At 36.2% G+C, this 53,999-nt stretch overlaps 1 protein-coding gene across 1 annotated transcript; it reads right to left on the reverse strand.

Moving 5' to 3' along the window:
- Nucleotides 1–3,298: 3,298 nt before the first annotated feature.
- On the reverse strand, nt 3,299–23,135 carry ntsr1 (neurotensin receptor 1 (high affinity)). Its single transcript, XM_060894407.1, has 4 exons — nt 22,325–23,135; nt 13,834–14,035; nt 6,219–6,303; nt 3,299–3,581 (listed from the first exon to the last, which is right to left on the reverse strand). The coding sequence occupies exons 1-4, from the start codon at nt 22,991–22,993 to the stop codon at nt 3,332–3,334; spliced, it is 1,206 nt and encodes a 401-aa protein (XP_060750390.1). The 5' UTR covers nt 22,994–23,135; the 3' UTR covers nt 3,299–3,331.
- Between the last annotated feature and the right edge of the window lie 30,864 nt (nt 23,136–53,999).

Below are 53,999 nucleotides of genomic sequence, written 5' to 3' on the forward strand. Positions count from 1 at the left end.
TATGCACCACTACCTAAATATACAACAAGGAAAATTGTGAACTAATAAGTTTTGAATTTTAAAGTGTCTAATTTGAGCTTTATTTAAGAATATACATTATCCCCAAACGTGTATTAAAATAAACATTTACAGATTGGATCAACATTTTAAAGAAACTCTGAGGTTCTGCACTTTAACATCGTAGGTAGTTCCTTGAAAATGTATTTTTTTTCTTGAAACTGAGTAATTATTTTGCATAATGCAAATATCCAGACAGGGTAACTACATGTTCTATTTATTAACAAAGCAAGCATGCAGCATAAACAACACTGAAGCGGTTAATTGTTTTAGTCTAAAAATATGTTAATTACCAAGTCCAATTTAAAAAAACAACGATTTTTAATCGTTTAACATTTTCACTATTTAAAGGGTTTTCTCTATATTAAATTTAGCTGAAATGCATTACTCCACACAAAATGTATTGTTTCTCAACGACATGTTAAATACACAGTAAACAACAGTAGAGTTTAAATTCAGTTGCAATTCCTGGTAATAAAGCATCTATTCAGGTGACAAAATGAACAAGAAGAATCTAAACAACAAAATTAAACCAACTAACCTACCAACCAACAAACAAAATAAATTGAGTTGCCAGAACACATTCAATCTGCCTTGTAACATATATAAGATTTAATTTCCTGCTTAAAAATGTTATATTACAGTTGATAATTCTACTTATTTCCTTTGTCCCTCAACCCCCAATCTGCCAACTACATTATGGAGCCTGGCAGGGACTTCAACCAAATTGTGTTAATCTTTTACGGTAAATTTTTTTTAGATCCAAAATAGTTAACCAAATCTACACACTTTACTTTTACTTACGATCCATTGTGCTGAAGTACATAGACAGAACAGCAAAAATGGTTTCCACAGAGAAGATATATAACATAGTAATCCTAAAGGACATTAATCACTTCATATAAACCACAGAAATATGCAAAATACGAAAGGTGAAATATGCACACAGCACAGACAAAAGCTTTTTGGAGATATATATTACTTTGTTTGATATGTAGTAAGATTTGGGCTTTCTCCACTGCATTGAGTCGCTCAACAACCATGAACTGGTTAGTTGCATAAACAAGAATGCATTTTCCTTCTAGTACATAATTAATAGTATACTATTTAGATAATGTTAAATCATTGCCCACCTACAGATGGAAATCGCAATCAATTAATAAGATTAGCTCTATTTGCCTGATCTAATGAATCTAATGGATTGCCTGATCTCAAGAATGAAATTGAATTAGTGAAAATTAAGTGAAAGCACTAAGGATTTCACTCCACAAAGGCAGCCACTATGTGCAGTGTAGCAGAATAACAACATCATCTAAAACAGATTTATATTCAATTGGTATAGTACAATACAGTGGATATAATCTGGATCTAATTTATAAAATCTCATTTTAAAATGTTTTAATATTGCTATGATATACCAGTGGTACACTGAGCCATAGAGTCGATTGCCATGATCTGATGTAGTCCAGGAAATGAAAACACAAAATCTATATTCTGTTCTATTTGTTAGGAAACTGAAGTAGCCTTTCACATCAGTTGCCTGTAGGAACAATCCTTTATTAACAGTTACATATGTTTGGTCTGTTGTCATTAAGGACATATTGAATGTCACACAGCCTCTGAGTGTTATCCTTAAACATAGTTTAAGCAGATACATGGATCTGTTTGTTTATTTTGCTAATGAATTTCACATAAGAAACATCACAACATTGATTTCTAGTCATTTATAGCACATTGTTCACCAACATGTGATTACACTACAATTAGCTTAGTGTGAAAAAAAAAACACACACACCAAGCACAGATTGTTAAGGGAATACAATACTTACAGTACAAATGTGGCCTGTCAAAGATGTCATTTAAAGATGTCATAACTGAATCAGGTTTCATTGAAGGAACTCATTGTAATAAACATTATTTTGTTTTGTTCACATTTAGTACAGACAGACAAACACTCATACATTCAGTGACACACTTTCATAAGACACACACACACACACACACACACACACACACACATTTATGAACCACGCTCTCATATCCTGCTGATACTATTCCTTCTTTTACCCCTAATCTAGCAGTCTGTCAATACAAGCAAGAAACAACCTTTATTAGAACAATATTAGCTTTCTCACAGTGTCAGTCTCTTAGCTCTTGCTTTGTACCTTGTCCATATCATGCCTCTCAGCTTGACCCATTCATTCTACACTCTTCCTATAACATAAAACACGCCCGACACAGGCCATATGTCGATTTTAATGGCAGCTCCCTTCTTTACCACACACATCTTTTGTCCATTGCTGGAATAAATCCATAATATTTTTGGTTAATATATTTAATAATTATGTTTCAGCAGAGGCTTAATGATGTTTTACTTTGCTCTCTGCAGCATTCCCTGTGCACAGCACAGATTCCATAAAAAGGATCAAAATTTGATGTCCACATTAAACTACTTGTTACTTACCCCAGGGATTTTCAGTGATCCATAGCATTTGCTGAACTGCTGAAGAATAGCTTTATTGTCCTTTGTTTTTTTCACCGCCACAAAGCAGCAGTGGCTTGAGCCATGCGCAATTGAATGGAATTGAGTCAGCTGAAATATGGCTGCAGTAAAGTCACTAAAACTGGAGGATTTTCTTTTGATCTCAGTCTAAACAGTCCTGCTGCATTTTAACCCTGTTTTGTAAAAAGCTATTTAGTCTTCTTTAAGTGTGCTTTGCCAATGGGGGATTTCTAATGGGCCATATTTATTATTCTCACAGTGAAGTATGAGACTATAACTCTGCAGTGGGGTCAGTGCAAATTTCACTTCTGTTTTTAAACTTCTATATAGATCTTCCACAAATCTTCAAAAAGAAATTCTAGGGGAAAAATTAAGTATAAACATCATAAACATACAGCACCAAATGATCCTCCTACCTTTTTTTTTTCATTTGTAAAGTAAGCTTTTGTGTCTTAGAATTAAGATATTGAACTGGATTTGCATTTGAATTGTACAAATATTTTATAATACAAAGTACACTGTACAGTGCACAATATATACAGTATTTTCACAATGTTTTATTTTATTTATTTCTTTTTTATTTAATGGAACATTTAATAATTGTCATCTTATCACATTTGTATGTTTAGTTCTGTAACAACGCTGCTAACCAACAATCTCTTTCTTTTAGCCACTGAGGCTCTCATGTTGAGAACTGAACCTATAGGAAGTAAACAGTAACAGTAACATTACCTCCGCTAGGATTTAACTGTGATGGGCTGTGGCTGTTGATCAGTAGACAGTCTCTTTAATGACATTGCTAGAGAAAGTGTGGTTACTGCAGATGCTGATAGAGTGCCTGGTGAGCATGTGCGTTTGCTTCTTACGTCGGCACGGCAGGCAGAAATTGTGCAGTGTGGAGAAGAAGATCTGGCGGTAGTTGGTCGAGACCAGGTTGTACAGGACAGGGTTGATTGCAGAGCTCACGTAGAACAGCACGTTGGTGACCATGTAGAAGTAGTGATAGAAGTCATAGAGGGTGCTAAGACACAAAGAATGACAGAGACATACAGACAGATGGTCTTGTCAATATGCATTAATCAATCCATTCTATTACATCTATAACTACAGGTAAAACATTTGCCATGGTTGTCCAAGAACATCAATTCTAACATTTCAGAACACCATGTATAACAGTTAAACCCCAGATATCAAGAAGAGACTGCATAAAGCTACAAGACTGGGCAAACAAAGTGTGCTTCTGGAAATATTATTTTAGTCCTTGGGCGATGGTGAGATTTGCTTGAAGACAAGGATGCAGTGCATATGTTAGCCATTCACTCCCTTATTGTCTAGAATGGATTCATTATGGGTAATATGTGAATAATCTCATGTTCCACTATATGCTGTACTGAGATTGAATGGCTGATAAAATGACTGTGTAATCAACAAGTCCTGAAGTCTTCCTTTTCCTAGATTTCTGAAGTGCAATTGATGCTCCAAGTTCTCTTCTTTTGCAACTCTCGCCCAATCCAGAAATATCTTCAAAAGACTTCATGTCTGTTATGATCCATCTTCTCAATCCAAGGCTGTTTATATTAAGTGCGCGTTCTCTCTCTCTCTCTCTCTCTCTCTCTCTCTCTCAGATATTTCTAAGAAAAATTAACTATTAAAAGCAAGTCTTGATAATTAAATTATGAATTCATGCAATGAAATACAATATATTACTTAGAGTCTATGTTAAGATATTTTCAGTTCTTTTCAAATTCTGATAAAACATTTCAGATATTTGCTCAAATTTAAATAGTCAAATTCAGTTTAATAATAATAATAATAAAAAAGACGTCAAATTATTGTAATTACCCTGAATTCAACAGTGTTATAAATAATTCAGTGTTTTTTTTTATTAATTACATTATTTCAAATCAAACCTCTTGTTTGCTTCCACACCTACAACATTATGGTTTATCGCAGTATTTTACAAAATTTCAATATTTATATTTACTATTAAATTACTGATTTGTGTAGACAGGATAAAACAATGATCACAATCATTTGGCTTGCCTGGTTCTAAGTCTAAATTCTACCAAAATGTCCAAGACAATGGAAGATAATGGACAATGGATGGTGAGTCAGTTGGACTCTCATCATTTGCATTTATACAATAGGCAATTTTTTAAAAATATATTTTGCTTAACTATCCACTCAGTCTGCAGGCAGGCTTTAATTGAATTGGATTTTCAATTTTATTCCATTAGCTTGTTTTAAGTGCAAATACCTTGACTCATTTGGCATGTTACAAAGAAAAACAATTGCTTGTTTGCATTCTGATATAACTGCAGATTAATTGGAAGAGGAAAGATGCCTGTGAAAGTCAGCTGATGTTTATTTCAGTGGCCCACCCAGTACCTTGCCTCAACATTTGACAAGGAACAATCTTCAGAAAATGAACAAGAACCATTTATCAATAGCTGTGCATGCCTCCACAAACAGGCAAACATATATCGCTGTTTCTTTTTTCCAATTGGCTGATTTAGCATTCAGACACTAATCTGTCTCTTCTCTCTGTCTCTATCACAGCAGAGTTCTGCCAAATGATCTTCCAATATGTCTCTGCTGCTTTCAGTTTGATGAACGAAACAGTCAGGCTCCAATTTAAAACAAGCCCAATGAGATTAAAGAACAATGGTTCTCCAGAATATCTTATCTGACCTTCTATATTTAGCATTAAAACCTTGTACTTTATAGTATTTCTGCACCATATTAAATGTATTTACAGCATAAGATATTTATATCTCATCTTAAACAAAGCTCATTGCACTTTCTATATCTCTTAAAACATCCGTCGTCAGAAATAGCTCACTCAGCCTAATAAATCTAAGGATAATAAAAACCGCTCACTGCAAATGTCAAAATAAATCCACGTAGGTGCAGGCATTGATCAAAACCGGTAACCTTCCATAAATCCACTAAATGATCCACATTAGTATGCAGTTGGCGGTAGGTGATGTGATGTATAGAGTGCTCACATGCCCAATCTGTTGTCAGAGGAACACTCCAGTAACGGATGGGAAGAAACCCTAAAGAGAATTCAGGAGTTATAGTCCAGCTTCTAAATGCTGTTAGGAAAACTGCCAAACATCTGTTAGCTACCATTCAGTTCATTCCGTGCCCACATTTCCTGTTACAGAAATACCAGAAAGGAGATGATTCACAGTTCTGAGGCTGTCATCTTCTGGAGTGATAGATGAGCTTCCTGTATGTGTAGGGCCTGTAATAAACTCAGTGTTGAATATGGCTTAGTACATGTTTGATGTTGAGAGCAAAACACTGTATCTATGTGTGACGATGAAAGTAAATAACCTCCTTGCTTTAAAAAAGACTTTTTTTTTGGTCAGGCCTTGCTGATTCCATTTGCTTTGAAGATGCCTCAAGGCACATTCTGGCTTCACCCCGTCATAAAGGTTCCGTTCCTCGCTACTTAGACTGTTACAAAACAACACCCAGGCCGGGCTTTAAAAATAAACATGCTCATATCTGCTCTGTACAGTTGATTACATACAGTAGTTATGGTTTTTCCTGCTGATTCCCTCAGCGGGATATAACTCGGCAGTCCTTCAAGATGTTTGTGATGTAGAGTTTAAACCTAATGTTTAGTGCAGAGATTTAAAATACTCACTCAGTCCAATCAGTGACATAACAGTACATCAGTCGACGAGCATGATAGGGCAGCCAGCAGACCACAAAAGCAATAACTACAGCTCCTATAAAGAAAAACGAACAAATAAACAATGTTATTTATTATTTAGTATAGAACTCCTCTTGTACGAAACACTCGTTATGGATATTCTTATTGCCAGCCAAATAATTATCATCAGGGATGGTAAATTAATTTTATAGCACTGCACCCATCTAGCTAGCTCAATGGCACATTCGTCATGTTATTATTTTTTTTTTTACAGCCAATGATGTATGCTAAGCGATTACTTTTTGCTTCGGTGGGCTAATGCAGGCCATAGTAATGACGTCCAGTATGTTATTTTAAATACTCCAAAAACGAAGACTACCAGTGACCGTGCAACATCTGATAAATAATCGAAATGTAAATGCAAATCTCAACGCCAGTGTGTAATGTTTATCTTCATGCATACGACTCTTTTACTACTATAGGAATGGCAGTTATTTTGGACCGACTCACTTTTTTACTCGCTGTTTTTGTTGTGTATGTGACACAAAATGTGAATGCGGATTATAATTGGATGATAAGACAGGATGTTCCTCACGTACATTATGAAAACAATACTGAGTTGTGATGATTTGTGGAATCAGGGCATTAGCAACAAAATTCTGTAAATGATACTACTTTTGATGAGAAGTCAACACTGTAGAAAAATGCTATTAATCCTTGTGTGTTATTCGACCTTGAGAGCCGAAGCAAGTCTGATACCTTCTCCTGCCTTGATTGCTTAATTTAGATGCATAACATGTCACATCAATAGATCAGATCAATAGCTATGGCTACTGTGACAAGCACACATACTGTATTTACAATTTACAATTTATATCAGATATTTCAGAACGTAATCTTTTACACAGGAGGTTTTTTCCTACTATTTTTCATGCAGGACTTAAATATTGTTCATATTTATACTATACACATTCATCAGCTAATCTGTACATAGATAGATAGCCTTCAAAGTCGGCTATCTTAATATTATGAACAGCAGCTACGTTAATTCCTCTCCATGTGTTTCTTTTTCAACCCATTCTGACGCATCCAGAGACTGTACTAGCTCCAGTTGGATTCTGCTTCATGAGGATGGAGATGCCAACTACACATAGTCTCTGAGGACAACAACCTCCTAATCAGTACACAATAGTCGGAGTGTATATGATTGTAAAAAGGACATTATTCATAATAAAAGTTTATTAGCTGTTTATAAGAATTTTTAATCACACCCTCCAGTGTCATCCAAATGAGGATGAGGTTCCCCTTTTGTGTCTGGTTCCTCTCAAGGTTTCTTCATTTTCCATTTAAGGGAGTTTTTCCTTGCCACAGTTGCCTCAGTCACCTCAGGCTTGTTTATTGGGGATAAATACAATCATATTTAAATATTAATCTTAAACTTTTATATTATATTATTCTTTCTATAATATGAAACCCTTTTTGCTATATTCTGTAAAACTGATTTAAGACAATGACCTATGTTTATAAGTGTTATACAAATACATTTGAATGAAATTATATTGAATTAATTTTATTCTAAACAGAGATTAATTTTGAAAAAGCAATATGAGATTGAATTAAGGACGATTTTCACTGCAGCATATCTTATCTGACTTTTGACTATCTGACCTTGTACTTTAAAGAATATCTGAGCCATAAGAAATGCATTCATGTATCAGAGATTTATAGCACATACAACTACTGCTAAACTCTAAAGTTCATCTTACATCAAGCTTATTGCACTTTCTTTATCTCTTAAAACATCTCTACTTCATCCATCAGTACTAGCTCACTCAACCTAATAACTTAGAGAATAATAAATAAAAAAGGCACAGCACAAATGTCAAAATAAATCCAAGCCTATGCTGGAACTGATCATAATCTCATCTATCTACAGTATCATAATCTAAAGTGTACACACGGTCTCTAGACATTTTTATAAGACAAATAGCCCAGAATATAATACATACCAAAAAAAAAAACCCAACACAAACAAAACACATCAACCAGAAAGACCATGATATCTGTCCTAGTAAGAAGATCTGTCCTACTAATCACATTGAAGTAGCTTTACAAAATACACTTCATGCTCATCTGTGTTTTCTCATCCAGATCAGGTCAAACACTCACTGTAAAATTTAATTCTTTTTTTTTTGTGTATTTTTTAAACAGGTACTACATTACATAACTATAACACATACATGTAAAGAGTTGCACCAATGTTCACTCCATTCACTATTGTGTGCCTTTCTAAAGATGTAGTGTTTGGAGACAATACAGAGTCTGACTCATCTACTTTCTCTGCTTGCTAAGTGTCTAGTTAAACCAACAAATGTGTCTACATTTATCTCTTTTACCTATCATCATTTTGCAACTTCTTCAAAATGCCCACATACACTGCCATCTAGAATTATTAGAACTCGTCAGAAAAATGAGTAACGCACAATAATTGCACACAATTAATACCTTTCTTTACCAATCACTGCCTTATTTTGCATGTTTTTCTCTAGACCACGCTCTTGGTATTTTTTAAATGAGGAATTTAATAAGGCTCGACAGGAAGCTTGGGATATTTTTTCAGAAACTCATGATTGTGTGAAACAACAGATTTTAACACAGGATTGTTAACCACATCTGAAGCATGAGCAGTGTGTGAATGTGAATGTGAAACACAATAACCCAGGATTCCTTAGCAAGGTATTAGAATAACCAAGGGTTAACTATTTCAAGTGTGAAAAAATATGTGTATAATTTTATCCTAGATACTTTGCTGAATCTGCTCAGTTTCAAATGTAGTCATTATCTATCATGAAAGAAATCTAAATGGATCGACTGAACTGCTCCGTGTGTTATACTGCTGTATCTCGGTAGCTACGCAACACCGTTGACGCACTCGGTTAACCATCATTTGTGTTAACCACAAAGCTATATTTCTATCCAATCGTTGCTATTTTGTTATTTGGTCTTAGAAATAATATTCCATCTAATATAAAGACATGATTTGGACAGACCAAACTGAAAGGGTAAAGTAAGCAAATGAATGGAAATGCATCATAAGTCATCGAGATAAGAGTGGTGAAAGTTAATTAACTGAAATGGTTAATAAGTCATCGAGATAAGAGTGGCGAAAGTTAATTAACTCCTCCAGACTCTTTTCTGAAACACCCTATAAACCAACTATGTATTAACATATTAGTACATTATCAGAAAATTATGCAAAATAAAGATGTTCTTGTTATGCTTTAGTTCAGTATTCACTGTGTCTACAATATCACTAATATCAAACTGATGAGCTCAGTGTCTTTTATGTTGTGTGCTTAGTGTCAATATTAAAGGAATGATTACAGTTTTGTTGAGTGTTACAACCTTTAAAATTGGTCTTGTCCATTTGTGCTCTTCTGAATCACATAAAATCTGTAAGTTCAAAAATAACATGAATAATTCATAAAGCACTTAAATTAGCTCTCAGGGAAAATAGAACAAGGATATTCAAGCTAAATGGATTGGAATTGTGGTTCTTTGCATGTAAAAGGGACTTAAGACCGCCTGCTCTCTCTCTCTCTCTCTTTCTCTCTCTCTCTTTCTCTCTCTCTATCTATCTCTCTCTCTCTCTCTCCATCACTCTTTCAACTTTCTTTGTTGTTTAATCTGAATCATTGTTTGCATGAAAAATGAGTAATGTGAAAGCCATCATGTGGATTGGGAAGCGCACCACAAGGTTGTGTGAGTTTGGTTGCACTGAAACTCTGCCATGATTCCTGTTAATGTGAACTCAACTTGTACTCTGGTCTGCACTTGTTCTGTTCACTTGTGCACACTGAGTTGGGCTGTGTTCTCCAATAACTGCACTCGAATTTGAAACACTAAAGAAAACAGGCTAAGTGTAAAAAAAGTTGGGTTGATTAGTCCCTTATAGTACTAAATGAACTGAGTGCCCAGCACTTGTGGGATTTAAGACCTTTATACCTTTATACATGTGTATACCAAGCTTCACTATATCTATTGCCACAGATATAGAGATCTCTTTATAGTATGTACAGTAAGTGCCTGGAACCAGTTCAGCTCTGGGAGTAAACTTTGGCTTACCTGGCCTGTGGGGGCTTTTACAGGGCTTTTATGCAGGCTGAATTTAATTTAGGGAAACATTGAATAGATGGATAGAAACATCTCCAGAACCCTGCAAAAGGACAAGTCCTCTCCATGGATTGCCAGTAATTACCAGTCACTGGCTTTCAGATTTATATTGCTGGAGATCAGTGCATCTGCTAGATCGCAAATCTGTGTGTCTACAGTATGTGATCTATGGACTCAGAAGTGTTTTTGGCACCTCTACCCTGTTGCAAAAGGAGCAGAGGGTAGGGGTCCCTTTAACCACTGCCCTCATGCTTCTCACCTCAATCTGAATTTCCTGATACTGTATTTCCTGATTCCTGAAACTGTATTATATTATATATATATAAATTTTAACCAAATGTAAACTAATAACATTTAAAAATTACAATAACCTTTTCACTGCTTTTATTGATTTCAATCCAGTTTCATGGAAAGGCGCCCCACCTACATTCACATATATACAATCAATTATCACCTTTTTTTCCACCTCAATTATCACAATTATTTGGCTTATCACCGGAGACAAAGGTAACTTGTAGCCAACTGTAGGCATCTGGGTCAAATACAGGACTAAAGCTCTTGTTCTGAGTGTGTTGTGCTGCCCTGTGACTGTGATGTAGAATGAATAGCAGTTTATAAAGATGTGCCGGATGGCTACATGTGTCTCAGATGAAGTATGTGTTTCCTCCACCCTGCCCGGCTGAGCAGTATTAGTATGATCTATGAGAGTTAGATATTTGGTAGCATGGAAGAAAGGATTAGGGGACTTATGTATGGAAAATACACTTGGCTAGCAAGCCTTAAGACATCTTTAGGCAGACTGACATTTAGAGAATGTTAGAAAGCAGCCTAGAAAAATATGCACATCATTTTATTAAAATCTATTTATGCTCTCAGAGTAGAGCTGGCAAAGTACAATATTAGCAAAAAAAAAACCTCAAAATTAAGGGATAAATAATTTTGTCAAACTTAGCTACATGCCACGGGTCTTGAATTTCTTAATAGTAATTGAAGTTAACCCTATGCAGTTAAGTCTTCTAAATCTCCTAAAAGCTTGTGGAGGAACAGCACAGCCTGACAGTAGCACACTGTTCTTCTAATGAAGATTTCAGGCTGTTGACACAGCACAATGGATCATACATTAGAGAAGTGGATACCTACTGCATCTCTGTAAGTGAACTCACAAAACGTTGAACTGTTGATATGTAAAGCTTTGCAAGTTGAAGATGAAAACAGACAAGACTATTGTGGAATTTCCTTCTTTATTTCTTTTGTTTTTATGAAGTTATGTGATGGAAGATGTCATGATTTAATAATTTAATGTGTCAACTTAATGTGTTTTTTTGCTTACTTATAATTTGTCTATGTCTGTCCTTTGTTTACTCGTGATCCCCCTCCCCCCATTGCTTTTCTGTTTTTTACTCTTATTTTTACCTTTAAGGTGTAAATATTTTAGGTGAAAAAAGTGACCGTTTTAAACTTATGTTTAGATTTGATCTTTTGGTCTGTACTCTGGTTCTTAGTCTGCCGATTGGTCAGTCATCTTGCTTCTGTGCAGTGCAGTGTTTTGATTTATATAACATTTTATAATATAACACATCTTAAGTCATCACAGAAGAAAATATTTGAATGTTCAATATGGAAACTAAAAATAACCATGTGCAACATCTTTGTAACAATCCTTTAATTTCATCTGTGATTCTTCTCTCTCATTCTCTCTCTCTCTCTCTCTCTCTCTCTCTCTCTCTCGCTCTCCGAAAATGTTTTGTTGCATGCTTAAAATGTCATTCAATTTAGTTTATGCTCAACCAAATTATTTATTTAATATCCATTGTAGATGAAGCATGGTTTGAATGCTGATTGCCTGTCTGGGCTCTTTTTTTTTTGGATGAAATATTAGAAAAGCAATATTCCATACAGACGGTAAAAGGCAGGGTGCTCGGGTGGCTCAGGTTTGCCTTTAAACCCACTGTGATAGATGACGGCAATTTTGCCAACAACTGAACTGAACCCCACATTCCTGGTCTTTTATGATCTGAAATATCAGCTTCGATCTTGCAGGATCTTTATTGGTGCCTTAAGACTATTGCAAGTGGCAAAATATTTTCCTACAAAGCCTCCAGCTATGCAACAACCCTTCAATTAGAGTTCGAGTTTCAGACACATTTTAAGTGTCTACCCACCAATACCACCCATCATCTCCCAATGGTATCACACAGGTTTGTTGATGGTAGAGAAGCAGGATGATTTACGTCCCATTGTGCCCACTAATGCCTTCTGGATATTCCTTATAGTTACGCTTACAATGCATAACCCTTTTAAACCACAGTAGGTTAACATAATCTAATGATTCTGATAAATTCTCTCTCTTCCTTCTTTCCTCTAGCGTTACTTGTTCTCCAGTTGCCTAATGTAATGTATGCCTGATCATAATACACTTCTACTGCTGTGGCTCCTCTTACCTTCACACGCAGCTGAATTATTTTCACACCTCTGCATGAAGACTCCCCCTGTGCTGCTGTAGATGGCCTCACGTGAATAAATTAAAGATTGCACTTGCCCAAATGATTTTGTGCCATAAGTTTCACCCTTTCTTCAGTAGCTAACCTTTGTTTGATACTTTCTTGCACACTTGTACCTCAGAACTACTGCTGTAATTACAAAGACTCTGATACCCAGACTGAACATCCTTTCAACACACATACATAGTGATATCTATCTTGATAGTGTGTAAATGTGGAATAATAATGATTCTAAACTCTATATAGTGACACCCGAAAGAAAAAAAAAAAACTTTTTGAATCTGGCTCACCTCAAGATTTCTGAATCTGGATCTGAATATAAATCTATATGTAAATATTTGTACAGCTCCTTTTCTGAAAATGTCTATTGATAAAGGCACTATACAAACAAAACTGAATAAGATTTGCCTGACTGAAAAATTGAAAAAGTCCAGGCCCCACCCCACCCTGCGACACCCTGAAACCAAACCTCCAACCTTCAAAGATTTGTTATTGCACTTGATTTTCTGGAAAATCAACGTTCGTCACTCTTTGAAACAGGCTTTTTAATTTGTTTTGAGCTCATCCCATGTGTTTTTTTTTAATCCCCATAATGAGTCTATTAATTCGACTGTTATTATCTAAAGTGTACACCTGCTCATCCCCTGATTATTTTGTCTTTATGTACCATTATGTTGCTTTGTCTCATTCTGAAATCCTGTTCTTTGTGTTGTAAGTTACTGAGCCTTAGTTTCCTATGTTCCCTGTTTTTTGTTTCCAGTTTTAAAAAGACAAATAAGACATCATTTTAATGCATTTATATCCTGCCTCTTCTAAAGACAACTTGCACTTGTCCAACAAAAGATGTGGTGCATTTGAATTTTTTTCAGTGACTGTAGCTTTTTCCATGGTCAGCATCATGTACATTCTGTAGACATTTTATTGTTACTTACGCAACACCATGACACCATGGCGCAGGGACTGAGTGCGGTTGGGCTCCACAGCAATGCTGAGCATAGTGGCATTACCACCGACAAGGCAGACACGATTGTCCTGAGCTGCCTCACGAAACATGCGCAGAAGTTGACTGGCAATGATTCCATTCAGCACTGAGATCAGACCCATGGGAACCACAAATGACAGGAATGCATTCACCTGATAGGGCAGAAAACGAAATGTAATAAAAGATACAAGTTTCTTGATCTGGATAATTAGGTTACTCAGTCACATTAGATAGAAAGCTTCCCCAAAATGTCCAATGACAAGACCGATGAGACTAATTATGAACTCAAGTGAACCATCCAGAAGAGGAGCAGTAAGAGTTCAACAGAATTGTTCTTTTGGTTTTTTACACCATGTAAACATTAGAGAATGTGTGAGTGTGTGAGAATCTCAGGCAATCTCAGCTTCTAAAATACTTCAAATGAAACTGGAATACAACAAAAATGATACGATTATAGTCACAGCAATCTATTGTCCCTATTCTGATGTTTGATGTGATCATTAACAGTAGCCCTTAACCTGTACCTGCATGATTTTATGCATTGTGCTGGTTGCCACACGACTGTTTGACTGGATGATTGCATAAATGAGCAGGTGTACAGGTGGAAAGTGAGTATATGTGGCGGGATTATAGCTAAATATTCAAGAGGACAAAGACAGGAATTTTCAAAAAGTTTAATGATACATATGATGGAAGGCTACAAAAGGTATTTGCATTCCTTAGGGCTAGATGCTTACTCCTTTACTTTTATACCTATTGAGGGTTGTATATGATTTATAGATGAAACAATGTCTCAGAGACTCTGATTCAACTCAAACAGCTTCAAATCAAATGTGCTTCAAATGTGTAGATGCCCTTGTTTCAGCTCTCTATTCAAAGACAGAAGAGTAGCATTTACAGAAATGTAAACTATACAGTTTGAAGGCACAATGTATATCACATTCATATATTATTACACTCATTCAAGCAGTTTATAATTTGATTATTTGCTTATTCACTCTTTCATATATACAGTATGCCGTTCTTGTGACATTTGCTCCAATGATATTTCAAGCACAGTCACCATGGCAGCTAAGAATACAAAGAGTCATTTCGACAGCCTCAATAATTGCTCCATCCATTGCTAACTGTCCTCTAGTCAACAATCTCAGTACAGTCATGTAGATATTCACCATTTGATGAAGATAAAACAATGCAGAGGTAACATTAAATGTATTTGTATGATTATTTTTTTCCGAATAATAAATAAAAACATGTAGCATATTTTCAGGTTTCATTTTGTGTTATATGTGGACTTGGCGGTTCCAAATGAACTTTACTCTCATCTAATAATTTAGAAAGATGAAGGCAAACCGATTGATTCTGAGCATTGTTTTAACTTGATTCTACTAAATCAGTAACTTTTGTATACTATAGCACTTTCCTTTCACTCTACTCTACCTTAGGAGCCCAACATATTCGAGCATAACAATGCCCTTGTGCTTAAGGCAAAGAAAATTAACACGTTTTTCAGTGGTGGAGTGAAAAAAGTATTGTGTCCTCCACAAAGCCCTGACCTCAAATAGCAGTGAAGTTCAAATGAATTGGAATAACGACTGCACCCCAGGACTCCTCAGAACATTTACAACTGATGAAAAAGTCAGAAATTCATAAAATATATTATATAATATTATAAATTATATAAGATATTATATAATAGAGGGGGCACGGTGGCTTAGTGGTTAGCACGTTCGCCTCACACCTCCAGGGTCGGGGTTCGATTCCCGCCTCCACCTTGTGTGTGTGGAGTTTGTATGTTCTCCCCGTGCCTCGGGGGTTTCCTCCGGGTACTCCGGTTTCCTCCCCCGGTCCAAAGACATGCATGGTAGGTTGATTGGCATCTCTGGAAAATTGTCCCTAGTGTGTGAGTACGTGAGTGAATGAGAGTGTGTGTGTGCCCTGCGATGGGTTGGCACTCCGTCCAGGGTGTATCCTGCCTTGATGCCCAATGACGCCTGATATAGGCACAGGCTCCCCGTGACCCGAGGTAGTTCGGATAAGCGGTAGAAAATGAATGAATGAATGAATGAATGAATGAATTATATAATAGGTCCAGTATGGCTACACATTTTAGTTCCAACATGCTGGTATAAGCAGGTTCCCATGTGTAATCTTTCTACAAATTTTGTAAAATTATAAAACATTACATATATACATATAAATTCACACATAATCATCATAGTGAGCCTCAACAAAGTTATCAAAATCATTCTGAATGTCATGACTGAATGTCACAGCAGTAGTGGCAGCTGCAGCAGCAATGATACTCTGAATTCAATGAACAGTTATGCAACAGAATACCAATAAGGAAGATGTACAGTATTTACAGATACAATTATTAGTAAGTAATGTTATTGTTTAAATTTTTTATTTTTTAATTAAATTAATTAAATTAAAAATTAATATAAATTAATATTAATTAAATAAATTATTTATAGAACAATTGCTCTTTGAGTGATCTCTTTGTTAACATGATTTTCTTGCTCATACTCTTTTTATTTAAGAAAACAAATAATCTCCAATTAAATGGTCAGAAATAGATTAATTGTTTGTTATAGACATACCTACAGTTATTGTTTTACTATTCAGTGTAAAATGCATATCATGTAAGTGTGTGTCTTTATAAAATTAAAATATATACACGGGTAACAAATTAACAAAAAAAGTGACTGTTATACTACAGGATTTTACCAGCATGGTTTGAGTCCTAATGTCATTTAAGATGAGAGTAGTTGATGAAAATCAACACAAAATTATTCTGACTCATTGAAGATGGATTTCTATGCTGAGGAGTGATGGTAGTGGTCTCTCACCAGATGGCAATTTACCCATCCACAGGGTCACCGAATAATTTAAAAATGATGTAAATCATATGGTATTGCCTTCACAACCACCATATCTCAACCCAAATATTCACCTATGGGACATTTAGGACAGATATGTTACACAGTGTTCCACGACACACAACCAATACCAGTACTTTGGGTTTAACACCATTGTTTACTCTGGGTCAATGAGGACTTCTCTTAAAGGTGACTTGAGAGCTTAGAGATTGTTCTTGTGAAAGTTTTATTTTTAAATCTCTGTATGTTGTTGTGTGGGGCCTCCTTGGTTTGGACTTGCTTGTCCAGCAAAAAGCACAGATGCACAATTGAAATGAGATCTGGGGAATCTGAAGGCTTAGTCAACTTGAAAACTTTTTCATGGTCCTCAAATCATTTATGAATATTTTTTGTGGAGATGCATGGAAAGTGACGCACATGCACTTTGCCATTCACATGATTCATTCAAGAAAACATGAATCATCAGACCTGTTGCTCAGTTCCTATACTCACATCGTCTACAGATGTTTTCAGCAGTAGACTGGGGTCAGCATGGGCACTCTGCAAGGACCAGACAGGCTAGTTCCCATGCACATCAATGTGTCTTAGTAGCCCATGACCAGGCACCAATATTTGGTGCTTGTAAAGGTCACTCAGGTCCTTATGCTTTTCTCAGTTCTGACACTTTTGTGCTGAAAATTGGCTGTTCACATGCTGCCTAGTATATCCCACCCTTTGTAACATATATGTAACAGATAATTAATGTTATTCTCTTTAACGGACCGTGGTTTTTGTGTCGTGTAATTAGAGTAAGTAAAGATGACTCTGAAGCCCCGTCTCCTCTCTTACAGCAAAATGGATGCCATATAGACATCTTCAATCATTGATACAGTAGCTAACGACTAAAAAAAGGCTGATCATACACAGATCACATACCACAGCTGCAAGGCTTAAAGAGATGATAGATCAGCACCTGGATTAGCTGAATCTATAATCATGGTCCCCATAGTCTCCACCAGGCTTAAGTTCAATAGGTTATCATGCTGGGGATCACATGATGGTCCATCTGTATGCTAATGGGGTGAGCAAATTATTGTCTTCTCATGCTAAATCTTTTCTTAATAATGTTGTATTGCATCGTTAATACACCAAGTCTGCCAGTTCAAGGCTCATTGACATGGGAGCTACAGGGAATATCACAAATTATGATCCTAGCCACACTCATCTTCAGCTACAACTACTGAAATCATCCATGCATTTTCAAGACCTAGAAGGTGGAGTCATTATTCAACACACTCCACTGATGTGTCTGAAGCCTTTATAGAGCCAGAGTTCTTCAAAAAATATTTTGCAGCCATAGACCTATTTAAACTGTAAAATAAATTTCATGACCTCGTGAGCAGAAATATTCTTTACATTCATGGTGAAGATTTCAAATATTAGGCTCATTACTTTGATGTTTACATTAATATTTTGGCTAGTAATGCTGCCATAGAACTTTCCACTGACATCAGTCACACAGTCATGTGAAAAAATTAGGCCACCCCATGAAAGCCTGTGTTTTTTTTTTTAATTAATAGTTAAACATATGACGGGGGGCACGGTGGCTTAGTTGTTAGCACGTTCGCCTCACACCTCCAGGGTTGGGGGTTCGATTCCCGCCTCTGCCTTGTGTGTGTGGAGTTTGCATGTTCTCCCCGTGCCTCGGGGGTTTCCTCCGGGTACTCCGGTTTCCTCCCCTGGTCCAAAGACATTGGCATCTCTGGAAAATTGTCCTTAGTGTGTGATTGTGTGAGTGATTGTGAGTGTGTGTGTCCTGCAATGGGTTGGCACTCCGTCCAGGGTGTATCCTGCCTTGATGCCCGATGACGCCTGAGCACAGGCTCCCCGTGACCCGAGGTAGTTCGGATAAGCGGTAGAAAATGAGTGAGTGAGTGAGTTAAACATATGCCCATTTTATCTTTATTTGAACAATATTGGAAGATTCAAGTAATATAACTAAACAAATAATTCCAAATAAAGGATTTTTTTTAATTACACATTTGGCATAAACCAAATACAGTATTTCAGCAAAAGAACCACCAACTGTGAAACATGGAGGTGGAAGTGTTATGGTTTGGGGATGCTTTGCTGCAGCAGGACCTCTCAGCTCATCATCATCGAATCCACTATGAATTCTACATTTTATCAGAAGGTGCTTGAGGAACATTTAGGACCAATCTGTCCAAAAAACTGAGGCAAAAACATACCAGTAAATTCACCATGGCTGAAAAGTAAAAAATGGAGAATTCTGGCATGGCCTAGTCAAAGCCTAGATCTAAATCCTATTGAGATCCTGTGGAGTGATTTGAAACAGACTGTGCATGCAAGAAACCCCTCAAACATCACACAGCTGGAGGAATTCTGCATGGAGGGGTGGAGAAAACTTTCTTCCAGCTGATGTCAGAAACTGGTAGATGGCTATAAGAAGGGGAAATACTAGCTATTATGGCATAAGGTGTCCTAACATTTTCCTCAGTTAAAATGCTAATTTTGTGGATTTCTTTTGTTTAATAAGTAAAAAGATTTTGTTGTTGTTTACATGCAATTTCATCACTTTTATCTACATTTACAAATAAAAATAAGATCAGTACATGACATGTTGACATTTCTTAATAAAGACCTAAATATTTAATTGGATGTCCCATGGAGAGATCTGAAAGCTATAGCAAGGTTGAAATGCAAGATTCAAAAAGAGATTCCAAAAGAGTTGTAATGGTAGTCTATGGATTTCTATGATGCAGTGGTGGCATACATAGCCCCCATGTATGGGACACACTTTAGTACAACTAACCTGGAAAATATTTAAATGTATTATGAAGGAGGTCTTCTCTTCCTTCTCTTTTTAGAAACATTTCATCAATAAACAGTAAACATGTCCCTTTACTCTAACCCATCTCATTCTGTTCAGAAAGAAATGGCATGACTAAAATCAATAAGCAGTCATCAGGGCCAGATACTTTTACCGTGAGCAAAAAAAATATCCTGTGCTTTTACTCCAGAATAAACATCAGTAGCACATGAGCAAGTATAAGAACATTTAAAATGACCCCAGATTTGTAGGCCATAACTTTGTGTGTACAAATACACACAGCATCTCATCATCTAGGAATTCATCATCATTACAGTTGGCAGGCTTTTTTTTTTCCTCTTTGGACTCTGGGCTGTTCTCCATATTAGTTACCTTGCTAAGCTACTGCCAAAACCGTTTAGATCCTAATGTTGTTTACAAGCCCATAAGAAACTGTTTACAAAAATGCAGTTTTTGACCATATAGTGCACAACTATAAAAGGTAAATGATTTATAACCATACTCTCCAGAATCACCCAGATGAGAATGTGATCCTTTTTGAGTCTGGTTCCTCTCAAGGTTTCTTCCTGATTTCATCTCAGGGAGTTTTTCCTTGCCACCATTGCTTCTGGTTTACTCATTAGGGATATATTTATACATTTTAAATATTATCCATAAATTATATATTCCTGTATAATTGTTTTGTGACAATGTCTAAAGGCTATACAAATAAAACTGAATTGAATTGAATAGATTCTGCATAACTCAAAAGCTATTGGCTGTTTATCAATCAGGAACTTGGACGTGCCATCATGCCATCATTATGACTTTCTATTTCAAAAGGAAATACATCGACAAAAAGAACTTACAATAAGCCTAGATTAAACCAAGAACAAAGAACTGGAGCTAAATGTTTAGGTTAGGGTCTTGGGGAGGAAATTTCTGAAGGAAAAAATGCAATAAATTAGGTTTCTACTCCACAGCAACTACTTTTTGTCTCATGATTACACATGCTGTTTAGAAACATCTGCCGCCTTGTTACATTAGATGAACCTGAAAGCTTGTTTAGTGATAAAAGCATCGGTTATGATTTATATTGTATGGAAAAAAAACTAATTATATTTACATAATGTCAGAAAATCAACCCACAATAACATAATATTTTAATTGCTTCTGTTTCTCTAGAAACTAGCTCACATTATGTTTTTTTGCTCTTCATTTTGAAATGAAAATAGTAGCAATCCCTGTAGAATAAAAGCTTCTGTGAGCTTTTTAATAATTTGTAAAATGTGTTTTTTTGTCAGAGTGTGAACATTTAAGGTTGACAGCTTTATTTGGACTATACAGTGGATGTTTAAATGTGGGAGACTAAGGACCACTTTAAGGGAATTGTCTGAACCTCTAACTCAGACATGGAGCTAATCCCAGTTCAGAGAGTGCAGCTCCTGGTCTTTTCTCTGCAGCATTGTGTCTTATGGTCTTATGTTATCCTCCTAACAGGCTCTGCAGCTGTATATGCGGTTCATGCCACTCCAAGCCACAAGATTTGTTACTTGCCTCTGCTACATGACAACTTAAACGATAGGTCAAATGTGCCCTCCTATATTCCTCCTCAACCATTCAAAGATTAAATAAAACACATAGGTTTAAACTTTCAGTTATGGCATCCAAGTCAGATTATTTGCTATTAACAAATGTCAGAATTATTTTTTGAAACTGAGCATAAAATCATCCCCATGGGTCCATACAAAAAAATATAGAAAAATTGTATGAAATGATGCAGGAGCAAAGCTACAGTAAATCAGCCACAGCAAAGCAAAATCACTCTCTCTCCATTTGAACTGATATATATATATATATATATATATATATATATATATATATATATATATATATATATATATATGTATATAATGTGTGCTAAATTTTGACAAAATATTCTTATTATTCCATGATTGCGATCTCGTATTATAATGTATTCCTCTACCTCAAGTTTCAGTGCAGAGATAGTAATAGATAACAGATTGTAGCCTCATCTGATATCACAAACATCCACTGGTAATGATTCCAATATTAAAAATACACTCATTTTTGCAATCACAATAACTCAGTTATCAAAAATCAGACTAGATCACTAACCACAGTGTCTCAAATCCAGTTCCTTCACTCAAAAATGGGCGATTTATAGGCTGCACATGTGAGGTAACAGTCATGAAGTGATGATTTAACTATTAGAACTGGACAAGAAAATGAGTAAATAACAAAAATGTATTAGTTATGAAAGAAGCTGCACTGATGATCCAGAATTGTAGGAAGTAGGTCTCTTCTTAGAAAAGATTTTTTTTTTACATAAATATTTTGGTAGAAAAAAATCAAGCGTGACAAAGAAAAACCCTGCAAGTTGCCTAAACAGTCTTCCAGGGAGCATTATTACAAAACTGAACAACAGCATACTTAAGAATATTCATGTAGCTTTAAATATAAAAACTTTTCAGAGCTGGAAAATATTTGCAGATAAGTTATCCTTTTCCAATTTGCTGATGGCCCAATATGCATGACATCACACTTACACAGCTATTACCCACAAGTGAACAACCAAAAACTTATTACATCCAAAATTCCAATGATATACAAAAGAGATAAAAAAAATAAATAAATAAGAGGCAATAGACATAAAGATGTCAATGGATGGATTGATGGTTGCATTAATGGTGGAATCAATAAAGGAAGCATAAACCAGCCTAACTCACCTGAAGAACTGTTTTGGCCGTGACCGAGGGCACGATGGTTGTGCATATGGGTTCAGTGTCCACGCTCCTCTGGCCCATGGTGAAGAGCATCGGTGTGGCGAGCAGAAAGGAAGCGGCCCACATGGCACTTATCAGCTTCTTGGTGCGGCTGCGAGACATCACACTTTTCGCTTTAAATGGGTGGCAGATGGCCATGTAGCGTTCTGCACTCAGGCTCGCCACGTTGAAAGCCGTTGCATACGAGCACCCGTCGCGCAGAAAGTAGTAGCCCTTGCACGCGGCTGCGCCAAAAGCCCATGGATGATGCACCCAGATGAAGTTATAGAGCTCCACAGGCATGCTGAACAGCAGGATGAGCAGATCAGACACGGCCAAGCTCGCCAAGTGGTAGTGCACGGTGCTCTGAAGGTTCTGAAGAGACTTCTTTGTTAACAGGGTGTACAGCGTTATGGAGTTCCCGAGACAGCCGATAGCGAACAGAAACACGTAAATCACGGTGACAAGCAATTTAGAGTAAATATCTGTGTTCACATCCAGGTCCTCCTGCTGTCCTCCTGCTGTCTCGTTATGGCGAAGCAGCACGGAATTGTTCGCGCGCGCCACAAGTTGCTCCGTCAACAAGAGCAATTTTAGGGACTCGAGCTCTGTTAGTGTTCCGTTTAGATCCATACTGTCCGAACGCGGTTTCTTACTTTTACAAGGTTGTGGAATTACTTCATACCAGACGAGTCGTTCACAGAAAACCTAGTTATTATGCTTTATCTGATCGTATAAGGTTTCTGGAGATAGAGCGGATTGTTGGTTATTGCGCTCTGATGCCACACGCGTGAGCGCGCTGAAGTTGGTGCGCGTTTATATCCCAGGAGGCGTGTGGCTTTCCAGACAGTGAGTGCTGACGCATTTACATTGATTGACGGCGATTTATTTATTTAATTTTTTTCTACCATTGTCCCTGTCAGGCTATACATTTTGCGTACTATTTTTTCTTTCTTTCTATTAATGTTGGAACAATTTCTGGAAAATCGTTTCAGTTAACTTGGACTCTTGGAAAATAAAGATTCATTGGTGTCTTATTTAGAGCCCTATGTTTCTTTATTTACCGCCAAAGAACATTTAATTCCAAAAAGGTTCTGTAGTGACAAAGAACCTTTTTGACACAAAGAGGTCTTTGGGCACAATTTTGTTTTATGCATGTACAGTATTTGCATTATTCTGCTATATTCTGTAATTGTGTTTTATGTGGCTCAGTTGCAATGTAAAATAATTTTGCTTTCGTCCTATATTGTATTCTGTATTTCTAGTCAGAATTTTTAGTATTATTAAAGAAACCCAACAAAGAAGGAAACAAACAAAGCTGGACAGGATGTACAGTACTGTACATGGGCTCTGATTCTATCTTCTTGCATCACAGCAGTATAGCAATGGGAAAAAAATCCTTTTTATCTGCTAGAAAGCTGTAGAGGCCAAGCTTAGTAAAATCAAAAATATAAACTAGAATTTATATGTTTACTTAATCTTCTGATGTAGCATTATGTATAATAAATCACAGGTTTATGTCTGTATTTTTTCCTCTAATTTAATTTTATTTCTTAACAAACATAACAGTAAAAATATATTAATCAATTAAAATAATTGCATTGAATTAATATATATATATATATATATATATATATATATATATATATATATATATATATATATATATATATACACACACACGTATATATATATATATATATATATATATATTCACAAAAAACACAAAAAACTCAAAACTCACTAAAAACATAATTAATTAATTAATTAATAACCTGATATATAATATGAATTAACTGAATAAGGGTACAAGATGTTAATATATATCTGGATGCTACATATATTACGATTATCAATGGCTATTAATGTTTATGTGAAATCATTTCCTGATGTTCAAAAAAATTACTCAAAGTATTAATTCATTATGTACCATATTTGTGAAATTTATTGTAAAGTTCTACCTAAAGAATGATCGCATATATTTTGCAATTTCCAAATTAAGATACTTCAGTAACTTAGACCGTAGCCTACATCTGTGCTGTGATGATAATAATCTAAAGGTTTCATATACTCATGGATTTGTGTTGCTTGGAGTAGCACTAATGAATGAAAATGAGATGGTATTGGTATTCAGAAGACAGATACATCTCATCACAATACCTTATGTCTAATTAAATCAGTTTGCCTGACCACACTGTCTGGTCTTACTTGAGTTAAACCACAGCTCTTGTACAAAGCCTCAATACAATATATCCAATTCAGATGATAGACTTGGCAAGTGATGCACATCTGTTATCTGCAGTTCCACCTTAATTTAAAGGCATTTTGTCCTAGGGTGAAATTACATTAGAGATGTTTTTTGAGATACATTTACTGAGGACAAATATTTCATTCAGTGATGAGTCCTTGAATATCTTCTGGCAGGAGGAAACAGACTGCATGCAGCCTTGAACAACAAAAAATACCTGAACTGTCTACTGATTACATAAAATATGTGTTATGTGCAATAGCAATGAATAGGCCAACCTGAAGATAAAATGGGCATGTATTATCTGTCAAGAGTGAGGGAAAGAATATAATGTTTAAGTGAACTGCCTAGAGACAAAAAGATGGAAAAAGGTTCAGACATCTGCTGGAGAGAACTAGCAACTTCTGTACAAATAAAATTAAAAATGAACAACCTGCCAACAACTTGTCTCTGAACGTTGACAAAACTAAAGAGATGGTTATTGACTTCAGGAGGGCACAGAGCAACCACTCTCCACTGAACACTGACAGATCTCTGAGATTGACAAGAGCAGCAAATTCCTTGGTGTTCCTCTGGCAGAGAACTTCACCTGATCAGTCAACACCAGCTCCATCAATAAGAAAGCCCAGGAGTGCCTCTACTTTCTACGAAGGCTGAGGAAACCACATCTCCCCCACCCATCCTAAACATGTTTTCAATCAACGACCATCAAGAGAATACAGAACAGCTGCATCACTGTCTGGTTTGGGAATTCACCATCTCGGATCACTATCAGCAGCATAGAGGATAGTGGATACACACTAGAGGATAGAGCTCTATCTAGAGGATAGAGCATAGATCAATACCCGCTGCATGGAGGACAGCTGAGAAGATGGAAGATTTGAGTCTCTCTTCCCTCTATCACGGACATTTACACCACATGCGTCTGCAAACTCTTCACCCTCCTGCTATCTAGAAAAAGGTACCGTAGCATTCGAGCCCTCACGACCAGACTGTGAAACAGTTTATTCACGCAAGGTATCAGACTACTGCACAGGAACTGTACAAATCAAATCACTTACGCAATTGTTGTTTTGCACAGCACATTTCAATACCTCATCAAATTGCTGCTATTACATAAGTGTATATATGTTTACTTGAACCCTCTTTTTTTTACAATCCACTAGTTTTACATAATGTACTGTTAAATATAAAGAAGGCACACTGTCAGCCCTAGACTGTGTAATTGTCCTGTAGTATTTTGTATTGTCTATCTGCACTATTTTTTGTCTCGCACTATTGCACATGCACTTTATGTGACTAGGACAACTTACTTTAAATCCTTAGCTCTGTGTTGTTTTTATGTAGCTTTATGTTGTTTTATGGAACATCATGGAGAAACATTGTTTTATTTCACTATGTACTGAATCAGCTACTGTAAATATGGATGAAATGACAATAAAAGCTTCTTGACTTCACTTGAAATGTGTCCTTTTTGGGTTCTTCTTAAAGGAAAAATCCTTTCCTTCTAAAAATATTGGTCTTCTACATTAACCCAATGTTATTTGACCACCTGCTGATAGTACTCCTCTGTACTCTCTACTCAAACAGATAAGGGTCCAAAGCTTTAACTTTCATGCTAATACTACCTATTCAGGGCTCTCAAGTTTTGAAGACAGGCAAGAGTGAACCCCCCCCCCCCCCCCATTTATTAATTTGTGTGTAAATTTCCATTTATTAATTTGTGTGTGTGTGTGTGTGTGTGTGTGTGTGTGTGAGAGAGAGAGAGAGAGAGAGAGAGAGAGAGAGAGATAAAGATTATGACTGGTGTTGTTTATTGTAAGTGTTTGTTTCCTTTTTGGACCCCTTTTGGAAGCCCAGCCATTTTTAAGGTCATGATTGAGTACAATGTCCTGCTTTGTGTTGGAGAGAGCGTAACAAAAGACCGATATGAGTGACTGTCACGCTCAATGCATGACACTTGATAGCCCTGCCTATATTAGCACTACCATGCTAATATAGTTATTATAGTTTGAGGCACACACAGTATCGCAGCCTGTAACTTTGAGTCCAACCTCTGCTACTACTTCTACATTGGATTAATCTTATTCGTATAATGTTGAAAACAAATGGAAAATCGTGAGCAAAAAATAGAAGCTACTGTATGCTCCTGACCATTATCCCTTAATTGTATGAGCAATATCCTGCTGTGATGTCAGTGCAGCACACAACAACTAATCTCACAGATGAATGACAAAAATACAACCAACAATTGATCACCAGAGTCACTAAGCACTTCACAAATATTTCAATATTAATGTGCTTAATGAATTGCATGGAGGATGATTCCTTTAAATAAAAAAAGGCTATTAAATTCCCTTCAAGTTTTGCAGAGAATAAATTAACACGGAATTATCAGTCATTTGTTTAAACCTGCCATGTAAAAGTAATTCATATATAAGTAAAAAAAAATCAATAGCTTAAAATGAAACATTTAACCAATAGTTTCTCCCATTATAACATACAGAGGCTAATGATACTCAACAAAAAGTAGACAATCCTCTGCACAACAAAGCACTGGGCTCTTAATGGCAAAGGCACATCACAGCCAAAGCTGCTTGCACAAATCCAACACCCTGAGGCTTGGATGCAACCGGTTGCCAGTTCAGTGGAGAAGTCTCTAATGTGTCTTGTTCTACAATAACACTTAATCCTTCACTCTTGTGGCAGCCTTTAATGTTTGCCTGTCTTTTTTAATATGTGGAGGGGCATAACAAATAGATACGATATCACATGCCATCTAAATTTATCTCCCTGGCTGCTTTTTTCATATATAAGACTTCAGTGCTCACATAAAAACAGAAAGGCACAGAAGATGGGTGAGTTGATTAATAGAAAAAACATCCCTCTTCTGAACATTCCTCTTAATGAAAGTCCCCTTCACTTAAATGCTTGATGAATAGGATATACTGTATATATATATACATCTACGTATATATATATATATATATATATATATATATATATATATATATATATATACACACACACACACACACATAAATGGAGGAGAGCTCAATTTTTCTTTATGTAACTAACAGTTGATCTGGACTTAGATGTTATAAAATATTTTAAACTACAACACCAATACACAGGAAGTAGATCATATATGATGACATAGTTGAAAGGGTTAAAATAGTAGATTATAGACCTAGACAATACATGCCTTACATTAATGCAATGAAGCTGATAATATAGCACTGGATGAGAAGGAGGAATACAGCCTGGATGAGACCTTTTTGCAGGCATTTTGCAGACACTATTATCCATGATACCCCTTTTAATTGCTTTTAAGACCTCTATGAATTAGTACATGAACACTGGGTCATTACCATCAGTCTAAACATATGTTGGGAGGTAATACGGCAAGAAGATCATACAGGCATTTAAAAAAAATAAAAATAAAAAAGTCCTAGTTTAAGTATTTTAGTCATGTCATTTGAAGAGTATTCACTGGCACAGATGTGAAACTGTTAACAGGAGAGCAATTTAATGTTTGACACATTAGATTGGATTAAATGCAGATCATACAGTATGAATAACAATGTTATTCACTCATATTTGGTACATACTTGCTTTTTCACTTCTTAATGTACATCTTCACCATCAAACAGGCAAATATTGACAACAACGCTGCTGCCACTACTGCCATAAGTGGGAAGCCTCATTATGGTTTATTAACTGGAGCTCAGTATTTTTCATAAAATACCACGTCATAAAAGGTTATAAATAAGCTCATTCACCTGTGCCCTTGCTCTATTTCTCTATGCTCTTTGCCTCTCTTTGTCTTGTTTTCCTTCAAAATGGCATGATATTTCCTCCCCCCTCAATAGCTGCATGAATAATTAAGCAAATATTCTTTGGGCTTTAGAGAGCCAGTTCATTTTACTGTGGCAACAAGTTAAACTGGTCAATTCCCAGTGTCATGTCACTACTGTATTATGGCCACATTGTAAGCTTTTGAATATAAAGAATATTTCATACAGGCAACACAAAAGATACTTTAAAGGAGCCTTACCAGATTAGGCTAAATCACTGGTTAGATATTTACCTAGATTAATGACAATATATCCTCTAATATGTAGAGATTAGATGACACACAATATTTCTATTTAATTTCTCACGACGACGTTATAATAAGATTTATTTTTAACTGGACTGCAATGTCTTCTGGGTGAGCATACAATATATTACAACACATATATTGTTCCATAAAGTTACAGTACATAGCCAGAGGGATAGAGTGGAATAAAGGTCAGGGTAAAAAAAAGACCTTCAAGGACTTCATACTGTGTATTAAAAACTGTGTGTATTCATACTGTGTATTAAAAATTAAAAATTACAATCAAGGTGTGATTCGTGAAACATGAAATTAGGATGATTGTTTGCACTGGGACTTTTAATCACTGCATCATACATCAGTTCACAAGCACAGTAACACTATTTTCCCTTTCGTTACTGTGTGATGCAGCTCACCTGCTCAGAGACTGATAACCATAATTAATTAATTCATAATGTCAATCATGGGGAAGAGAAGCTAGCATCAGGTTCCCTTAAACATTTATAGAAACCTGATTCTATAAGCAAGTAATTTCACCATCATGCTTAGAGCAGATTTGATGAACTAATGCACATAAGACTTGTAAAATAAATCCATGCAACATTTGTGAGCCAGATGTGATATTGAGAGCCTAGGTGATGTATGAGGCTGTATGTTTATTTATTTTGTCATTTGGAATCACAGTAAGTCTGCTGGCCCTGTATATTATCCATTCTATCTCAGTTTTTGCCAATAAAAATAATAATAAGCAAATTACATCATGATTAAAAGAAAAAAGATGCCTCAAACTATATGTCAATAAGACATTGAGTTAGATCGTCTGATCTTTAGATACTGAAGGTGTCTAGTTTTAACCATTTCTCTATCCATCCATCCATCCATCCATCCATCCATCCATCCATCCATCCATCCATCCATCTATCCATCCATCCTCTACACCCAATGGATCAAAGTGTCCCTAAAGTTATCCTCACACACTAAAGACAAATTTGAGATGTGAATTATGTCTTTCAAATGTGGAAGGAAATCATAGTGCCAAGAGAAACCCCAGGGCCAGAGGAAGAATACATATATATGGTGGAGGCAGGAATCAAGCCTTCAACCCTGGTGTTTGAGGCAAACGTGCTAATCACCAAGCAACCATGTCAGCCTTCAAGGTTTAACTTCATATTAAAAATGTGAGCTAGTTAGCTCATTGCACATCACATAAATTCCTTCTACAGGCAGTTCCTTCTACCTTCTTTTTTGTTTTACTACTATGGTTATATCCTCTGTCTTACACATTGTGTTCATCCATCCATTTTCCTGTTTTCTTTTTCATCCATATTCAATTACTAGCCCATAATGGCTACCACCCCACCCCATTAATCAGTGGCAAACAGTGCAGCCTTGTATTCATTCACTGTTGTGCTTCTTGACCCCCTCCCTCTTTCTCTTAATTTGTGTCTCCTTATAATTTGTTTGTGGTCCTCATCTTTCAAAACCCTGTGTCACCTCCCCACAACCTACCCCTCCTCCTTTAATTCCCTGCTGAATGAGCAACAGTTAAGAAGAGTGTGCAACAGGAAAAATGTAAAATTGAATGAAAAACAAATGAATGAAAACCAAAAGATCAGTCAGACACATATTTGCACAGATATAGAAAAAACAATTTAGCAGTTGTTACAATACAATGGGAATGTGGAACTTTAGAATGTACTGAATTTGGAGCATTTAAGAAGTTATTTTTGAAGCATTTTTTAGCCCATAGTTGATGTGTGATATTAATTTGTAGAAGATTTTTCACCCATTTTTTCAATCTTGCCAAGTACAATGCTATCATTCTAGCATTTTAAAGCCTGGTTATCTTTAAAAGAGACATGGGATTAGAATCCATGCAAAGAATTTGAATATTTAAAGATTTCATTCACCTACCACTCTCTGGAATAGACCAGGTGATTTTTTCTTCGACTGTTTAGTTTCTGTGACCCTGTGCTCATGTTCTTGGCAGATGGGAGTAGAACTCAATGTGGTCTTCTGCCAATCCACCTCAAGGTTCAATGTTTTGTGCATGCTTTGCATTTTTCACTTACCTTGGTTTAAAAGATTATATGAGTTGCTACTTCCTGGCAGCACAGTCTAGTTTGCACATTTTCTATTTTCCTCAACAACACATTTCCATCTACAATCTGTGTACACTGCACATGCTATAGTTTGTGAAAATCCCAGGAAATTATGTTTATGAAATTCTCAAATCACCTGAGCCCATCTAGAGCAAAACAACCATACCACAGTTGAAGTCACAGAGGTCGCACATTTCCTCATTCTGGTGTTTGATGAGTACATTAACTGAAACTATTGAGCTGCAGTTTCATGTTTTTGTGCTTTCTGTCCTTGACACATGATTGGCTGATTGGTTAAACAAATGAACAATGAACAAATGAACAGTTGTACATGTGTTCCTATTAAAGTGGACAGTAACTGTAAAGGCCCACTGTTTAGTATTCATAAGTTTCAATACCTTTTCATCCATTTACATCTGCATTAATTATTTATAGATAAGGGATTATGATAATTCTGGTCATCACACACAATAATCCATATTTATGAGGAGGAAAAGGCTTGTGAGATATATGCCTTTTACATACGGTTTACGCTTGGTAATAGGTCAGACTGTTAGATCATTAAGGAGATGCTAGGAGAAGCTTGAAGAGAGCAGCTGCGTATAAACAATAGTGATCACAGTGTCTCAGTGACAGTGGCAGACAACATGAGAAGGGCTCTTGTAGACTGAAGTGGAGACACAGAGTTGATTATGAGAGACCATACCTACATGCTTTCTATGACTCACCTCTCCTACGCTTCTCAAAATCACTTTTTCTCTCTCCATCCTCTTTCCTGCACTTCACTTAGATTTAAGAAATGCAAATGAAAATGCAAACCAAGTACGGCGTACAAGACAATTGCTCCTTTGATACTTTTGTTTGGGTGTTAGGTGCCCTGAGATAATGTTAGCGAACATGTTGGACTTTATCAGAACTTGTGTCTGACACAGAGGTCTATAGAGGGAAAAGATAACTGATGAACTTCTTTGGGAACAGGACAACATGTTTCACCCAGAATGCATACATGTACTGTACACTTCCCTACCAATGTGTGCATGTGTGTGTAAAACACCGTGAGTGATACATTTGCTGTGTTTTTTATCCGTTAACATTTCCTTCAGTATCTTTTTAGGCATTGTGTTATTAAAACCCTCTGAATGCAAAGTCCACTGAGAAAGCATGCTGAGACCTTCACCAGAGTCACGAAGTGTGTCTAATTCAGCATTGGATATAAATATCACTGTCATACTGCCGTTCAATCGTTCTGCTTTCATACCCGTGTGCACCTTGGAACTATATAGCAGCTGTCTGCTTGGTTGAGTGAATCTTACTGCCATTACACACTTTACCACTGAGTTTGTAATGTTAAAAAGATTTGGATCCCTTTCCATAGTGCTACTGGACACTGTTCAGCTAATTAGATTCCAGACTGCTATGAACCATTTATGCCTCTGATCAATCTTCCCCATGGCTGACAAATACTTGACTGTGAAGCTTGATTCATTTAGAATGCTATAGACAGCCTGTCACTCCAGTACCATCTCCAAATGAAGATGCTAGGATTTTTAAAACCTGGGACAAATCTCTTCAACTATGGGACAATCTGTTTGAATGAATGTGTTAGGTCCCAGGGTGTAATTCCTTCAATTTAGTACTATGCAATAATTCAGGATACAGATGTTTTTGCCGAATTGCAGTTCTCTTTCTCTCTCTCTCTCTCTCTCTCTCTCTCTCCTACTGAGCTTAATGGTTACTAGCTGACTCTGCTTGCCATTAACTGCTAGACTGCTCCGATTGGCTGCTGAAGGTGGAGCAGGGGATAAAGCTGGAGAAGAACCATAGTGCCAGGAGGCTTTTTGTCTCCATGTTGCTGATGCTTGGGTTTCTACTGCCCCAGAAGTTTAGCAGGCTATTGCTGCTTTTGGACATTTTGTAGTTGTTGCCTCAGTCTGTGTACAACTTCTTCACAATAGTGAGTGTCAAACACTCAATAGCGAGTGTCAGCCTGCTTCTTTCATTCTGACTGAGTAAAAGATTGAGTAAGAATTGTGTAAGAAATCTGAATGAAACTTAAATTGCATTAGTGTTTGCTGAAAAGCAGTAGGGAGGTGGGTGCCATTTTAGGTCCTCTTTGTTCACTTTTCTTGTTTTTTGGTTGGAAATGAATCCAGTAATGAATGAGGTAAGAAATTTGCAAAATATAATAATTAACATTAAAATAATTTAATTATTTATTTTGTAAGCATAGGTAGAACCTCAAAAATGTCTTCCATAAAATAGAAAAAAAAAAAACAGTTTAGTGTTTTGGTCTAGTCCCCTTGTCATTATCTAGCCCAGACTTTTTGACATGTAATTTTTGTTTACATTTTGTGTTCAAGTGTCTACCCCACCCTTGTCTATTCTTTCCTGCCTCAGCACACCTGTTCCTTATGTGTCTAATTTTCTTCCTTATTTATTTGTGCTGTGTTGCCTTTGTCAGCGTGGAATCCTTATCTTTGTTTTGTCTTGAAGTACCTCGAAGACAACGTCGTCTGTGTCTTGTTTTTTGAGTTTCAGTTTTCTTTTTCCCTAGTGTTTCCCAGTTTTGTTTGTGTTTCTTGTGTTTTTAGCTATGCGTGTTTATCTTGTGTTTTTAGCTATCCGTGCATTTGGGTCTGAATTTTATTTACGAAGACACCCAGGCTTTCTCGACGTGGGTCTGGCGCTCGGCGCTTCTGCTTTGCTGTGGACGTTGCTCGGCCCTTCTGCTCGGCTGAGGACCTTGCTCCCCCAACCTGCCTTGCCGTGTGCCTCGCTCCCCCTTCTTGGATCTTACCAGGATCATGCTTCCCTCAGATATTCTCAATGATACGGAATTGGCATGTCAATGCCGTGCCTCATGGTTGGGTACTGTCAGGATCTAGCCTAGACTTTTGATATGTGTTTTTTGTTTATGTTTTGTGTTCACGTGTCTGCCTGCCCTTATCTTTTCCTTCTCACCTCAGCACATCTGTCCCTTATATGTCTAATTGTCTTTCTTATTTATCTTGTGTTTTTAGCTATCCCCACATTTGGGTCTGAATTTTACTCATGCAGGGAACCCCCCCACCCCCACCCATCTTTCTCACCTCTGGGAGGCACTATGAATATCTTGTTATGCCATATGGCTTGACTAACATGCCTGCTGTATTCCAAGCATTTGTTAATGAAGCTGTCAAGGACTTTCTGAATGACTGCATGATCATCTATATTGACAAAATCCTGATTTACTCCCCCATGTATGAGTCCCATGTCAATTGTGTATGGCCAGCCTTACAATGGCTCTTACAACACCAACTGTTCGTGAAGTGTGAAAAATGTGAATTCCACCGTGATCCTGTTGCGTTCCTGGGATATACAGTGGGGCAAATAAATATTTGATACACTGTCAAATCGACAGTGTATCAAATATTTATTTGATATTTGATTATTTGTAAGTTTTCCCGCTTACAAAGAATGGACAGATCTGTAATTTTCATCAAAGGTACACCTTCACTATGAGAGAACAAATCTAAAAAAAAAAAAAAATCCAGAAAATCACATTTTATGATTTTTAAATAATTAATTTCTATTTTATTGCATGAAATAAGTATTTGATCACCTACCAACCAGCAAGAATTCTGGCTCTCACAGACCTGTTAGTTTGTCTTTAAGAAACCCTCCTATCCTCTACTCATTACCGATATTAATTGAACCTGTTTGAACTCATTACCTGTATAATAGACACCTGTCCACACACTCAATCAATTAGACTCTAAACTCTCCACTATGGCCAAGAACAAAGAGCTGTCTAAGGACACTAGGGACAAAACTGTAGACTCGCAGAAGGCTGGGATGGGGAACAGGACAATAGGCAAACAGCTTGGTGAGAAGGCAACTACTGTTGGTGCAATTATTAGAGAATGGAAGAAATTCAAGATGACTGTCAATCTCCCTCGGACTGGGGCTCCATGCAAGATCTCGCCTCGTGGAGTATCAATGGAGGATCAGCCTAGAACTACACGGGAGGACCTGGTCAATGACCTGAAGAGAGCTGGGACCACAATCTCAATGTGCTCAACTTACAATTAGTAACACACTACACCGTCATGGATTAAAATCCCGCAGTGCATGCAAGGTCCACCTCCTCAAGCCAGCACATGTCCAGGCCCATCTGAAGTTTGCCAAAAACCATCTGGATGATCCAGAGGAGGCATGGGAGAAGGTCATGTGTTCAGATCAAACCAAAATAGAACTTTTTGGTATAAACTCCACTCACAGTGTTTGGAGGACGAAGAAGGATGTGTACAATCCCAAGGACACCATCCCAACCGTGAAGCATGGGGGTGGAAAAATCATGCTTTGGGGCACCATATTGAGGGGAGGATGGATGGGGCCACGTATCATGAGATTTTGGGCAACAACCTCCTTCCCTCAGTAAGAGCATTGAAGATGGGTAGTGGCTGGGTCTTCCTGCATGACCATGACCCCAAACACACAGCCAGGGCAACTAATCCCTGCTGCAGTGTGTGCAAACTTGGTAAAAAACTACAGGAAATGTCTGACCTCTGTAAATTGTAAACAAAGATTTCTGTACCAAATATTAAATTCTATTTTTCTATTGTATTAAATACTTATTTCATGCAATAAAATGGAAATGAATTATTTCAAAATCATACAATTATTTGAGAGATAGATTCTCTCAAAGTTAAGGTGTACCTACGATGAAATTTAAAGATCTGTCCATTCTTGTAAGTGGGAAAACTTGAAAAATTGGCAATGTATCAAATACTTATTTGCTATACTGTAAATATAAATGGCCAGGGAGAAGAAATGGATACTAGTAAGGGGAATGCTGTCACTAAATGGCCATAAAGTATCAAGATGTTGCAGAGGTTCCTGGGTGCAAATTTCTACAGAAGGTTCAATTGGAACTACTATGCAGGAAACCATGAAAACTTTACTGGACAGAGACACTCCAGATGGCCTTTAAAAAACTCAAGCATCACTTCACCACTGCCTGATCCTATGACATCTAGACCCTGATCAGCCCTTTATGGTCAAAGTCGATGCCTCATGATGTGGAATGGGGCAATGCTATCTCAGAGGCATGGGTGAAACTCTGGCGAAACTCTATCCCTGTGCCTTCTTCTCCTGGATGCTAACGCCTGCTGAGGTGAACTACAATTAGGAAACAGGGATTACTGTCAAGGAAGCATTAGAAGAGTGGAGACACTGGCTGGAGGGTGGCCATTTTAAGTTCTAATTGATCATACAAACCTAGAGTATATAAAAGCAACTAAATCCATGTCAGGAACGATGGGCACTATTTTTTTTTTTTTTTACATGTTTTCAGTTCACAGTCAATTATCAAACTTTGTCAAAGCTGAGAAGTTTGGGAGACCGCACATGTACATCTCCAAGGGTCTATCCACAACCAGCACCTACAGGCAAACCATAGGAGATACCCACACCCACGGTATCAAACAGGACATTGGGACAACCTGCGATTAAAAACACCTTGCTGCAAACGCATCCTGCTGTACACCAACCCCCTTCAAGATCCTAAATCCAATCAACCCAGTGACTTATCACCTAAAACTACCTGCCAGGTATACTATCGCATAACCCCATCATTTCATGCCTCCCTCCTTAAGCCCACCCACTCCAGAAGCACCAATAACAACGAACTGCCACCCCCAACTCCTTCGCTTATATACTGTAAGTCGATGGTTCTTAGGCAAATTTGGTTCATGAAATTCTTGAATCCCAGACACACAGGAGTCACCTGCAATACCTCATTGACTGGAGGGAACAATTATGAGTTAATGCCAGTGACATCTTGGACCCCACAAGGTATTCCTAAAGGGGGGAATGTTATAAGAAAATCATCCACACCCCCCCTGCCACCACGTCAGAGGAAGACCTCACCGGAATACTAGACTTCAGGCACACGAGGGGTTCACTTCTAGAAGCCAGTTTATTAATGCTTTTGGGTCACTGGAACTATTTTACTTCGACACTTTGACCTTGTTACCAATTTTCCAACCCATAACCTGGGGGACCTCTTCAACATACCACCATCTTAGAAGTTGCTTCTCAGTTTGTGATTAAACACTAGAGACAGAAATCCATGTCCATCGGGACATCGGCTAAGTGGAAACAAGACTTTTCTATTAAAAATCTTCTTGTCACAATCCAACCTCTGCAAATCCAAATTGCAGCTGCATGACTTGATTTCAATCTTGCCTAGTTCTCATACATCACCCCTTTACTATATTCCCTGACTGCCTACTTGTAACTGCCTGCGTCAGGTTTATTGCACTTACAAAGCCAATAATGGACCAGCACCCAACTACCTTATGACACTCTGCAATGCACTACACATTCTCTGATCCTCCAGTACTGCTTGACTGCTCTTACCCAGGGTATAGGATGTTCTTGCACCTAGATGGTGGAATGAACCTTTTAAATTGTGAACTAGTAAACCAGTTTCAGGTGAACCATTCATCATCTGTTAGTCATCCTGGATAAGGGCTTCTGTCAAGTTCTGTGAATGTCGAGTAGTTTAATAGCTCCAGAAAATCTGTGATACTTGTTCATCACTTTGTACCTTCTTAGGGCTCTTCAATGTTAGCAACTACCATCTTGATGGTGTTCTCATTACTGTACTGTTACTGTACTGTCTTAACCAGGATGTTGTCCTACCAGTTGCATTGCAGTAGTGATCACGATCTTTAAGCAATTCTCTGTGACATTAAATCAGCTATTGGTGAGTTTAACCACACCAGCAACTCACAATCAAAATATATCACTTGCATAGAGTTACTTGCTTTTTACTGTCTAGTTTTTTACATTTTGCCTAGACTTTTATTACGAAATTCACCTTGAGGGTTTTGCTTGCCATTTTGAAGTGTTTCTTTCCTTTAGTAAATATGAATTGGAATCAGATAGAAAATAAACTGAAAGAGATTGAGATGCTGTACACTCAAATCATTGTTATTATTATTAGAGGAATTGTTGACCCTTCTGGTTTTGAGAGTTTTGGTCTAACTGATCAGTTAAACTTTTTTGCTTTCATTTTTTAATTTGTTTCACAGACGGGAAGATTTGTGCTCAATTCTCAGTTTCTCTAATTTGTTTTAACTTTTATTTAGTAGTGACTTTCTTTTAACACTTACTCTTGAAATGTAGTACAACACAAGCAAAACTGCTAGGTTTCTCTCACCATGTGAATGTATTAGTTAAATATGAAAATGAAACCGTACGTCCTGGTGGGTTTAATAAAGACCTTTTGCTCAGTTCTGAACTGAAAGAGAGAAATATATTAAAATTCTTTTTTCAATTATAGAAAAAGTCTTTTTTTACTTGGGTGAAGGTCCTATGTTGAATCCTGAAATTTCAATCAATAAAGGACTTTAAAACATACATGAAGAACCCCATTAACGACACTATTTCTAAAAATGTTATGCTAGACCAACAGCTTTTTATTTTACTTTTACATTTCTTAATTTGCAAAACCAATAAAGGTTTGCAAATGCAGAAATTCATTAATAAAACAAAAGTGATAAATAGTAGACCTTTAGTAGAATTGGGGGACAGGGGAGATGACTAAGGAGTGCTTATGTTTTGCATGGAATTGAGGAAGCCCTGCTCACTGAGAAAAAACACAGAAAAAAACAGCATTTAAATAAGCATCTACAAATAAGAGGCAGGTGTGCCACTTAAATTTGCTCACTCCCTCACATCACTGCTGCCGACTACTTGAATGTTGTGGGCTAGTTTCTGATTTCTGAATGCTGGATGTTGTCTGCTCTCAACTTCATATTACAGGGCTACAAAGTGAAGTATTTTTTAAACAAGTTTTAATGATCTTTTGATTAGCACAGGTTTCCAACCTTGGTCAGAAGCACCATATTTCCTGTTCACTGCATAAACACAGCCACTACAACCTGGGAAGTAAATGTTAATTAGGTAAATGGTTGATCAGATGTGTTTTTGGAGCAGGTGAAATGATAAAATATGCAGTACTCCAGGGCTAGGTTTGGGGACCTGTGAAATTATGCACACAATTATAGATACATATGACTAGGCTTTGACTGATTGTGCCACTAAAACATTTACTGTAATGTTCATTTCAATAATCTTAGTCTGTCATTCTCTTCCTCATTTTCGTGCTCTGTTGGTGGTAAATAGCATACACCACTGATAAAAGAACAAAACAGGGCTGAAGCTTTGTATATCCTTAAATATGAGCTACAGTTTAATACATTGCATTGATAATACCAATAGCTATACCTAATAAAGTAGCTACAATAAAGTTAAGAAAAAAAAAAAATAGTGGAAAATCATATGGAGTATGTAAAGACATATAATGAATATGAATTAATCAGATGAATAAAAGTGTGCACTTTATAGAGTAAACTCACTGACTTTTTTTTCTATTCAATTCTAGGTCTTTTCATAGGCCTGCATTATTATTTTATTTGTTTTTAATGATTTTTTTTATTTTTTATTTAAGGCAGATGTGCAGCTGCTTGAAATCCTGAAACTGCAGTAACTCTTTACAGGTAAGAACATTACGGACGTACAAACCAAGATTACTGGATACTGGATACATTATATTGATGTTAACATAGTTACAGTACCCTAAAAAAGATAAAGTTGCAACACCTTAGGATGATCTCAAGAAGCTGCTACATGTAATGAAAGAAATAAACAACATTTTAGAATTTTGAGAAATCAGTATATAGGTATATCACAATGTGATTGTTTTCATCAGAAAAACATTCAGCCTAGTTTCTGATTCTTTGTTGCTGATTCTATGTACCACAAACCCTGCCATCCAATTCAAATACAGTATTTGCATTATCTATATTCTGAAAAAACTTCTGTGCAAGCACAGAGTGGCACAATCACACCACTGCTCTGTGCATATATGCAAGGTTTCAAGCATTTACGTTGCTTATTATCCATCTTTTTCCTTGCTTCAGTCACCGCAGGTTTGCTCATTAGGGATAAATACATACACCTTTAAATATGTCTAATACTAATCTTGTACTTTTGTCTAATATTAATCTGAATCTTTTTGTACCACATTTCTCATGTCCTGTAAAGCTGCTTTGAGACAATGTCCACTGTTCAAAATGTTATACAAATAAAATTGAATTGAATATTAACAGGATTTACAGGACTATTTCAGATCAAAACCATCTCTTTCAATCTGATCAAAATTTTATTCAGATTGAGCTCAACTGGATTACATTAAGATGTATACATGAGGACTTTTCATTTTATTGAGCGATAAATCTGTTATATAATAAATAACTTGGTTGCATGTAAATTTAAGCAAAATTTGTACTAAGGTCAGATTTTCGGTGCATTCCCTTCCATTGAAGCAGGTTCTTTCTCAGATAACATACTGTACCAATGGACTTGTTTTAACATAGATGATCATGTTTTACACAATTGCCATGACAACTTGAGTACATGCTGTCAGTGTTAAAGTGTTAAATAAAATGGATAATCATTTTAATAATTTTAAGATTCCACTTTTCCACAAGATTCTAAGTTGCTGATTCATTGCAGTGTGAAAATTTATGTTAATTGCGTAAATTAACTTAAACATTTATGCTAATGGTCTCAGATGTTTGAACTCCACTCTATACAATTCTGAAAAGTAAATAAGAACACTATCAATGCATTAAAAAAAAGTTTATTTTATTTACTATAATTTGCACATACATTGCAATCTTCTAACAACTTCAAATGTCTCTTTAAAACATATATGAGCGGACATGGTGTGTGAAGTTTCCATTATGAGTTGGGACATAATTTAAATTCAGCTTAAGGATGTGTGTTTACGTTTTTGTTTAACAGGTATAAACCTGCCAAAATTAAAATGCAAATAGTCCAATATCTTAAGAGGAATGGTTCTGCCACACTGAACAATAATAATCAAAATAATATGCATAGTATAAATGCATATTATTAAACTTTTCTTAAACTTTCTCCTTTAGTTCATCATACTTTATAATCATAAGTTATAAAATATTATAAAATAACATTTTATTCATTTGAAGCTGAGCTCTTTGTGTTTTGGGATCATGGGACTCTAAAGTTACCAGGTTTGTGTATCAAAAGTTAAAGAATGATTTAAACCAGCCCAAAAAGTTTTATAAAATCAATCAAAACATTGCTATATAATAATAATTGTCTCTTATATACAAATAATTGTATATTATTATTACATGTAGCTGCCTTAATGGTTTGTTTTGTTTTGAAGCTACTTGAGCCTCTGGCCTCTAGGTAAATCACAGCTTGTGTAGCTTGTGGAAATCAATCACAGGGTACCTGTGGTGTTATGAGGTGATGAGAGACAGGATGCAAGCGCGTATGATGACTTGCATCCAGCTGTTTATTAAGAGAAATCCCTAAAAAAAAATCATCAAAGTCAGTGGCACAGGCAAGCAACAACAAACCAAAATAATCTATATCAGAGACTCAAACATAGGCAAGGGTCAAAAGCAGGTAGTAAAAAAAAACAAAAAACATTTAAACAACACAAAGATGAAGACAAAGACACAGGAGGGCTTCAACAGACAAACTAATCAGAGTTGAATTGAAAGCAGGTGAGAGCGATGAACAGTGAACATAGTAATTACAAGACAGGGACAGAAACAAGACACAAATCAAAGCAAAACGCACATAATGTAAACAATTTAGCAAATGGAGAATAGAATCAAATCATGAAAGGAGAGTAGAAAATAATTTCAACTACATTTGTACAGCCATTCACACCTAGGGGTATTTCAGAACAGCCCCACTACTAGCTGGTAACAGGGTGGAAACCAGAAGAAAGACAGGAGGAACATGCAAAACATAAAATTGACAGCAATTTAAGCTCAGAACCAAACCAGGAACCCTTGAACTGAGGGGCAGCAATTTATGCCACAGTGCTGCCTGATCTGTCATTTATGGTATATAAATCTCAGCTGCCTTCTGCTTGCGTAGTTCAAAATCTGTGTAACTCCATGAGGGTCTTAGCATTTTAACATAACACTGAATAAAAGATATTGCTTACACCGATGGCACTAGTCTTCAAAATGTTTCATGCATAATTCAGGTTTAAGTGCATCACTTATACTTTGAATGTGTATTTTGTGATTCCTTGCTCCCCAGATTCCATTTCAACCATTTAGGCCAAAACATTCAGCTTACCTTAACCTGTGAATATTTTCAGAAGTACTTCAAATGAGTTCAATAATTTCGTTGTCAAATTCTATTTGGGATGAGTACCCGCTTATCAGCCTGTCTGCGGCTTTCTTGCTGTTGCCCTTCCAGATAACTTAATCCACCTGAGATCTCAGTTATGATTGTTTTCTGTCTCCAGTGATGCAGGCATTTGGGCTGAAGGCTGATTCTTGACAGTGAATTTCATCTCTTTAGCTGCAAATCCATTACTCGTGATCTTTTCCTAACCTCCTTTTCAACATGCCAACATATTGATGGCTCATTAGTTTTCTCTCTTTCCCACCCCTTCATATTCTTCTTACATTTCTTTTCAACTCTTTTTTTTACTTGCAAAATAAAGCCATTGACCTTGTTTCAGGATGACAGGACTGTCAAATTCTGCAGCACAAGCACAGACTTCCAAAGTAGCTGGTCAAAGCTGGTCGCATCACATCTTGTTCTGCACTCGTCTCACACATTTATCTTAACTTTATTGGTTGAGCTGCTTGTGATTGAAGCATTGAGACTCCAGAAAAGGTGCGATGTGCTAATAAGCACTCAGCTATTGTTTTACAAGTGGATAATCCAATCATCATAATGAGAAGAGAGTGGAGATTTCTGATGAAATGTCTTTTCATGTTCAAGCAAACCTACACTTGCATCTGCCTCTGCCTGACATGTACTAGACCTAAGGCTTGAAACTAATATCAATCAAAATTCTGAAATAATTTAAATCCTGCTGAAGTACTTCTGTACCTGTGAATGTGTCCATTAAAAAATGCATAGTCTATTTATTTACTATTAATTTACTATTATTTACTAATTAATACTATTAATACTAATTCATCATGCTTTAAGTATTGAGGATGAAGAAAGTAACATGTTTATTTTTCTCTATTTTTAATTTACATTTTTAATTTTTAATTACTTATTCACATCTTTTAGTGAGTTAGATTGACCAGCTAAAAGGCCTTGTTCTGTTGAGATAAAACTTATGTATGGTAAATTATTATTTGTAACCATTGTAAATCCTTACTTGGGCTTTGATTAACATCTTGTCATTGTCCCAGACATCCTTCTTAGGACTTGCAAGTCCTTCTGCAGCTCTTCCTCCATCTTCCTCCTCTAAACCTGAGCATAGTAAAATTTTATATCATTTGTCCCTTTGTTTTTCTTGGCATCCATCTGAAATCCATTTTCACCAAAAGGGAAAACAATGTACCCATTTATTCTTTGTCACATGTAGCTGAATGAACCACACAATGTTTAAATAGAAAATCAGATAAACCGCTTAGACATGGCAAAAAAATTTAACTGAAATATTGAAGCACCGTTTGAAATCGGCCTTAATCACTTCCCTTTGTGTAAATCACAAACGTTTTCCAGTTTTGCTTTCATCAGGACATGATTTTTCTTTACAGCATTAGAACAGAGCTAAAATTTCTGGAACAAATAAACTGAAATTCCTAAAGTAAACAGAAAAGGAATTGGGAGATATTTATTTGACCTTTTATTAAAAGCAGTTCAAAAGAATTCCAGTAAATAACTTGTGTTAAGTAGAACATTGTATGAAAAGCTAAAATTAATTAAATAAAGATCAGATGTTTTGACAGAATTTGCTTTGCATTGTCTTTGTTTTGTCTGCCTGCTGAAGCCATGGTTCAATCTCTCTGTCTAAAGTTATCGATCATTTGATGTACCATGGAACACTCTGAAGGCCTCCATCAAGAAGTGAGGAAAATAGGGCACCACAGTGACATTACCCAGAACAAAGCATCCTTCCAATTGGACAAATTGAAAACTTATAAAGGAGGCTGCCAAGAGAGGGAAGGGATATCTGCCGTGCTACAACAATCTCTTGTGTTCATCTGGGCTTTGGGCTACGGTGGCTGGATAAAAGCTTTTCCTCAAGGAAAAGCCCCACACATTTAAAGACAACCAATTATTGCTAAATCGTAGCATGTTTTGATCATTCATTTGGCATACATCCAAAACAGTTTTTGGCAAAAAACAAAACAAAATTACAGTAGTGAAGAATGATGGAGGCAGCATGCAGCACGTGGGTCTGCCTTTCCAGCTGGAACTCCACAAAAACCTGCGGGACTCTGTTAGACAGCTGAAGATAAAGAAACGTTTAACCGTCCTGCATAACATTGACCCAAAGCACAAATCCAAGTCAACAGAGGAATCTTTTCAGACAAAGATTGTCAATGTTGAGAATGCCCAGTCAAACGGCAAATGTGAATAATATTAAAAAACTGTTTTAATATTATGTGATTATGTGATATTATGTGGGATTATGTGATGAAATAAAATCATCATGAATGAAATAAAATTGCCAAATTAAGTTGCGTGGAATATGTATGAAATCAGTAGACTCTCAAATAAATTGATGAGTGCTGTATTTACAACCAAAGGATGTTTGCAAAATGGAAAAACTAAAAATGGAAAAGATCTGACAATTTTTATTATTTATCTTTTTTTCACTTTTCACATAATAAAAAAACTTAATAAAATAAAAATTTAATCCACTGTACATGCAATTATACTTCTTGTTTATACACAATTGTCACATATGAATTGAATATGACTATTGAAAGGATTCATAATAACCCTCTCTGGTGTTTATAACAATCACACCCTTCAGTGTTATCCAAATAAGATTGGGTTCCCTTTTGAATCTGGTTCCTCTCAAGGTTTCTCCTCTTGCATCTAAGGGTGTTTTTCCTTGCCACAGACAGCTCAGCACCTTAGGCTTGCTCATTGGGGATAAAATACAAATACATTTAAATATAAGTCTAATATTAATCTTGAACTTTTGATTCATCCATACCTCAATAACTACTGTACAATACAGGTGTTCTGTAAATGGAAATTTCAAGATTAAAAAGTAATCACTTTAAATCCACTTCAAGTAAGAGCCAAAATATTAAAATAAAAATATTACTGTACACATATTTACACATATTGAGCCAGATGTTTTAATATTTGGATGATGTCCATAAAATGAATCAACATGAAGAGGTTCTGTGAACTTTAGTTTTTAAAGTTAATATCAATCCTGGCTGCAAAGGTTTGAGAAACACTTACTACTAAACATCATAAAACGTGACCATAAAATGAAGTCTGTACAGCAGACTGAAGAGGTCTAGTGAGTATGAGAACTATAATATCTCACAAATGAAAAAGCCAAGCCATCTTATTGAGGGCACCAACAGAACCCCTGTAGGCTTTTCTATTGTCACTTGCAATTTTGACTACATAAGCCTGAAGAAAATTCTCCCTAAACATCACAGCATGTTTGCTGACCACACCATGTTTTCACTACATTGACATGGCTAATAGAGAGGGCTTGATATCAGAAAGCTAAAAAAAGGATATTTGACACTAATGCTGCTATAGTACAGTTAAAAAAAACACACACATTTGAAAGTGTTTATAAATGTCTATTACTGAGCGTTCTGTACATATCTGTTTGTTACAGATACATATGCTAAAAATGTTTTTGAATAGACATTAGGTCAAAGAGTTGCTCCTAGTGACATAATTCTAAGAAAATTTCATCTACCTGTCTGTCTGTCTGTCTGTCTGTCTGTCTATATATATATATATCTATATATATATATATATATATATATATCTATATATATATATATATTACATATTTTTTTTTCCCTTTTCCACCTTGGTATTACAGTCACAGGAATTAATGCATAATCAAGCAAACTATTTGGTGCACTTTGCAATTTTTTGCATATTTGGACCAAGACTTCTTGTGTAACATCATTACAACAAACATTCAGCCAAAGCTTCTTCGATTGACGTGTTGAACATGAATATAGAAAGTAAATACTGTAAATGTGTGTGCAATAATAACAGCTTAGAAGAAGAATCATGTGCCTGGAATTTTGCCACCAATTCAAGTAGTTTAAAAAAAAACACACACACACATGTTGCGTCTCAAAATTTGAGTATCAAGGACTCCTCAAAATTCTGAGGGGGATGATAATTAAAAATTACTATTCTGCAGCACCATTAAAATAAATTGGATATCATTTGGAGCTTCAGTATTTGTTTTTGTTGTGGTTTTTATTGTTTTTACTTATTTTTATATTTAAAAATAAAAGCTTGGGCAGCATGTTTGAGGTATTCAGTGTGTTCTTAGCAAAATGAAGAAAAGATTCTCGAGATCTTATGTGCTTTGAGCTTGATAGCCATGGGAGCCATGAAAAAGTCCTGACAGCTGCATCCACTTTCGCAGTTTCCAGCTAAGTGTCTGTTAATGACACTGAACACTGTCAGATACAGTAGCAGACTCAGAATGCATTTGGGCAAATTATTATTGCAAATCTTCTGCTTTGTTTTTAATTCCTGGCATTTAAACACATTTAAAGGACAGTTGACCATTGCAAACTATCCAGCTGTACTGCCAAAGGCCGTTTTATGAGACGTTTTATGAAAATCTAATTCCACTAGAGAAACTGTTATTTAAAAAAAGTTAACTGTTTTGTTTGCGTGGCCAAAATGACAAAGCATTTTTGTTCAAATTAATTTTGTTTAAACCATTTTAAACCTCTTTAGTACCAACTTAGGGCCAGATGTACCAATATTCTTTGTTAACTTGGACCAATCTGATTTGACACAGATGTGTAAAATGTATCGTCTTGTATAAAGATACGGAGCTGCTCTACTCTGGTTACCTGATTTTATGAGTCACAATTTTTTAAATATTGATCAATGACTAAAGTTTTGTTATTTTATTAAATACATTACAATATATTATTTTAGCAGTGGTGGCTCAAGTGATCTTGTTGACCAAAAGATCAGGGTTCAAGCCCCAGCACTGCCAAACTGCCACTGTTGGGCCCTTGAGTAAGGCCCATAACCCTCACTATTACAGGAGTGATCATGGATGACCCTGTGCTCTGACCCCAAACTCTAAAATTGGGATATGTGAAGAAATAATTTCACTGTGCTGTAATGTATATGTGATTAAAATAAAGGCTTCTATTATATTCTTTTACTTTGTGGGCCGTTTAGATTGTGTATGTATGTTATGTTGCATCTGATTCGGTTAAGTGACAGAATGCTAGACTAGCAATGGAATCAGCAATCCTGCTAAAACTTGTGAAGGCTCAAAATGGTTTAAGCTACATTCAACACAGATATTATCGCTGCAAGTCACCAGTCGCCATACTATGAAGTCTCCATTTGAAGTTGCTACATGTGGTTGCCATAGTAATAAGGATTATTACCAGCAGGTGGTACAAAAGTCATTCCAAATTTTTTTGCGGAAAAAATGAAACGTTTTAGTTTGAGAGCTTTTGTATAAAAAATTCAGCCGTGTATATGCATCATGACATACGAGATGAAAAAGAAGCAGTGTGTGATCTTTGCCAGTGATCAAGTACACCCTACTGTCTTCACTCCCAGTGATAGTCACTGCACCATCTCACCCCATATTTGCATAAAGCTAAACTTTGCTCAACGTGGTCACGTCACTAGACACGCCCACATCTTGTCAACAACGTTGCTTGTCGCTAATGTTGCCAGTTGTCATCAGCTTTCATTGAAAATAAATAGTCTCTTTGTCACTGCGATTACTGTACGTGTGAACGTATCATTATTCATGGAACAAAAACCCCACAATGCACCACAGAAACCAGAGTTCACTGTTCTCTTATTAAAAATGACAGGATATTTTGTGAAGCCTCTCAGCTTGAAATACATCTACAAATGTAAGTAGCTTGTTATTGCTGTTGTAGCTCATTCAATAACTAGCATTCACTAACCAATGATCCTGATTGAAGTACCGAGAAAGAAATACATATGATTAACCCTTGTGTTGTCCTCCTATACAAATTAGGAGCGCTGAGTCAACTTGACCTTGTCTGTTTTGACTGCTTATAAAAAATGAACTATATATGATAGCTTTTTTTTTCTTTTTTTTTTTTTACCTTTTTAGTCTAACTTGTTTCCAACATATTAACATATATTTTGCAATATATATATATATATATATATATATATGTATACATATATATATACATATATATATATATATATGTATACATATATATATATATATATATGTATATATATATGTATATATATATACACATATATATATGGTATAATAAACCTTATTTATATACAAAAATGCCTCATTTTGTCGTAAAAAAAAAACAGAAATTTTGAATTATTTTCACTATAGAGGCACAAAAGTTGATGCACGATTACAGGCTGGTATATTTCAAGGGCAGGAGATTGTTTTGAAACCATTTTGACCATTTTTAATGTCAGCAAATAATAAAACCTGTTTTTTTACAGGCCAAATTGACTTGAATGCTTATAAATCAAAAATTCTACAATTAGCACCATTCTGTGTATAATATCTATTTTACACTTGTAATATGTATTTTGCCCACCTGATGTCATCTGATCAACCAACAACAGGCTACATACACACACACACACACACACACACACACACACACACACACACACACACACACACACACACACACACACACACACACTCAAAAACATGCCATAATTTATGTGAATAAAACTTTGTTTACCTCCTTATGTTTTGTTTTATTATACTTAATTTATGAATGATAACCCTTATGGAATTTTGCCATGTTTTGAGTAAAATAAGCAGAAATTATTAAATATTATTTTGGATAACCACTGACTGATAAATGTCAAACATTACTCAGCATATCTCCAGGCCAAAGCTGACTGATGCAACTAAATTCATAAATAAGAGAGAGGAAACAAATATGATTTGAATATGAAAACACAACGTGTGTGTGTGTGTGTGTGTGTGTGTGTGTGTAAAGATTGTTGGTAGAAGAAGAAGAGAAGAGAAGATATAGTCCCCAGCTGGACAAATGCATATAACAAGTGTGAAATATTTACAAATGATTGTTTTTGTTTTTTTGGAGGCCCAATGAATTGCAATGCCCAATGCTTGTGTGTGTGTGTGTGTGTAAAGCTTGTTGGTAGATCAGATTTTGCCCCCAGCTGGACAAATGCATCTAACAAGTGTGAAATATTTACAAATGAGTAGCTTTTGTTTTTTCTTGAGGCCTAAAGAATTGCTATGCCCAGTGCTTGTGTGTGTGTGTGTGTGTGTGTGTGTGTGTGTGTGTGTGTGTGTGTGTGTGTGTGTGTGTGTGTGTAGCATCATTTCGGTAGATCATATTTTGCCTTCTGCTAAGCAAAGGTATATCAAAAGTGAGAAATATTTACAAATGTGTAGCTTTTTTTTCTGGAGGCCTAATGAAATGCAATGCACAATATGTGTGTGTGTTTGTGTGTGTGTGTGCATGTGTGTGCATGTGTGTGTGTGTGGGGTGTGAGTGTGTGTTTTGGGTGCGTGTGTTAGTGGACATTTTACGTGTGCATTTTTGTGTCTGTATGTATGTTCATTGCGCTGAAAAGGGCAAAAGTGTGACCTATTGCCCCACTAAATGTGGCCGAGTCAAAATGACCCAAGAGGATAACGAACGCGTAGTATATACTGTTCTGAACACATAGTTCAACGAAAATAGACAAAATTAATTTTGCTTGCAAAGTTCATAATTTGGAACAATCCTGGTAAATTTCAGGCAAATATGTGGAAGAAAACCAAAGTTATGACACATTAAATTCTTCCAGCGGGGTTAAAAAGACCCAGGGACAACATGAAGGTTAAGCTAACAAACAAATATATTATACACCGTGGATTCGGAGAGTATTCAGACTTTTATTTACAGTACAATCGTTCAAATTCATTTAATCCCTCATTATTCTACATTCTGTACCCCATAATAACAAAGTAAAAATTCTGGAAATGTTTGTAAATTTATTAGAAAAAACTGAAATATAAAATGTACCTAAGTATTCAGACCCTTTGAAACAACACAGAATTTAGCTCAGATGCCTCTTAGCTCCATGTCTTTTGATTATTGGTTAGATGTTTCTACACCTTTATTGGATTCCACCTGTGGTAAATAAAATTTAATGGACACGATATGGAATGGCACACATGTCTAAAAATAAGACCCGACAACTGACAATGCACATCATAGCAAAAACCAAGCCGTAGCATACAGATTAATAATTAAAAAAAGAAATGGAATGAAAGAAGTATCAGCTGCAACACCCAATGTGTAGTGAGGCAGAGTCCTTACCAGTGCCTGAACATGTGTACACAATATACTGACTCATGCTCTAGGGACTTAGGGACCCCTACTGTAAGAGCTGACCCTGGTTATAACCTCTCTCTGTGTTGTTTATAAATATAGATCTGCATTTGATTTCTCACTTGGCTTGTTGTGACACCTGCTATGGATCAGCTATGAACAGTGCACACAAAAGCCCTAATAAAACAATTGGCTTACTGCATGCCCAGCTGCCACTGATCCCAGCACAAGAATATGCATCTTAATATTTAGCAAAGTTAACTGTAAAATTCGGTCATTATAATTCTTTTTACTAAACATGAAAAGTTCCAGAGCACCTATTCCCTTTTCTGATTTCAACACATATCATTATTGTATGTCTTCATGACAGATATTGTGCTCACTCTTGTAATAAGACACTACATAATATTTGGGAAATCAGGTCATTTCTGCATAAATGGGATGACAGATGTTGGCTAGTGACTTGATTTAGCTGACCCAGAGTATCCTGTGTGTGTGTTTAGCCAGAAGCAATTAAAGGCATTGTAAATGATCTTTAACCTTAATCACTCAGAGTTGTGAAGTCTGTTTACTCTCAGACATGACCTTTAGAGACAGCTTCACAACTACCATAGAGGTCTAACACTGCTAACAAAGAACCTGTCGTTTACTCCTGTGTGAGAAGTGTGTGTGCGTGTGGATGCATGTACAGTAGGCGTGGGTGACTGTGGCCATGTTTTTCTTATTCCTTAACAGGGAGCAAAATGCCTGCTAGATGGTAGGAGTTTTAGTAAGGTTTAACCATTCAGGGACATTTTACAAAAATATATTTAAAAAAATTATTAAAACTAAAATGTCATTAACTTAGGTTAGGAGTACAGTGATTTGTGGTCATATAATCCTTCAGCTACAACAGTACACACATCAATGGATATACCATGCAAAGAGAAAAATGACATTTGTGTGTGTGTGTGTGTGTGTGTGTGTGTTGCATTGCATACAGGTGCATTCATTCATTATAAGTAAACACGTTCAGAGTCACGTTAGATCTAAAGACTTTCCCAGAAACACTTATTCAAATAAATAGATTTTTAACATCTTTGAATTATACATTATACAGTGATGTATACTGTACTTTCTTATCGTCCAATCATATGTACTCCACAATGTATACATTATACATACAAGAAGACTTGTTTCTATTAAAAATGTGCATTATACATTATGGGATATTGCCATTTTTAATCATGTGTTTGATTGCTTAATGAGTTTTTGGTGGCTTTTTAAGTGAAACAGGAATTGACAGTGGAAACATAAACAGTAGTACAGTAGGTAAAGAAATGCAGGTAGGAATAAAAAAAAAAATCAAGCTAAATTTATTTTAGATTAAATTTCTAATTTATTTCTAATTAGTTCTATATTCAACGTTGTCATTTTAAAATCTTCAAAATTTAACTGAACATTCTCACTTTTCTCAGTTTGAATTGTATGACAAACCTATTATGAACAAAAATCTAAACAAGTTAAATCACAGCAACATTACTCAAGATAAAGTAATAATTTAAGATGCATGAAAGAACAGATGTGCAAGTTTAGAAGCCTCTGTAAAGTTAAATTATCTAGTTATTATCTAACCCATTACTAATAAAGTCTACCATGACTGTACAGTAATCATTGCAAAATGAAAAGAATTGGCATGTTTAAAAATGTCACTTATTTCACTTTGTTATAGACAAATACATTCAGCTGTCCAGTTTTGGTGAGTCTGTGCCCAATGCAGCCTTAGATTTCTGTTCTTAGCTGACAGAAATGAAACCCAATGTTTCTGCTGGTGTATCCCAACATCATCAAAGTTCAATGTGTGGTGACTTTTCTGCTGACCTCACTTGGCATTTCTCATCAGCAAGGCTTTTTTGTTCGCAATATTGATTCTAACTGGATGTTTATTCTTTATTGCATCTTTCTGTGTAAAATCTAGAAGCTGTTGTGTGTGAAAGTCCCAGGAGATCAACAGTTATAGAAATAATTAAACCAACAAACCTTCTGGCACCAACAATCAGGCCACAGTCAAAATCACTGAGCTCACAACTGCTGGCCCATATCTACATGAATATATGAATTACACTGCTGACACATAATTGGCTGGGTCAAGGGTCTTGCTAAAAGACCAACAGTGACAGGCTTCCAATCAGTAGTCCGACGCTTTATCCACTTGGCGAGCACTGCCATGTAAAATGCATCAAGTTGGAAAAGGAAATAAAGCACATGAAAGTCCAACTATGTTTATGCCCACAGGCACATTTCAGAGAGTAATTTGAAATAAAGTGGCCATTTCAAAACCATCACTGAGCAGAATTGTGCAATCAGAATTGAATGTCATACAATCGCTTGTCTGCTCCAAGTGCCTTACACCAATAGGCAGTAGACACCTGTGCAACGAGACTTGTATGTAATTGCTGGTTTTCTTCATTTTAGTGGCATCAGAAAATGGACTGAGTTATATTAGTCTCAAGGGTTCTCATTCTGTGAGCATGAAACTGAATTGTGACAGAAATGTGTTGATGTTTTATATTAAACTTCCATCCATTCATCCATTTGTACCGCTTATCCGACACAGGGTCACAGGAAGCATTGAGTCTATCTCAGTGGACTCGGGGCACAATGCATGGGACACCCTGGATAGGGTGTTACATGGTACATTACGGGGTACAGCCACACACATTCACACACAATGGACTTTTTTTTGCCAGTTAGCCTTCAACACGTCTTTGACCTGGGAGGAAACCAAAGCACCCAAAGAAACCCTTTGCACACACAGGACGGATACGGGACTCAAACCCCCAACCATGGAGGTGCAACCATACCAACCACTAAATCACTGTGCTCCCAGCATCACAGGTATTACAATAATGTTATGCAAACACAAAAATATTAAACAGGACAACTTAATACATCTCAATTTGTCTATTTTTTAATCTATTTCTGTATAGTTATAGTGTTTTTCATGCACCACTCCTACTTCCCCCTCTGGCAAGTTTAAAAAAAACTAAGCGATCAACAGAGCATGGCACAGCAAGGGACAGAATCAGTATAAATATCATGTTTGGATTAATGGTGGTACAGAAGGTTGCATTGCTCCCTCACAGCTCCAGGGTGCCAGGTTTGATCCTGAATAAGCTTGGGAATGGATGTGTAAATGTGTGTGAACCTGGTGCTCTGTGATTGACTGGCATCCCGTTTATCACGTGTTCTCATCTCAGTGTTCCTAGGCTCTAAATCCCCTGAAAAGAATAAAGTAATGACTAAAAGTCAGAAAAAGTTAAACAGCTCAGAGCAGCCTATAAAAGAGTGGGTTTTGTCACTTAAGACCAAGATCAGATTAACTTTAGCATATTTTTTGTAGAAAATCATTTTACTACAGAAAACAGTCTTGGCTTTTCAGTATTTGTATGTGATTTTTAGCATGACCACTCTTCTAATTTGCAATTTATTTCACAGTTTAAAAAATACAAAGCTAAAGTACATGTCATTATCCCAAATGAACAACACCACAAATGTAGAGCATATAAAAAAATGAATATTTGCCATTCCTATTGTTGGTGTAAAAGAGAAACAGACTTAGGCAGATGGCTAAATCTAACTGGTAATTTGTTAGCATTTTCATCACTTATACACTATTTTCATCATACAGTTTGGACCAATTTAATCAGAATCAGAATCAGAATCAGAATCGGGTTTATTGGCCAAGTGTGTTGACACACACAAGGAATTTGGTTCCAGCTGTTTGTGACTCTCAAAAGTACAGACA

The sequence above is a fragment of the Tachysurus vachellii genome, chromosome 19 (genome assembly GCF_030014155.1).
Source record: "Tachysurus vachellii isolate PV-2020 chromosome 19, HZAU_Pvac_v1, whole genome shotgun sequence".
Taxonomy (NCBI): Eukaryota; Metazoa; Chordata; class Actinopteri; order Siluriformes; family Bagridae; genus Tachysurus; species Tachysurus vachellii.

Coding starts and splice junctions, on each gene's coding strand:
- ntsr1 (XM_060894407.1), bottom strand. CDS start 22,993: ATGGATCTAAACGGAACACTAACAGAGCTCGAGTCCCTAAAATTGCTC. Junction 14,036..22,324: donor CGGCCAAAACAGTTCTTCAG/GTGAGTTAGGCT, acceptor CTGCCCTATCAG/GTGAATGCATTCCTGTCATT. Junction 3,582..6,218: donor TATGTCACTGATTGGACTGA/GTGAGTATTTTA, acceptor TTTGTGTCTTAG/CACCCTCTATGACTTCTATC.